Source organism: Silene latifolia, chromosome 2 (assembly GCF_048544455.1).
Source record: "Silene latifolia isolate original U9 population chromosome 2, ASM4854445v1, whole genome shotgun sequence".
NCBI classification, from domain to species: Eukaryota; Viridiplantae; Streptophyta; class Magnoliopsida; order Caryophyllales; family Caryophyllaceae; genus Silene; species Silene latifolia.
The window spans coordinates 33,109,078-33,181,166 of NC_133527.1; the positions used below are offsets into that span (position 1 = coordinate 33,109,078).

At 37.8% G+C, this 72,089-nt stretch overlaps 1 protein-coding gene and 1 non-coding gene across 2 annotated transcripts; both read left to right on the forward strand.

Annotated features, from left to right (window-relative positions):
* The first annotated feature begins 32,301 nt into the window (after window positions 1–32,301).
* On the forward strand, window positions 32,302–33,077 carry LOC141638695 (uncharacterized). Its single transcript, XM_074448040.1, has 2 exons — window positions 32,302–32,650; window positions 32,713–33,077. Exons 1-2 carry the CDS (start codon window positions 32,302–32,304, stop codon window positions 33,075–33,077), a joined length of 714 nt encoding a protein of 237 aa, XP_074304141.1.
* Window positions 33,078–39,560: 6,483 nt separating this feature from the next.
* On the forward strand, window positions 39,561–39,667 carry LOC141645080 (small nucleolar RNA R71). The gene has a single exon (XR_012544673.1). It is a non-coding gene; the product is annotated as a small nucleolar RNA R71 (small nucleolar RNA).
* The last annotated feature ends 32,422 nt before the right edge of the window (window positions 39,668–72,089 follow it).

The window sequence follows — 72,089 nt, forward strand, 5'->3', positions numbered from 1 at the left end:
ATGTTGGCCATCAACACCTTCATAATTGCACAATTAGCATACAAAGAGCATCTTAAGATAAGCATCCAAGGCATTCTCCCATCTTCTTCTACTTGGGCTTTAACACTTGATTTTTACTTGGGCTCATTTCTTGACTTGTGTTATGAATTTCTCAAATTAATCCACCACATTTGCTCATGCAAGTCAACACACTTCCAACACTTAGTCCAATCTTGCTCCTTTGTTAGCCAAGCTTCTAGTTTACTTGCAAATGTGTAGGATTAAGCTCCTAAAAGCTCTTATACCTACAAAACATGACAAAACATACAAATAGAACTAGAAAGCAAATATTAGCTCAATAACACTAAGATTAGTGCATAATGACATGTAAATTAAAGCTAAAATATGGGGATAGAATATATATAAATTTGACTTATCAAACTCCCCCAAGCTAAACCCTTGCTTGTCCTCAAGCAAGAAATCATCCCAACATTGCAAATCCCAAAATAGCTAACAAGCAAAATGATTCAAATCCCTAAACAACATGGGCATAAGGATAAGCAACATCATGGTTGAGATTTACACGACGGCGTAGTGTGGTCGACTTCAAGTAAACTTTTCGGCTTTTGCATGATCTTTTGACTTTCGAACTCTCACGATCCACTCATAACTCAATTTTGTGTAAAAGGACATTTTGCGATTAATCACTCAACAATCCTCGACTCATGAGAGTGTGCCCGCAATCTAATATGGTAATCAATTCAAATCTCTAAGACAAAACAATCAAATGCAAGCATGTAAAGAAGCCAAGGGTAAGAAGAAGATAAATAAACATGGGCAAGAAAGAGGAACAAATGAGTTATGGTAATGTGGAGCTAAGTCAAGCTAGCAACTACCAAAATGTAAAGGTGCTCAATCCTAATTACAACCCAATTTGCAATTTAATCATAAGTAAACTCTCCAAAATATATGAATAATGTTGAGAATTTCTCACATCAACTTCTTCTTCTCTCTTTTCTTTTTTCAATTCATACTTCTTTTTTCATTTTCTTTCATGCTTTTTTTTTCATTTCTTTTTCTCAACTTTTTTTTTCTTTCTTGATTTTTCCATTTCAATTCATCATCACTTTTTCTTCTTTTCTTTCTTGAGCATTAAGACCAAGCTCACATGATTGTCCAAACTTTGAAACAAATCCCAATTGAGCACCCAAACAAGGACAAACAAAGCTACTAGCTCAATAAGGGTAGGCAATTTCAACGATGTAGCTAGGGATAAATTTTGTGAAGGGGTCAAAAAGGCTAAATTTATCATGTGAATGGCTCCAAAATGCTTTAACAAATGAATGCATGCTTAACAAGAGATGAAATAAAGACCATACTTGTGCGTTTTGATGTAACACACAACATAAGGAGACCTACACTCACCTAAGAGAGACCGAATATGGATTCATTGGTCTAAAGAAGGCTCTACCTTACCATTTTGTGGCTTGCTAAAAGTCAAGATCAAGCTTACTTGGTCCAAAATCCATCTTCCACCTACTATGTCAAGACATCCCCATGCATGCTATATCCCGTCAAAAGTAGCGAATCAAGAGCTATCAAGCTAAACATGGGACAAACAAGAGGGCATAAGTAGGACAAGCGAAGAATAAGAGCAAAAACAACACAATTTTTTCAAAAATTCTCACTAAATCTACACTACATGCAAACTACACTATATGCAAATGCAATCTCCTCCCCAAGCTAAACATAACATTGTCCTCAATGTGCCACAATTAAACTACCCAGCGAAACCATAAAAATGGCTCAAAGCATAAAACAAGAAGGACTAGAGGTCATGTCTAATGGGTTGCGAGAAATTAAACTAAAATGCAAAGGAAAGAAAAACTTACTAGGCTAACGAGCCTCCCCCAAACTAACATAAACATTGGGGGATTCCTCCATTTAGCATCTCATCAAAAAAATGGGTCAAAATTCCGGTGGGTACTTTGTCCTTGATGCTAATAGAGGTTTTCGGATGTGATTTGACTGAGAAATGAAGAAAAATAGAGAGAAGGAGTACCGTCCTTTGCTTTTGAAGCATATGGAAAAGATTAGCATATCCCGTCTTTTATTAAAAAGCGTAAAAAGGAAGAAAGTCACGACCCCGATCGGAGTGGTCAACCCCGATCGGGGTTGACCGTTGACTTTTTTTTTATTTATTTTTTTAGTTATTTTTTTATTTTATTTTTTGAAAAAAAAAACGTAATGTTACGACCCCGAACGGGGTTACAACATGGGGTAGTATGCTATCCTTCAAAACGCCTCTTCTCCTCTTCAAACACCTACAAATCACAACTCAAAATAGCTAATTAGTCTAATATTTATTCCTAATTTTAATAAAACGTGAAATTGCGTAAAAAATGAAATAAAAACAAACTATTTTTTTTCTAATGGATCCCCCATCGTCCTCTAAAAAGCACGTCAATGCCCTTAGAAGTAAATCATATACATGTGCATGAGCAATACACAAGCATATGTAAGCAATTGATAAGATATAAGTATGAAATATCAAAGGCAAGAAAAGATTAATCTTATCAAATTGCCCATGAGATATTTCAAATAGAACCACCGTACTCCACTCTTCAGCAAGAAAAGGAGCATCATGCTTAATTAAGACCATAAAAATAATCGTTAGTGCACAAATTATAATTATAATCGGTCTCAAATTGGTGGTATGAAAACTCTAAGTGGTAGGACTCGTCAAAAATGGGGGGTTTATCCCACTTAACCTTTATATTAGCATCACTAAGTCCTTCATCAACCTTAAAAAGGTCAACCACGTCCTCCACGAAAGGATTTTCAAAGGGGTCTAAGGTCTCGTATAAAACCTCATCCTTTTCATTATATTCGGGCCCCACATCGTCCATGGTGGGTGTGTTATCTACTACAAGGACAATGTCATCATGAGTCTCTAAATTATCAATTGGAATGACATTAGGGGGACTTTTAGAAGAAAAAGTCAGACTATCATCATCGTCATCTAATAATTCAAAATCATTAGATTTAAAAGACTCACATTGGGGAGGTGGAAGAGTAGAAGCTTTGATAAATCGCTCATTTCATTCTCGCATTTCTGTGAGCATGTCTTCGAGCATTTTTATGATACGAGCCTCCGACGCTTGTTGCTCCAAATGATCTTGAAGAAGCATTGCACGCCTCAATTCTTCTTGGCGAGCTACCTCCCGCAATTGACTTTGGCTAGCCATGAAATCAAAGAAATTCCAATGTTCTAACCCCATCATGTAGTAGACACTCCCATTACTCAAGTTTAGAGCTATTTCTCGGTTCTCAAAATTCATGCCATTAAGCGCGAATTGAACCATGTAATCCCCATCAAGGACATGTCCAAAAGAGAGGAGACTATCGCAAAAATGGTAGAATCGGGCAAGATAGTCATGAGAAGGCTCATCTTGGAGTTGTGGGACGAATTCGTAATTCATTATGTAAGACCAAGCTTTATTACCTACAAAAATAGGCACTAAAACTACAAAGAAACCGTGAGATGATCCCAAGGAACAAGTGTTCCTCGAGACAAAATAAAATAAGATAAAATTCAACAACTAATTAGCAAACAAAATCGTCTCCCCGGCAACGGCGCCAAAATTTGATAGGCTATCGCGTACATATGCAAAGATAATATTTATACCCTAGGCAACAAATTAATGTAGTAATTAGGGGTCGAACCCAAAGGAGACGGAAGTTATTAATTAATTGTTATAGATTGAATTTTACCTTGGTCGATTACGTTTTAATTGGTTTGGGTTGAAGTGATAAAACAATAATAAATAAAATGTCTAGGGAGATCGGGTCACACATGCTAATTATGTAATTGCTCATGACAAGTTAAGAAGTTGATTTTACGATAAATGTTTAGGCTTAAAGACACCCATCTTACGATATTAGTGTCAACCATAGACCGGGTCCTAGAGAAACTCTCGTCCATGACTAGGTCGTCCTACTACACATGCTTAGTCTAATTCAATTCCATGCCTCTCGACTTTTAGAATGAACGAACAAACTTAATCAATGAATAAGGCCTTTAAACATAGATTAAACGTGACGATGCAAACATGTGATAGAAACAATTTATCAATTTAACTTAGCCTCATTTTAACATTTACAATTTACTTAGTCATGCATGGTTTCCCTTACTCCTTAGACAAATACAACTACTCTAACATGGTGGAAATATAAATTAAACTAATGATAAATAAAATGGAAAACATAATGAAAATATGAATAAGAAATTACCTTATTGGAAATGGAAATGGAAATAAAGAACAATACTTGTAATATAAATAACTTGTAAATGTAAATTGTTTTATAACTTGTAATGTAAATAGGAAATGTAAATAACATAAATTAAATCTAAACTAAGAGCTAACCTAAACTAACTACTAAATTTAGAGAGAATTTCTATGTAAAAGTGTGTAGAAAAGATGGTGTGTAGTGTTGAAGTCTACACCCTTTATATAGGAAATAAAGGGTGAACTTTGTAGAGCAAATACAAGGGGTCAACCCCAAATATTCTCTCTTAATTACTAGAGTAATTTCCTAGAGAATCCCATGTTGGCCATCAACAACTTCATAATTGCACAATTAGCATACAAAGAGCATCTTAAGATGAGCATCCAAGGCATTCTCCCATCTTCTTCTACTTGGGCTTTAACACTTGATTTTATACTTGGGCTCATTTCTTGACTTGTGTTGTGCATTTCTCAAATTAATCCACCATATTTGCTCATGCAAGTCCACACACTTCCAACACTTAGTCCAATCTTGCTCCTTTGTTAGCCAAGCTTCTAGTTTACTTGCAAATGTGTAGGATTAAGCTCCTAAAAGCTCTTATACCTACAAAACATGACAAAACATACAAATAGAACTAGAAAGCAAATATTAGCTCAATATCACTAAGATTAGTGCATAATGACATGTAAATTAAGGCTAAAATATGTGGATAGAATATATATAAATTGGACTTATCAGTATGTGAGTCCTAGAGTTAGAGCGGGGGTTGATGCGGGTCTTGGGTCGTCGGGAGCGGCCACCTCGAGAGGAGATGGTGGTGGAGATGAGTTGATGGTTGAGCAGCAGCAGGAGTGATACTCCTTTTCTTATCTTTGTTTTTGAGTTGATGATGTTGGATGATGGTAGTCGTTCTTAGTTGGTACTTTTATTTTGGTTTGTACGGATGGCCATAAGGCCGGATTTGCTAGTTTGACCTTGTTGCAGGATTGATTTTGGGGGTCGGGAAGTCATCCCGACTCGCGATATGTGACATTTATATATATATGTGGTGTTATGACAGGTTTTTCCAGGATTTTGACCTGTAGGTACTTGACAGAGTACCCCATACTCGGTCGAGTAGCTGCAGGTGTGACAGGAATGAGGCATTATGATCTCATGGCTACTCGATCGAGTAGCCAAGACACTCGATCGAGTAGCGGGCACTTGATCTGGTACCACTCTATACTCGATCGAGTATCACTGTTACAGGAACTTTCGTAAAATTAAAATTGTTTAATGGTTATATAATTGCATGCTTGGTACTTAACATGGTTATTGATGATTAGTAACACCTTTGAACAGTTAATTTCATATGTTGGAAGTCGTATTGGATTTTGATGCGTATTTGTAACAAATAGTGAAGTAGTAATTGTTTCTTGTTGCTATAATCTTACATCCGTCATATTTACTAATTATTCACCAGAGTTGCGTCTTTTCATATACTTGTACATATGGTGCATACATGCACTCTTGACGGTGGCTAGTTATTCGGATATAGTTGCATATATCATTATGGTTTACTGGTTGTATGAGTAACACGAGTAATGTCAATAATGAATAATATGGTTTGGATATTTGCCAAGATGTAAGTAGTAAGTACAAGTGTCGTAGTTTAGTGGTGAACTTTGGGGACGAAGTTCCTTTTTAGAGGGGAAGAGTAATGTCGCAAAATAAAAAGGCCGATTTTGAAATTACGTTGTTGCTTGGTTGTAATGTTTTCTATGACTTTAGTCACATTTCTTGTATGGAATTATAATTGTTTGCACTTGTTAGTGGAAGTAACTTGTATGTTGAAGTAAAGTTGACTAGTATACTTAAAAAGGCGGTCGTAGAAAGATAGTTATGAGGTCGTGTGTTGAAATAGAAGCATATCATTGAGTAGCATAGTGGTGCTAAAGTGACATGTTTCGTGTTGTTGGTTGTTGTTAGTGAAAGTGTAACCTTGTAGTGTGTTTGGTAATCGTTAATTGTACCGGTTTGTGTAGTGAGGGTGGTATTTCAAGTAATAACTTGTAAGAGTCGATCTATATAGAGTGTTAGATAGTTGATGATGATGATATGGGGGATGGTATTTCCGGGGAGTAGTGACCTGTGTCGAAAGAGTAGTGATGTCGTTGTGTTCCTGTGTCTTGTGCTTTGAGATAGGTGAGTTGAACTTCGGGGACGAAGTTCTTTTTAAGGGGGGGAGACTGTAATACCCGCCCTTTTAGAGACCCGTTGACCAGCGTTGACCGACCTTGGGAGCGGTAATAATCCTTAGAAGTCGTACCAAAGTGGTCTTATGTTGTGAGTTAAGGGTGGTACTCGATAGAGTAGAGGCTACTCGATCGAGTAGCTTTGATACTCGATCAAGTAGGGGACACTCGATCGAGTAGGTGGGCCACTCGATCGAGTATCACGTTTTCAGCGAGGGTTTATAATCGTGTTTTGTTATATCCGCAATCACTTCCGCCTCATTTCTTCAGATCCTTAGGCCGCCTCCATCCCTTCCCTTCACCATATAACCTCCATGGAAGCCCTTGAAGGTCCTTGTGCCTTAGGAGAGCATAGCTTGAGTCGGGTAGCGGTCCTTTGCCAGGTTTCTTCTTGTAGGTATGTCGTCATCATCATCTGTGCCTTGTGTTTTCAGTTAGGGTCTGCTTGGTGGTTATAGATGGTGGTATTGTGTGTATAGTTGTTGCTTGATGGCTGGGCTTTGCATGTGTGAGCGTAGAATGGTTGCAGTTGCTTAAAGGTAGGTCCGCCTACTTAGTTTCTGTGGTTGGTCTGGTATGTTGGTTGTTGTGTCATGGTCGTTGTGTCATAGCTATGTTGTGTGGCAACGTATATGCGGTAATCGGTTGGTGTATTCAGGTTGTGAGTTGTGGTTGTATTGCAGCTGTCTGTATTTGTTGTCTCTGGTTCTCGAGGCGCGCCCTCGGCTGAGTGGAGTCACTTGCGGGAGTGGCTTCACGCCCATTATTCGCCTTCTATGGAACCCGCCACAGAAGGGATGTGTACATTAAGGGATTTGGGTTTATCGCTCGGTTGATGAGCGGGGATTTGGTGGGTACGGCTGCGGTCCCCCACTGGCAGGGCTGGTCCAGTGGACAGTCGGTGACGGATATTGATTGGAGTAGGTGTGATTGTGTGTGACTGGCTGTGCTGTGTTGTGTTGATAGTTGTTGTTTGGTTTATGTTGAGTCTTGCCCCAGATACTGACCTTGTGTGGTTGTCTTGTTTTTTTATTTGTCTGCCGTGATCCCTTATGGTGAGCAGTCAGTTTTAGCAGGTGTTGATGTGGTTGACAGCTGGAGTCCGGGCAGGGATGAGTCTTCACGACTTATGATAGTAATAGATGTAGCCGACGAGTTGTATCTTTACCTTGTTAAGTTGGTTGTAATGCTTGTAATAGAACTATAATTGTTCTTTTATCGACTTTTGATGATTACTTACCTCGGGCAACCGAGATGGTAATGCCCTTATATGCTAAGTGAAGGAAATGTAGATTCATATACATATTAACATACTCATATATGTCTAAATAATTTGTCATAAAATTAAAACGGATCTTATGCATGCAAACAATAATATAAATAGAGGAGAAATCATGTCCTTACATAGTGGATTTCGGCTATTAGGGCACAAGAGAGATCACCTTTCTCTTCTTGTTCTTGAGCTTTTCCAATGGAAGAATGAAGATCTAAGAGTAAGATCTCTCCCTAAGCTTAATACCCAAGGCTTTCACTTAATCTAATTAATATTATAAGTACTAGTATAATATTAATCTAAGTAGAAAATTGAACCAAAATTATTTTGGTTTTAAGCTCCTAAAACCGTGTAGAGGAGAAGGAATTTTGGGAGTATTTTATCTCTCTAATTTAGCATTGAAAGTAGAGAGTAAATATTTTCTTTCTTACACTAGAAAAATAATAAGTGAATGAATGAATAATTTTAGAGGAGAAAACTCTCTAAAAGGCCTAGGAAAAACCGGTGGGTGGGGTGCTTTTAGGGGAGCCAATGCATGCCCATTTTGGTCTTCACAAGGAGAATAGGTTTGCATGGCTATCTAGCTATTTCATCATTATGTTTTCTATACAAAATATAAACACAATTTTTTTAGCTAGTGCACCTCCAATATTTCGGCACTTATACATAATATGGAGTCCATATTATTTTTGTCAATTGTCTATATGTTACATGTCACATGTCACATATATTTGTTATGTAATTTTTAACATATTAAAAATTCAACGTATTATCAAAATACGTCATATACAAAATTGACTTAATAATATCATAATTATTTGTATGGACACCTTAGGAGTTGAGATTGTGGGTGCCAAGTTTTCACAAGTAGCCTCACGGACTATAATGTTGAGATAAACTAAGTCAACACAAACTACATACCCAACGTAGAAGGGGTCATCTACCTCGAGAGGAGAATCAATTTGCAGATGCTCTTGCAAAACTCGCATCTTTGATTAATATGCCGGATAGCATGGTAGAAATGCCTTTATGCATCGAACGACGGCCGAAAAATTTTACCAATTATAAATTACAACTGATTGTATTTATAACAATTCATTCAATTTAATTGTTACATTAAACAATTTATTTCATCCGAGTAATTATACAATTTAATTACTCAGACCGTATCTCATTTAATCACATTTCAATTTGATACGTAAATTTTTACTTCCAAAATCGTCCGTCAATTTTCAAGTAATTTAATTAACTCGCAACGTTATACGATTAATTAAATAATCAATTAAGAGTATTGCCCTTTAGGTATGACCTAGGGGGTCAACTGATCACCACCGTCACACGACAGTAATGTCAAACTCTAGTCAGCCAATCATTACCGATATATGTTGACCGGTTTGACAAAGAATGATTACTTCCCAATTGTATTCATTTTAATGAGACTTAAACATGTGATCATCATGATCAATAGTCGTGATCGCATTATTGTCGGAGGACACATATTCCAACAATCTCCCACTTGTCCTCGACAAGTGTGCGTCACCAATTCTCTTGTCCTATTACTATCTCCCACTCAATGCAAGGTGTCTTTCAGGTCGTACTTGCAAGTGATCATATCGAGAGTGGTTTCCTCGATCCGGAGAATAACTGATTGACCGGATTTATCCACACGGATACTTTCCGAGCGTGGCCACGCATTTCGATTCATTACTCCTCGAGTGGCCCTGAGATATTGTTATAACCCTGACTAGGGGTGGACAATTCCTATCGCACTCATTCCCTTTGACTAGCCACAGCCATCATAACCCAAAATATGCCCATTTGACCCCATTTACGAAGGTCGTAGTAACACAAATCAAAGTTAATCTGAAACTGAGCCATCTTAGGTGAATAGTCTTTAGTCAAAAGAATCGACTCATTTCAATACTATAGCAGCTCTCGCCACGACCAGGCTATATAAATTTGCCAGAACTCTATAAGCGGTCATAAGGCCCGACAAAAAGTTCCTAACAGTCTGCCTATGTGATCGACTAGTCATCTCACATGACTCTATGGCATTTGAACTTGCCATCAATCGCCTCACACTCTAGTCACTTCGAGACGTCACCTCATATAAGTGACTATGGGCAAATACTATGTTAATCCGTGTTCACTTTAACGGGGTTCAATTGTCACTACAACCCGTTTGGATATAACAATGTATAAATTAAAGATAAAAGACAAATGTGATTATGAACATGAACAAAAATAACACTTTTATTTCATTTCAAAATCTAACAAAAATTTGGTACACGTTTTAGTCCCATGGACGTAACATGTCCATCATGCTTGGCTTGCGATAAAGGCTTGGTGAGCGGATCGGCTATGTTGTCATCCGTCCCAACCTTACATAACGCAATTTCCTTTCTATCAATAAAATCTCTTATTACATGATACTTTCTAAGTACGTGTCTAGATCTATTACTAGACTTTGGCTCTTTAGCTTGGAAGATCGTCCCACTATTATCACAATAGAGAGTGATGGGATCATCGGCGGTAGGTACTACTTTTAGACCTTCCGTGAATTGCTTGATCCACATAGCTTCCTTGGCAGCTTCTGATGCTGCTATGTACTCAGCCTCCGTTGTAGAATCCATGATTCTGACTTCCTTGAAGCTTCTCCACTTACAACACCACCATTGAGCATGAAAACAAAACCAGCTTGTGATTTCATGTCATCTCTATCTGTTTGAAAACTTGAGTCCGTGTATCCAGTAACACGCAACTCATTGTCTCCTCCAAATACAAGGATAGAGTCCTTAGTTCTTCTCAAGTACTTAAGGATGTTCTTGAGCAAGAATCCAGTGACTCTCACCTGGATTTCCTTGATATCTACTCGTCATGCTCAAGGCATACGAGACATCAGGGCGTGTGCATATCATGGCATACATGATTGATCCGACAGCGGAAGCGTAAGGGATTTCACTCATGCGTTCAACATCATGGGGTTTGGAGGGAGATTGAGTCTTGCTCAATATCGTCCCGGTTACCATAGGTACCAAACCTCTTTTGGATTTCTCCATGCTGAACCGTCGAAGAATCTTATCAACATAAGACTCTTGACTTAGTGCCAATATCCTCTTGGATCTATCTCTATAGATCCGGATACCTAATATGCGTTGTGCCTCTCCTAAATCCTTCATTTGGAAGTGGTTACCTAACCACTTCTTAACAGAAGACAACATTGGAATATCATTTCCAATGAGTAGTATGTCATCGACATACAAGATTAGGAACACAACATTGCTCCCACTGGATTTCATGTATAAACATGGTTCCTCAACACTTCGAGTGAAACCATTTTCCTTTATTACATGATTGAATCGATGATTCCAACTTCTAGATGCTTGCTTAAGACCATAAATGGATCTCTTAAGTTTGCACACTTTGTTAGGATTTTTAGAATCAACAAAACCTTCGGGTTGTATCATGTACACCTCCTCTTCCAAATGCCCATTTAGAAAAGCGGTTTTGACATCCATTTGCCATATTTCATAGTCATGAAATGCGGCAATCGCTAACAAAATCCGTATGGATCTTAGCATGGCTACGGGGGCGAAAGTCTCATCATAATGGAGACCTTGGACTTGGGTAAATCCTTTTGCCACTAGCCTAGCTTTGTAGACATCATCATGTCCTTCTATGCCATTCTTGACTTTGAATATCCATTTGCATTGAAGGGGTCTTGCCCCTTTAGGCAAATCTACCAAGTCCCAAACTTGGTTCTCAAGCATAGAATCCATTTCGGACTTCATGGCTTCAAGCCATAAGGTGGAATTAGGACTAGAGATTGCGGCCTTGTAGGTGGCGGGCTCGTCACTTTCCATAAGTAACACATCGAGTGTTCCATCTTCCTCGATAAGTCCCACATATCGATCGGGATGGCGAATTACTCGGCCCGTCCTTCTTAGTGGAGGAGGTACAACTGCGTTAGACGACGAAGGAACATCTTCTTGCGTCTCTACCTCGGTTTGTGGCTCTTGAACTTCGTCAAGTTCAAAATTTCTCCCACTCTGTCTCTTAGAAATAAACTGGCTTTCTAAGAAGACAGCCTCGGAAGACACAAACACTTTGTTATCTTGAGGTTTGTAAAAGTAGTAACCTCGAGAGGTCAAAGGATAGCCTACAAAGATGCATTTTTCGGATCTTGGGGCAAGCTTATTGTCGGCTTTAGTCTTGACGTAAGCATCGCATCCCCAAATCTTCATGTAGGATAGATTAGGAACTCTTCCTTTCCATGTCTCAAATGGAGTCTTTTCGGTGGCTTTAGTGGGACTATTATTTAAAGATAGAATTGCAGTTTGGATTGCAAATCCCCAAAACGAGTTCGGTAACTCGGTTTGACTCATCATATATCGAACCATGTCAAGTAGGGTTCGATTTCTCCTTTCGGCAACACCATTGAGTTGTGGTGTTCCGGGTGGAGAAAGTTGTGATATAATACCACGACTTTTCAAGTGTGAATCAAATTCTAGACTAAGGTATTCTCCACCACGATCGGATCGTAGTGCCTTAATCCTTTTGTTCAATTGGTTCTTTACTTCGTTTTGAAATTCCTTGAATTTCTCAAACGCTTCACTCTTAAGTTTCATTAAATAGATATACCCATATCTACTTAAATCATCGGTGAAGGTTATGAAGTAGTCATAATTACCACGAGCGGTGATAGTCATTGGTCCACATACATCGGTGTGTATGAGTCCCAATAGCTCACTAGCTCGTGTCCCTTTACCACTAAAAGGATTACGAGTCATCTTGCCAAGTAGGCAATATTCGCATGTACCAAATGATTGATAGTCAAATGGTGTAATCACATTAGTAGAAATTAATCTTTTGATGCGATTCTCGTTTATGTGACCTAATCGACAATGCCAAATGAACGCTTCACTTGGGTCACTTGTTTTGAGTTTCTTTGATTGAATGTTATAAATATCATTTGTCGGATTTGAGGTCTCTAAAATGTATATGCCATTGATAGAAGTAGCTTGGCCAATAACCAAATCATTCCTAGAAATAGAGCAACGATTGTTCTTAATGACAAAACAAAAACCGTCCATGTCTAGCATGGCGATTGAAATAATATTTTTAGAGAGCGTAGGAACATAAAAACAATTATGCAAATACAACTCAAAACCGTTTGGCAAAGCTAGAACATAAGTTCCTTTGGATTCGGCCGCTACCCGAGCTCCATTTCCAAGTCGAAGATCCACATCTCCCTTGCTAAGCTTCTCCACATCTCTTAAACCCTGTAAATGATTACAAAGGTGAGAACCACAACCGGTATCTAGTACCCATGTCGTAGTGGAAGTATAGTTTATATCAATAACATAAATTTCTTTAGGAATTGTACCTTTTGGAGTAATGAGTCCTTCCCTTATATTTCGCAAATACACGGGACAATTCCTAAGCCAATGTCCCATGCCATAGCAATAATGGCACTCATCATTAACTTGCTTGAAGTTCTTGATTTTCTTTCCCTTCTTCTTGAATCTCTTGCCCTTTGTAGCAAGAACTTGATTGCTAGAGCTCCCACTAGCTTTGGCATCTTTATCTTCCAGAGACAAAGACCCTAAAGATTTCATGAGGTAGTCTTCCTGAGACGGACTCACACGAGGTCTAGTAGTAGTGGGTGGTTTAGAAGAGGTGATGAAATTAAGGTTTCCATCCGAACCTATCCCGAAATGAAGTTCTCTAGTTGTATCGAAATCGTTGTTGGAGAAAATGTCATCAAGAACATTGTGATAAGAATCAATAGTGATAGGTGCGGTAGCATTTGAGGGATTCATAGTAAAGAACTACAAATTTGGAGGAAAAGGAAATATTAACATTTGTCTTTTAAAATCATACTTGTAAAATATTAACAAGATATGAACATTTATATAGTGACCTCTACCCAACTATAATAAATGATCCCAAGACCCAAATTCATATCAACTTAGGCACGGGGTAGCCGATGAAACCTTCATCAATATAACTCGGTGGATTAACCTTTTAATCGATTCTACTTTTAGAACTCTTGGTCGATAAAATTACTCTAATGTTTATCTATAGCCCAAAACACATCAACAAGGGCACGGGGTAGCCGATGAAACCCTTATCAATTACTTTTGTTGAGTTCAATCCAAATTTCGAATAAATGTGTCCATTATCCAAACCCACATCAATTTAGGCACGGGGTAGCCGATGAAACCCTCATCAACATGAATTCGGTGGATTAGACATTTATCACCCACTTCCCCTACGTAACAAGGTTTGTACCCCGGGGTAGCCGAGTGCACTCCCTCGCGAAATAGGTTTTCATGGTTTCTACTATTTGGTAAGGCTATGTCTCAATTGATTGTTTTAGCGAGAGGTCATGTCAATTTATTATCTATCACGTTTTAAGTGAACTAAAGCGGTGAACTACGATAATTCTAATTGACACGGTCGATAAACTCGATAAGACACTGCATGTTTAGTTATGGCGATTTTGCGATGCATGTGACATAAAATAAAATGCAAGCATAAAATAAATAAATCCTAGTATGGCCTTTCCTAAAATAGAAAAACTCTTTAACTATTACATATTCGGAAACCAACTCCATTGGTCCCTTGAACTTCGGTTGAGGCACGCATCTCGAGGTAACACCGTCTTTATGTATCGCCATTCTTGAAGAAATCCGTCTTTAGGAACTCCGGAATGAATAAAATTACATAATAAATTACATAATTTCCTATTATACATTTGTAACTAAAATAAAATAAATCTATTAAATTACAAAACGGTGATACGAGATCACAATAAAAATTACAACCGAATCGATATTCCCATACATTTCGGGAAATATCAATTAAAATCTAAGGCCATACTAAGTAAAATTACATAATTCCAAAATTACATAAATTTAAAATTATGACAATCATAAAGAAAATGCAGCATTATAATATGTATGAACATGCTCAATTTTATGCTAAATCGCCTTTAAATTGCCAATATCGTATATTACTCGGTTTTTACGGATTTGCGTGATCTCAACATTTTATAATCACAAAAATACATAAATTCATATTTATGCACTAGTTAATTACCCTAACCACTTAGGACTCAAAATTTAGTCTTCACTAATAAATTGACCATAATTAACTTAAATTACTAAAATTGTTCATAAATTAGTCCAAAAATTACAAAAATAAGCTATTAAACTTCAAATAAATCACAAAACTTCAAATAAATTCAAAATTTGAAATTTAAATTCATGAACATTCTGGAAAAATACCATGACACTCATAATGTTCAAAATCTTAGGTTAAAAATAATTTCGAAATTTCCGGAAAAACAATGTTGCGGTTTATCGATTTTTACTAAAATAATCATAAAACATGAGGAAAAATTATATTCATTAACTTTTCAATTTTAGATCTGAAAAAGATAATAAAAAGCAACATTAGACGTTTTTCTTAAGTCATAGATTATGTTTTATTAATTTTTTACTAATAATGTCACTATTTATGCTATTTTTCTTCAAAAATCCATAAATCATGCATAAGGACTTCTTTATGGCCAATTATTTTACACACATCTTGTAAAATTTCATGTGACAACATATAAAATTTCTATGACCAGATTCGAAATTTAACTCATATTAACCTATTTTTCACTTTAAATCCGAATTAAAAATGAAAAATCCATTTTTCGAGCATAAAAACTCATAAAATTATGAAAATTTCCATATCATCTAAAAATAATATGTATCACAACATATCCAAAAACCAATGAAAAATTCGAAGTATAGCAAATTTTAGACCAAAAATGACATTTTTACTCATAAAATCACATTTAAATGCCATTATTGTAAATTATGAACAATAAAAATCCGAAAAATTAACCAAAAAATCCCAAAACACTTTAGGACCAGAAATATTAACATGCATGTAATGATTTCGTGATATATCATAATAACACAAATTTTACAAGTTTTATTTTGTTATTCTTATAACTCGGAAAAACTTTTAACCAATTTGCCTGCAAACAACCGTGGCTCATGATACCGATTGAAGGAAATGTAGATTCATATACATATTAACATACTCATATATGTCTAAATAATTTGTCATAAAATTAAAACGGATCTTATGCATGCAAACAATAATATAAATAGAGGAGAAATCATGTCCTTACATAGTGGATTTCGGCTATTAGGGCACAAGAGAGATCACCTTTCTCTTCTTGTTCTTGAGCTTTTCCAATGGAAGAATGAAGATCTAAGAGTAAGATCTCTCCCTAAGCTTAATACCCAAGGCTTTCACTTAATCTAATTAATATTATAAGTACTAGTATAATATTAATCTAAGTAGAAAATTGAACCAAAATTATTTTGGTTTTAAGCTCCTAAAACCGTGTAGAGGAGAAGGAATTTTGGGAGTATTTTATCTCTCTAATTTAGCATTGAAAGTAGAGAGTAAATATTTTCTTTCTTACACTAGAAAAATAATAAGTGAATGAATGAATAATTTTAGAGGAGAAAACTCTCTAAAAGGCCTAGGAAAAACCGGTGGGTGGGGTGCTTTTAGGGGAGCCAATGCATGCCCATTTTGGTCTTCACAAGGAGAATAGGTTTGCATGGCTATCTAGCTATTTCATCATTATGTTTTCTATACAAAATATAAACACAATTTTTTTAGCTAGTGCACCTCCAATATTTCGGCACTTATACATAATATGGAGTCCATATTATTTTTGTCAATTGTCTATATGTTACATGTCACATGTCACATATATTTGTTATGTAATTTTTAACATATTAAAAATTCAACGTATTATCAAAATACGTCATATACAAAATTGACTTAATAATATCATAATTATTTGTACCGAAAATTTTTACCAATTATAAATTACAACTGATTGTATTTATAACAATTCATTCAATTTAATTGTTACATTAAACAATTTATTTCATCCGAGTAATTATACAATTTAATTACTCAGACCGTATCTCATTTAATCACATTTCAATTTGATACGTAAATTTTTACTTCCAAAATCGTCCGTCAATTTTCAAGTAATTTAATTAACTCGCAACGTTATACGATTAATTAAATAATCAATTAAGAGTATTGCCCTTTAGGTATGACCTAGGGGGTCAACTGATCACCACCGTCACACGACAGTAATGTCAAACTCTAGTCAGCCAATCATTACCGATATATGTTGACCGGTTAGCGATAATGATTACTTCCCAATTGTATTCATTTTAATGAGACTTAAACATGTGATCATCATGATCAATAGTCGTGATCGCATTATTGTCGGAGGACACATATTCCAACACTAAGGAAGGCCTAGTTAACGCTCCTCAAAATATGGGGGTGTTACACATTGGTAGACTGTTAGGAACACTTTGTCGGGCCTAATGATCGCTTATAGAGTTCTGGCAAATTTATATAGCCTGGTCGTGGCGAGAGCTACTATAGTATTCTAATGAGTCAATTCTTTGACTAAAGACTGTTCGCCTAAGGTGGCACAGTTTCAGATTAACTTTGATTTATGTTACTACGACCTTCGTAAATGGGGTCAAATGGGCATGTTTTGGGTTATGGTGGTTGTGGCTAATAGAAGGGAATAGTGCGATAGGAATTATCCACCCCTTGTCAGGGTTAAAACAATATCTCAGGGCCACTCGAGCATTAATGAACTGGAAATGCGTGGCCACGCTCGGAAGGTATCTATGGTAGATAATTCCGGTCAATTAGTTGTTCTCCAGATCAAGGAAACCACTCTCGATATGATCACTTGCAAGTACGATCTGAAAGACACCTTGCATTGAGTTGGAGATAGTAATAGGACAAGAGAAATGGTGACGCACACTTGTCGAGGACAAGTGGGAGATTGTTGGAATGTCCCCGACAATGATGCGATCACATTGTTGATCATATTAAGATCACATGTTTAAATCTCATATTAAGAATACATGAGGGAAAGTTATACTTCATAGTCAACTGGTCCACACATATCGGTAATGATTGGCTGACTAGAGTTTAACATTACTATCGTGCGACGGTGGTGTCCAGTTGATCCCGTAAGGTCATACCTATAGGGTAATTCTCTTAATTGATTATTTAATTAATCGTATGCTGATACGGGTTAATTAAATTCCTTAAAATTGACGAGTGATTTTGTGAGTAAAATTACGTCTCTTATTGTAATTTGATTAAATAAGATTCGGTCTAAGTAATCGAATTGTTTTATTACTTAGATTAATTTATTGTTTATGAAACAATTTAAAATAGAATGAATAATTTATTTTTACCACATGTAGATGTGATTTATAATCATATGACCCATTTTGGTACAAGTAATTGTGTATTACTAGTTATTTTTGTATGTGACATATTTTATTAATATGATGATTTTTAATATGTTAAAAATGCATTATAATGTAACATGTCATGTAACATGTCACATATGTCACAATTGACAAATGACAAAAATAAAATGGACCACCATTTTACATGGTAACCGAAATTAGGAGGGGTATTAAGGGTTTGTGTTGTTTAATTTATTTTATTCAACAAACACGATGATAACCCTAGGGCATAGCCTTACAAGTCTAAACATCTTGAGAAGATCAACCTAAAACTAGGGTTGCATGCCTAGTCTCTTGTGAAGAGCAAAAATGAAAAGCATTGGGCATGCTACCCAAGGCCAAAATTTCGGCCAACCATAAGAAGAAAGAAAGAGTTTTCTCTTCCCAGGATTATTATTCATTCTAGTCTAAAATTTTTATTCTCTCTAGTTTTTTATAAGAAGCTTAAGAGCAAAAATAAACTTACATATTACTCCCTCTTGAACCGAAATTTCAAGAGCAAAATAACAATTTATTTGTGTCATTTTAAGGAAGGATTTTATTAATACTAGTCTTATGTTAATAAAATCTATTAAGGGCGTTGCCTTGGTACAATCCTTGGGGAGAGATTCTATACTTGAATCTTGTTCATCCATAAGGAAAGCTCAAGAACTAAGTAAGGTAGGTGACCTTACTAGTGCCCAAATATCCGAAATATCACGTGTAAGGAACCAATTTTCTCCTTACTCTTGTATTTGTTTTGCATGCATAAGATCTTGAATTAATTTTATGACTAGATTAATTATTCACATATTCAATATGTTAACAAATGAGATTAATGTATTCCAATAGTGAGCTAGTCTTCCTCCACCTACTTAGGAAGTCGGTGAAGCCTTCTTTCTCATTTTCGGTAAGAACCTCTAGAGTGCGCATATTGACTTTGATTTCAGCATTATCCGCGTACTGCTTAGGAAACTCGATTGCGGCATCATCCCAGGTGGCAATCTTCTTATGCTCTAGAGAATAGAACCATTTCTTAGGAATAGTGTCGAGAGATGAAGGAAAGGTCCTTAAGAACATCTCAGGTTTGATGCCTTTGATAGACATGTAGTCTTTGAAAGTGCGGATGTGGCTTAAAGGGTTTTCATGCCCCTTGAACTTTGGGATTTCAGTCATGTTGAAGTTGGTTGGCAATTTGGCGCTCAAGGCCTCATACTTGTGATTGTTTTCCCTATAGATATCATCTCCTTTGAGGTACATTAGTTGCTCCTCCAAGTATTGGAGTCTCTTTTCAGCATCAGTAAGACCTACTAGAGGGTTGATTTTTGGTTGTCCAACATAGGGTGGAAGGTTATCGTGCACAAATTCACTAGGAACTTCATCTTTGATATGACTCATAATTGCACACATTTGGTCCCCTAATTGAGCCTATTTTGTATACTATTATAACATTCCATAGCCACTTTGTCCGTCAAATGCTTCCTATTTTGCTTTCCTAGTACATTTCATATGTTTTGTAGGAAAGAAGACAATTGGGCGGAAATCCCCGTCTCCCATGCATACTTGAAGGCTTATTGATGACAATGGGTGAACTAGTGTGAAAGAAGAGGCAAAAACGAAGACCGACAACACAAAGAATAAAGAGCATGTAAGAGAAAGAGAACAAGGACTATTCTGAGGAACAATCTGAGCGTCCTAGGAAAACGACGATCGTCTCCCTGTCTCTTCATCCGACCGTCCCGTGGTCAAGATGCCCGTCTTGAGGCCTGATGATCCGAGTGTCCCAACCCACAATCCGCTCGGATTCTTCTCCAGAACCAACCGTCCCTCTTCCAAGACGCTCGGGACGAGCGTACTCCATGAAGACTACCAGAACGGATATGCGCATCTCCTTGGAGAGGAGAACTTCCTCAACTTTTTTTAAGGGTCTTAATAGTCATTTCAGCCCTAAGTAACCCTAATTCTTATACCTCACTACTATAAATACCCCATTTTGTAATGAGGATAGGGAGAGGTTGGATAGTAGAAAGTTCTCTTAGATTAGATTAAGAGTAGATTAGAATAGATTAATCTTAATCATTCCACAAAATTACACATTAATCTTTCCTTAATTATTATTCAAGTTTATTATTCAAGTTTATTATTGGGTAATTGAAGATTATTGGGTTATTATTGGAGAATTGACAACTCTTCATCAATCAATCAAGTTCTCTTCTTTTATTCTTTGCTTTATATTTGGATCATTCCTAAGTTGGTATAATTCCTTTACTCTTTACTCTTTATTGTTCATTTTTTCATTCTATTATCATGTTTATACTTCTTGTGATGATTGACACCGTTAATGACATGTTTCCCATGATAATGAGTGAGTAGTTCTTTGACTAGGATTAATGGGTAATTAAGGGAAACAAACATGGGGATTAATCATGCTTAATTTAATATGTTCACATGATTAATTTGCTTGCTTGTTGTGATGTTAACTTATGCACATGTTATGTTCGATGAAATACTAAGCCTATGAATCCTTGCATTTTACCCATCTCTTACCTTTTCAATAAGACTTGTAAGACATAAACCAACTCGAGTCTTGTTAGACAATACATAGAAGTTGAATAGGAAGAAAGTAAGTCGACTTGTAGGTGTTGTACAATCTAGATGATTTGGCTCCGGGACCCAACTCTTCCTATGAACCGTAAGACATAAACCAACTCGGATCCTCCACAACATTAATTGCTTTCAACTTTGTAAACATGTTTGTATGATCAACACCATGAATCCCCTATGACCCCATGATATCCTAGTACTCTTTAATACTTGTTTACACCTCTTTTTACTTTATTGTTTTCATTAGTCTAGAACACAACTAAAAACCCAAGCAAATTGTGACACTAGCATAACTTGAGATAGATAGACTTAGAACCCAAAGCACACTGTCCCATGGATCGACCTCGACTTAACCACTAACTAGTTGTTTGTTGAGAAGTATAAATGTGTTTGATTGAGAGCCCCAACGACACTCTCATCAAAATGGCGCAGTTGCCGGGGACAGTGTTTTGTGATTAAGTTCTTGTTTGTTTGTCTATTTTTATTTGTGCTTTAACCTTGAGGAACTTGTTCCTCAAGGTTCTTCCTTACCATTTTATTATAGTTTCCATGTTGGTAGTTGTCTCCTTGTCTTAGCTATGATGGCTCAATACTTGACATATGGAGTATGTGGTGGATCTTTTGAGTATGATTATGGGTATGGGGAGTTTGAGGAGCAAGTCAACACAAACCTACCTTACTACTCGTACAATGAAAATCCTAACTACTACCCCAAATTTTCCAACCAAAATCCTCACATCCAATATCCACAACAACCACCCACCCAATACCCACTTCACAATGAATTCCAAATGCCACAGTACAACCACTTTCACACCCACCCACAACAAGAATATGAGCCCATTCAAAATGTGAGTCTCCAAATGATGGGAGACCAACAAAACTTCTTCAAACAAATGCTAGAAGAGAGCCAAAAAAGGGACAATGTTCTTCAAGGCATTGTTACCCAAGGTGAAGAGTTGGAGATTCAAATTGCCCAAATTAAGGAAGCCCAAATAACTACCCCTCACCATTCCTTAGATTATGAATGCGAGTTTGAAGGAGTTACCTTTGATGACAAGTAGGAAGAGCCAATCTCCTTAAGCTCTTGTGAGTATGAAAGTGTTGTGTATGATGAAGAATATATGAGGTTGAGTAAGCCAAATACTCTTAAGCTTTGTGAGTATGAGGGTGTGTCTTTTTATGTGAACATTGAGATTTTGGATAAAGAGTTAAATGAAGCCCCCACCTATGATTCCTATGAAGATAGCCATTACGATAAGATCGTGTTTTGCAAGAACTCATGGGATAAGGAAGAGGAGGTTTGTGAGATCACTCTACTTGAGGAACCAATCCTTGAGAAATTTGAGATATCTTACCATGAAGAAGAAGAATGCCCCTTCCCTATTGCCTATGAAGACTACTTTACACCCACTATGGAACCTATGATTGTTGAAGACGATATGGTGGATCTCCTCCAAAAGTTCAAAACGTCATATAAAGGGCATTTAGTGGAAAAGCTCAAGAAGAAACTTGCAAATGAAGTTACTTGTAGAAATTTGGCATCCACGATTTCAACTTCTAGAGAACCCGATCATCAATATCATGAGAATTCTCCTTATACTTTGGAAGGATTGAATAATCACAATGCTATCATCATCACCAAAATTAAAGAGGAAGGTGGTAAGTGGAAGTCTCCGGACAAATATGAACCATACTTCATACCTTATGTTAACAAGAATCATGGGCTTGTTGGTTTGAAGCATCGTAAATACTCAAGTGCCAAGGAAAAGGTGAAAAAGAAAATGAATGACAAATTCCTTTGGCCAAGCTTTGTTTTAAAGTTAAGCAAACCATATTTATGCTTATTTGGGGCTTGTTCACAAGCTTTTGACCTCCTTCTAAGAGCTTTGAGCTCTATGGACAAAACAATTTCGACAATTCGAACTAGTTTGGTGGAGTCTTATCTCAAACCACCATTTGTAAGATAATTCTCAAACCTTTGCATTGTATAATATTCTACTTTTTCGCACCTTTCTTACATTTCTTGCATAAGAGTAGTGAGAGAGGTTTTCTTACCCATTTGTTGAGCATAATTTCAAAAAAAGATAGGAAGGAATCACAAAAGGGTGCAAGGAAATGATTTTTGGAAGAAAAGAATAAAGAAGTTAGGAGGACGGCACAGGACGCTCGTCCCGAGGGCAAGCCGCTCATCCAGAACCCCTTCGTGGGAACTGTTTGGTCCTGACCTGAAATCCGAGTGGATTACAGGAAAGACGCTCGTCCTAGAAGAAGTTGCTCGTACTGGAGGAAAGACGCTCGTCCCGTGTGACAGCTTGAGAATGATTCTGGTCTGGAAAAGAATCCAAGCGGATTCTCAGTAAAACGCTCGTCCTGCACAAGACCCTCGTCTCATGAACACGACGCTCGTCCTCAGCCTATACCAAAAGAGCCAGAATCACTCGAAAAGAATCCGAGCGGATTCTTACCAAGACGCTTGGATCCCATCAGCAAGACGCTCGTCCTGACTACCAAAACGCTCGGATTCCTTTGAAACCTCGTGAAATCCGCCTGAACCCGACCCTCTGCTGCTCGTCCCTCACCTCTTTTCTATATAAACACCCCCACCATCCCTCATTTCCTTACCTTATCTAAACCTAAAACTCACATTATCATCTCCAAAACACTCCTATCACAAAAATCAAAACGCTAACTCTTCCAATTTAAAAATGATGAACCTAAAGAAAAAAGCCAAGAAGATCGTTGAGTCCGCCACCAAGAAACGCAAGGGCTCTTCCTCATCTGCCCAAGGAGCCCTTGGAGGAATGCCGACAAGAGGCCAATGTGATGATTGGAGGGGTGGAGCAACTTGAATACTTTCCGAAGGTGATCTTCACATCCGATGAGCACCGCAACAAGTTCGTCACATTGCTAGGTAAGTATTATGAGCCGACTCAATTCATTGATACCAAAGTGTTAGAAGTCCTAGGTAAAAGGTACCATACCGAAATGTTCTTTGATGGTTTGGGGCTTGGAAAACTTTTCTATGCCCACGAAGAGACCTACCTTAGCCTCACCCTGGAATTCTTGAGTAGCCTCCGCATCGTCGCAAACACGCAAAGAACCGTTTGTATGGGATCCGGTTGTGCAACCACGACCATAGACTAACCCTTGATCAATTTGCGAATATTTTTGGTCTTGTTGTGCCAACGAAAAACACCGACAAACCCGCCGACTTTGATGTGGACCAAATTTGGAGGGCTATCTCCGGGAGGGACTTCATACATTTGAAACAATGCTATACCTTTGCAATTCAACACCCGGTGATTCGAATCACCGAACGCTTCATTGTTGGCACTATTAATGGGAGATTTAAGCAAGATAGGTGCACTCTCCTTGATTTGACCTTTCTAGAGTCCTATCTAAATGTTTGGGGGACAAGGCCCTATAATTTCAATACCCCCCTTGAGATGCTTACAAGGTTCTTCGATTTTGCTCAAGGGAGTTCCCAAATTAAGACCTTCGTGATGGGAGGTCTAATCACAATATTAGCTAACGATCTTTGTCCCGGGTTTAACCTTCATGGGACTTATGTGAGACTTGAGGGTAGCACTTTAATTATTGAGGATGTTGTCTTCAACCACTACCGGTGGTGTACCTACACTCAAACTGGGAGTGTGGAATGGTTTACAAAAGGGTGTTCCTCTATTGTTCTTACGGGGTGGAATGTACCCGCTACCGACCCAAGATTGAGCCGGTACTCACCTACCCCGAGCTACCTCCTCGACATTGAGATCTACCCCAACCCCCCTTAAAGAGAAGAAGCACCTCGCCAACCTCAACAACCTCATGAGATACCGGTAAGGGGTAATGCCCCAACATCTTATGTGCCCATCCCACCATACCCCACTCCTCATGTGCCTTTCACACCACAAATCCCCGATGCTCCGGATTTGAACAATTTTATGAAGCTTATGCAATGGGTAGATCTTGGAGTACACGATGGGAGGGTCGACAACTATTTGGCCCTTTATCCCCAATACTACCAAATGGCACAACAAGGGTATATCGACCCTAATGGCCCTCGTCCATCCTGGGCTCAATCGCACCTTTTGTTCGTTAATCAAGGGAACCAAGACGGGAACTTTGGCGGCCAAAGTGGGGGATACTATGGCTAAGGAAGAGGGTATGACCAAGGAGGTTCTAGCGGGTATGGATACCGCAATGATGGTGATGATGGCGAGTGAGAAATGCCTACCACACCATCTCTAATTGTATGATACTCTTATCTCCTTAGCTCTTATGTATAGTTGCATTGCATTTTGTTTACACTTCACTTACATTTATATTATATTTCATATTGCATCCATATTTAATTCATATAGTATAGCTTGCATTGTAATATATACCTCACATGATTCATGTAGATATTTGCATATAGACTAGAATTCATGCATAGTCACTAATGACCAATCCTATTCTTTTCTAAAATAGTGTTTAAATCGGTTTGGGGAGGTTTGATCATAGGTGACCATAGCTTACTAGAAATCATGCATCATATAGTGTGGTTTATATTGCATTCATTTGTTATATATGTCATATAGAATTGCATTTAGTTAGAGCATGCATTCATTCATATCATATTGCATTTGTACTTCATTTAAAAAAAAAAAAAAATCCAAAAACATGTATTTCTTTTTCATTCCTACTCCTACATGTACATTCAGGACAATGTCCAAAATAAAGTGGGGGGTGAGAATTTATATTCCAAAAATACATAAAAATTGAAAAATTTCGAAAAATCCCAAAAATATGTTCTTTTATTTCATAAAAACAAAAGCCATAAAAATTTGTAAATTTCAAAAACCAAAAACATGTTCTTTAATTTAATAGTGTAGAATTGTATATACTTATGTTTTTGTTCTCTTCTCACATAGATACGACACTATATTTGAGGCATTAACAAGGGAAAATGAAGACCGCTTGGTATGATCGCTCTAATCCCAATTTCTTTTCCATTTCTTTTTCATTATTCATATGAGGAGGATGGGCTTACATGTCAAGGAGGATGTGGTGTATTTTGTTGTTGCGGTTTGTGTATCTATGTGTTGTTAGGAGTTGCATTTAGTTTATATGACATAGTAGTTGGTAGAAGCATATGCATTAGGATGTATATATGTTAGTTGCATCATGGCATGTTGTTTTCATAGTTAGAAAATTTTTGTGAAAACATCTATTTGGAAAGCTTGACAAGTGTATATAAGGCCTTTGTAGACACTTTTTCTTCTTAAAACTTTGCTTGTTAGAATGCTTGTAAAACACCCTAGGATGTGTCATGCCAGTATCCTTTGACCCATGGATTAAGGCCTAGTTAAGAGGACATTGTGGTGTGATAACTCCTTGGCTACCGTTGATTCCAAGGTGACCCTTGAAACCATGCAACCAATCATCCATGTTCTACCACCATTTTTGTCACCAAAGGGAATGGGCACAAAAATTGTTCAAAAATTTGAGTTCAAGAAATGAAAAGTAAAGAAATTTTGCAATTGCATCAAAAGAAAAGAGGAGTAACAAAAATGAAAACTCCTATGCTTCAAATACAAGGCACCCTCGTTACTAATTGGGGTGACTTGGAAAATGTTCAAAAAGAAATGCAAAAAGTTGAAAAATTGTCAAGTGTTTAAAATGCCAAACATCAAAGAAATGGCAAGAAATGTTCTCAAAGTGTTAATGCCATAAGAAATTGGGGGGAAAAACAACAACAAAGCAAACTCCCAAATGAAACTCAAATACTATCGATCCATTTTCCATCGTATCCACTTTTGTGCAAGGTAGAGAGGGGACGACCTTCTTCTTGTCTAGGCAAGAAGGGGAATTCCGCGATCCTCCAGTGTTTCTAACACCATAGGAAGTCTACTCTTGACGAAAGCATTTAACGATTGAGGATAAAGGTATTCTAGCTTGACACAACTTGGAGGTGATTTATTGGTATCCTTCTAAGCTTAGTAGTTTGAAGAAACCGTATTTATAATGGAATGTGTACCCTTAGATTGCCTCCCCTTTAGATAATTTCCGCCACTTAGATGAGGAAAGTGGCTATTCATTTTTGTAGATGCATTCATTACTTGTTTTGTGCTTTAATGCTTGGATGTGTCGCCATTTAGGCAAGCCCCACCTTGCCTTGCAAGAAGGCATCCTACCTCATGGTTGTCTTGTTGTAAGTTGAAGGGGCGGAGTGAGACCCGCTAATTGTCTCACATCGGTTATATTAGTAGGATAGTTTAAATAAAGGTCTAGTTTTAGTCACCTCTTTACTCGGGACGAGTAAAGGTTCGGTTTGTGGATATTTGATGTGACTCATAATTGCGCACATTTGGTCCCCTAATTGAGCCTATTTTACATACTATTATAACATTCCATAGCCACTTTGTCCGTCAAAGGCTTCCTATTTTGCTTTCCTAGTACATTTCATATGTTTTGTAGGAAAGAAGACAATTGGGCGTAAATCCCCGTCTCCCATGCATACTTGGAGGCTTATTGATGACAATGGGTGAACTAGTGTGAAAGAAGAGGCAAAAACGAAGACCGACAACACAAAGAATAAAGAGAATACAAGAGAAAGAGAACAAGGACTATTCTGAGGAACAATCCGAGCGTCCTAGGAAGACGATGCTCGTCTCCCTGTCTCTTCATCCAAGCATCCCGTGGTCAAGACGCCCGTCTTGAGGCCTGATGATCCGAGAGTCCCGACCCACAATCCGCTCGGATTCTTCTCCACAACCAACTGTCCCTCTGCCAAGACGCTCGGGACGAGCGTACTCCATGAAGTCTACCAGAACGGATAAGCGCATCTCCTTGGAGAGGAGCACTTCCTCAACTTTTCTTAAGGGTCTTAATAGTCATTTAAGCCCTAAGTAACCCTAATTATTGTACATAATCACTACTAAAATACCCCATTTTCTAATGAGGATAGGGAGAGGTTGGATAGTAGAAAGTTCTCTTAGATTAGATTAGGAGTAGATCAAAATAGATTAATCTCAATCATTCCACAAAATTACACATTAATATTTCCTTAATTGTTGTTCAAGTTTATTATTCTGGTTTATTATTGGGTAATTGAAGATTATTGGGTTATTATTGGAGAATTGACAACTTTTCATCAATCAATCAAGTTCTCTTCTTTTATTCTTTTCTTTATATTTGGACCATTCCTAACTTGGTATAATTCCTTTACTCTTTACTCTTTATTGTTCATTTCTCCATTCTATTATCATGTTTATACTTGTTGTGATGATTGACACCATTAATGACATGTTTCCCATGATAATAAGTGAGTAGTTCTTTGACTAGGATTAATGGGTAATTAAGCGAAACAAACATGGTGATTAATCATGCTTAATTTAATATGTTCACATGATTAATTTGCTTGATTGTTGTGATGTCACTCGTTGGCGCTTGTGGTACTAGTTGCAGGCATCTTGGAAAACTGGATAAGAGATCGATGACGAATCAAAACAAGATCGACCGCTCTAGAACACTTACTCAAAGAAAAGACTCGACTTATGAATTGGGAGTGTGACACTTATGTCAAGTGCGGTTTGAAAATGACAAAGTTTTGAAATGTTCGTCCTAATCAACTATAGTGTAGTTGAAGGAGTGTTGACTCGATGTGAGGTTTTGAAATGGGTTTTGAGACCCGAATTTTGACTCGATATTTGGACAGGGTTTCGACTCATTTTGCGCTAATTTGGGCATTTTTCGAAAATATTTACATCTTGAAAAAAGGTTTTTGATTTTACAAAATTCGTCGTGGTTTCGTTTAGAAAATGGTGATCACATATGATACAAGCATTAAAACAGGCATTATAACGGTATGCTGAGTGCATTTAGAGGGTTTTGGCTTAAAAGGGTGGGTTGCCATACCGAGCATTCAAACCTGGGTCTGTGGAGCGGTCCGTGAAAAACAAGAGTAAGGTCGGTTCCTAGTCCATTCCCTCGAGTAGTGAAGGCCATTGATAAAAACATGAGTAAGCATCATGGTATGGTTGACATCAATTGATTTCCATCCTTAGGCCCAGATAAGAATTTGGACTGTCCAGACGGGACGACTGGTCGAATGGGTTGGGTTGAGCCTAGGAAGACCGATTAAAACATTCTAAGAAGATCGAGTAATGAAAACCGACAACTGTCTCATATAAACTATTCCCTAACCTTGTTCAAGTTTCACACTTGGTAACACGTAAGTGTATTTCTCCCCAAACAAGTGTTTGCATTTGTGGAGTCGCCACCAATTTATTGTGGAAAATTGGAAACCGTTCGAATACTTCGCGTCATGTCAAGACACAAGAACTCGTTACCCTTAGCATTCTATGTCTAGAATGACTCTCATGGATGCCAATGAACACGAATGTTCACAGAGATCTGGAGTAAGGGGTGAGGGTACCTATTAGGAAGCTCTTTTGATCGAACACCTAATCCCGCCCGACTCGATAGCGGTCTCTACTAATGATTAGAGAAGTCATCTATACTTGATATGTTGTCGGTTATATACATGCAATGGAACATCCAATAAGTTAATCCTAGCATGTGAGAATTGCCTAAGTCGGTGAACATGTAATTTAGCATACATTTGGTCGAAGTAGGGTTTTAAGGTTGATTACATGTGAGAGCAAACAAACTATAATAAAGATACAATATATAAAATAATTAAAATTACAATAATTACAATGATTCAATGATCTACGTCGAAAGTATGTTTAAAATGGATAATTTTAGAAAAGAAAATGAAAATAATTAGAGTTAGAAAACGGACAGATTAGTGGTGATATTATGATTAATAGTCGATTAATACGTAAAACTAATAAACTAGGTCAAAGCAGAAACGGAAGTTCAGAGACAGAAATCACCCCGGAACAGGCGCAGCAGTGCTACGTCCCTTAGAAGAGGCGCAGTGGTTACGCGTCTGTTCCTAAGGTGAGTTCTGACTGTGAAGCCGGAACTGCATATTATTAATGTTCGTTGGTGTTTTAATGATCGATTATTGATATACGACTCAAGTAGAAGTGATTTAACAGATTATTTACATGTGAATTAATCATAAAAGCGACAAAGAAACAAGTTTAAACAAATGAGAATTAATTATAGTGAACTAAGTGAATTATAAACTAATTACAAATTAACTAGGTTTATTTATGCTAAACTATAAAGAAAGATGGTGATAAACAGATGAACATATACAAAAGGCGAATTCCAGAGACTTGATATGAACAAATCGAATCTCTAAAATCCAGCCTTGATTTTAATGACGAAAACCTGCAAATATTAATTACTTGGGATTTATGTCGGAAATTAAAGGGTGATAAATTATTATAAACTATGTATTATAATTATGCAATTGGAAATATGAGGAAAATAAGACAAGACGAAACGAAAGAGACGAATCAACAAAGAACAAAGGAAGAAGAAGAAAGGCAGAAACTGCGGCAGCCTCAAGAAGAGGCGCAGCAGATGCTGCGACTCTTTGAAGAGGCGCAGCAGTTGCTGCGTTTCTTCTCGATGTATGTCTTCTGTTAATTCGTGAAAATAGGTTTGATAAAAGGTTTTATAAATAGGTTTTAAACATGCTTTCAACGTAAACCTTACATTAATTTATACGATAATAAAATATGGGATTTACACCCTCAGGCTTACATGTTTGACGAAACGAGATTAACTAAGTTAACGATTAGTGATTGCTCGACTCGAATGTATGATGAAAGTGCCCTCTTAAGAGGATTTAAGTTAAATTGATTTGATTAATGAGTGGAGTTGGTCAAATTGGTTGGTCATGCAACGAGACTGGTACTCAGAAGGATCTGAGCTTACGTGGTCGATTGATCAAGCAGGTAGACGTCAATTAGCTTAGAGCGCGGTCTTAGAATGCAAAGGGAGAAGAGAAGGGCGGACACTCGCGTGAGAAATATGAGGAACGAAGGTTCCTATTTATACTAATCACACGGAGGAATTATGGTATGGCTGAAACTTTGGAACCAAATCTCAAAAAGATCTGAAAATACGCAGAAAAGAGCTGGGGAAGAGGCGCAGCAACCACTGCGACCTTTGGAAGAGGCGCAGCAGGTGCTGCGTCCTTTCCCCAGACGTTTCCTCCTGCAGAAGAAAGATTTTTCGCGTTTCTGTTATGGAATTGCGGTAGATCTCAACTTCCCTATTGTTCAAAATAAGATTTCGGGATATATTTTGACAAAAGATGAAAAGATTGAAATACAGAATAGAAATATCCGGAAAATTCCAGAACATTCTGACTCAGCATTTTAAACGGTTTATTAGAAAATGAAGACGGTTTTTTACCCGGGCTCCAAATGAACTCTAATTACTGTCAAAACGACCGTAACGATGCGTAGATGGCGACCAAGGGGTAGACACAAGTATTTGAGCTATCACTTGACGATAAACTTATGAACTGTCATAAATCGTTCCGTGTACCAAACATGCGGCCCTATCATCACCGGGTGGCTTGCGGAAGGTGCAGAAATGAGGTATCTACACCAACAATATGAGCAATATTAATTAGATATACACTCATACTACCCTTGATAAAATAACTACTAACTCTTAGTAATCACAAGAAAAATTAGATCAAGAAATACTAACTATTAGTATTAGTTTTTCCTAATTTTAGAAGTTTTATTTTAGAGAGATTGATTATATTTTTCACACATGCAAAATGTATGAACAAAGTAGAAGAGAGAAAAACTCTCCTCTTTTTGTCAAAATGGCCGGGTAGGTTAGAGCAAAAGGAGGAGTGTTGATGTTGTTATTTGAACACCCAATAAAACAATAGCATGGGTAAGACAAATGTTTTATGGGAAAGACAAAATAAAAGCATGCATATCATTATGTCTAAGGCCTATTTTATTGTGCATTTACACGGTCTAAGGTGCCCTATTATGGGTCCATTTTGGTTCTTATATTTGTCGCACAAATACGCGTAATTTTATTTAAACATCGTTTTATGTTTAAATGCTTCCCGATAAATTTCGTCTAAAACACTCCGTAAATATACGTGAACAGCTACACATATATTTTACGTACCAATAATAATCACATTAGTCAATTAGCACTAATTTAATAATTAAACATTTAATCATTAATTTTCGTCTCAAATAATTTATTATTCAATTATCGCATAATTAAAGAATGATTTCCGCGCCTCGAGTTCACAACTCGATATCTCTCTAAAATAAATTAATCGACTAACGTTTTAGTCAATTTATCAAAGGACTAATTAAACTGTATCTCATACAATTAGTTAGTTTTCATGTTGGGGCTCGTTCCTTTAGGTGTGACCGAAAGGGATCAGCTGAACACCGCCGTCTCATGACAGTAACGTCAAACCCTAGTTGGCCAACCGTTACCGTTATACGTTGATCAGTTGACTAGTATTGCCAATAAATATCCCATGCATATTCCTTAATGAGATTTAATGTGATCACACACTATTGTGGAAGACAACTACTCCAACACTAATGCCTCTGTCAACCATTTCACTATGCCACACAAAATTGTCCCTGGCCTTAGTAAGATGGAACTTTTAGATGGGAAAAATTATAGGAGAAGGTCTGAAAAAATTCTGTTTTATTTCTCGCAATATGAAATTGACTATATGTTATTTCAAGAATCACAATCCACACAATCCACTGAAGACTCTAGTTCGTCTGAAACTGTCAAACCCGATCCCAAATTTGCAAAAGACAATAAGACCATTAGAGGAGTCATGTTACACTATATGGTTGATAATCTTTTTGACATCTACTGCAAAGCTATGACTGCTAAATCAATTTGGGATGCTTTGGAAACTAAGTATGATACTGATGATTTCGGTACTATGAAATATGCAGTAGCAAGATGGTTAAAATTTCAGATTACTGATGGTAAATCTATAATGGATCAAATACATGAGTATGAAAATATGGTTTCTGAAATTATTGTGAAGGGATGGTGTTGTGCGAGTATATGCAAGCTAATGTTCTTATTGAGAAATTGTCTTCTCCTAGTTGGGATGAGTATAAGAAACATCTGAGGTATAAGGAGAAAGATATGAAGTTGCAGGAGCTAATTGGTCATATCAAGATTGAGGATGCCACAAGGAGCCCGGACCGAGCCAGGACTAATGCTACTAACACGGTTAAGGCCAATGTTGTTGAATACAGGAATACAGCTACAAACAAGAGGAGTTATGATCAATACAACAAACCACAAAATTATGATATATCAATAAAGACAATGACAGGAAATTGCTGTTGGTGTGACAAGCCTGGTCATCCCGCCTTTAAGTGCAAGGCCAAAAAAAACTTATGAGGAAAGACAACAAAATCAAGGGAATTGCAATAATGTACATGGCGGGAAGTTCCAAAATAAAGACAACAATCAATGGGGTGGCTAAAAAAATTACAAATCTAACAAGCCACAAGCCAATGTTGTTGAGTGTTCAAGTGAGGGCGATGATATAATTGTTGCAATGGTATCCGAAATTAATCTGGTTGGAAGCTTGGTGGAATGGATTGTTTACACAGGAGATACACACCATATTTGCACCAACAAGGATATTTACAAGGAGCTCAAAGATGTTGACGAGAAAGAGGTAGTGTATGTTGGCAACTCCAGCAAGGTTCCAGTCTCGTCATTGGCAAGGTGCATCTGAAACTCATTTCTGGCAAAGTTTTAGCTCTTGAAAATGTGCTCTATGTGCCTGATATGCGTAGAAATTTGATTTCTGGTGCTTTACTTAATAAGGCTGGTCTTAAACTTACTTTTGAGTCTGATAAGTTAGTCATGTCTAATAATGGTCAGTTTGTTGTCAAAGGTTTTTTTGTAATGGTGGTATGTTTGTTCTTGATGTTGATATGAATGCATCCACTTCTTCTGCTTACATCGTTGAGTCCATTGATATTTGGCATTCCAGACTTGGACATGTTAACACTAAATCCATTAAATGCATGAAAACAATGAACTTGTTGCCTAATCTGATTTCTTATGGCATGGATAAATGTCAAGTATGCGTGGAAGCAAAACACTTTAAGAAACCTTTTAAGGAAGTGACCAAAAGGTAAACTGAATTGTTAGAACTTATCTACACCGATTTGGCTGATTATAAGAATTGTGAGAGTAAAGGAGGTAAGAGATATTATATAACTTTTGTGGATGATTGTTCAAGATATACTTAGGTTTATTTGTTAAGGAATAAAAGTGAGGCTGAGAATATGTTTACTATTTATAAGGCTGAGGTTGAAAATTAACTTGATAAGAAGATTAAGCGTGTGAGGTCTGATCATGGTGGAAAATACAAATCTGAGTTTTTTGGTGGAATTTTGTCAGAAAAATGGTACCATACATGAGTTTTCAGCCCCTTATACCCCCCGAACAAAATGGTGTAGCTGAAAGGAAAAATAGAACTTTAATGGATATGATGAATGCTATGCTACTATCTTCTAGGTTATCTGATTTTATGTGGGGGGAAGCTATCCTATCTGTCTGTCATGTTTTAAACCGTGTACCTCATAAGAAACTCGATGTGACACCTTATGAGATTTAGAAGGGTTATCCTAATTTGAGGTTTCTAAAGGTTTGGGGTTGTCTAGCCAAAGTTGTCTTAGCTGCTTTTAAAAGAGACAAAATAGGACCTAAAATCATTGACACAATTTTTATGGGTTGCTTCTAATAGTGCAACCTATAGGTTCATGACCAAAGATGCGAATTCGGGTTTTTATGGTAATATTATTGAATCTACAGATGCTGTTTTTTTAGGACCATTTTCCTTTGAAACCTTCTTTGGGGCAGGGCTTGACCTTTGATGCTTCTTCCCATGAGGATAATGATGGTAACTCCCCAACCTATGTTAACACATTTAGTGAACCACCAATAGAACCGAGAAGGAGTAAAAGACCTAGAGTTGAGAAATCTTTTGAGCCTAATTTTCTTATGGAGGAGGATGGTAGATATCTAGATGATGAGTTGGTTGACATGTATATTGTGGAGGAGAATCCTAAGACGTATGATGAGGCTACGAGATCAGTTGATGCTTCTTTGTGGAAAGAGGCTATTGATAGTGAGATTGAGTCCATTATGTCTAATCATACTTGGGAGATTGTTGATTTGCGTCGTGGTTGTAAGCCTATAGGATGTAAATGGGTGTTTAGACAGAAACTCAAAGTTGATGGGACGATCGATAAATTTAAAGCCAGGTTGGTGGCTAAGGGTTTCACCCAAAAGTCTGGTTTAGACTATTTTGACACCTATTCTCCGGTCACTAAAGGTTGCTTCCATTAGAGTGATGTTTGTTATTGCTTCCATGTATTACTTGGCTGTTCATCAGATGGATGTGAAAACTGCATTTTTAAATGGTGATCTCGATGAAGAGATTTATATGGATCAACCTGATGGTTTTATAGTGCCTGGTCAATAACATAAAGTTTATAAACTTCTTAAATCTTTGTATGGACTTAAGCAGGCACCGAAACAATGGTATGAAAAGTTTCATAATGTGATTATTTCTCTTGGTTTTAAAGCTAGTGATGTTGATATGTGTATCTATATGAAATTCAATGCTAGTGTTAGTGTTATTATAACACTTTACGTTGATGATTTACTTATCTTTGGCACTTCATTAGATGTTATTTATTCTACTAAAAGCATGCTCAAAATTTGATGCATGTCGTTGTGCACCAAAAATAATATTTTTAATTTCCAACTACGACTATAGCTAGTGGCAGTCGGGTCGAACCACAGAGAGGCAGATGCAATTAATAGTTGTTCTATTTAAGTCTAAACGTAGCAGTGTGTGGGGGTTTGAGTCGATTTGATCTATAGCTAATAGCAATGAAATATAAATTAAACTAAACAATTGTATTAAATCAAATATAAAGAAAGGTACTACGATGGTCGGTTCACTATAGTTTCGGCAGCAGCTTACTAAGTAGGTCTGAGATAAACACATGAGGTGGGAAAACAGGAGGTCCTCTCGGTCCACTCTCACAGGTAGCGTCTTTCGATCTCGCTACAGGTCCCTAATATCACTTATACTGACTCTCGTCCTGAAAAGTGACTAAGAATCTAAACGATACCTATCTTTCGATCTCAGCATAGTTTAGTCATTTTAATTGGTGGTCTAACAATTGTCCCTACCTTTCGATCTAATGGGTCAGTCAATTACTAAGCATTTAACTAGTCGCATGCATTCGATTCGTCGAATATAACAATTAAATCAATTAAAACGAAGGTAACACCTCACGTGGTCAGTCGATCGACCAGGTAAGACGGTCGATCGACCGACACGCGATTTCAGGCCAAATTAATTCTAATGCCGCCTAACTACAGTTCCCCTACATCCTAGCACAATGAATTTAGCTACTCATAATATTTATGATAACAACAATAAAATTGACTATTAAATCTACTGAATTCATGCTTGAACGATTAAACAAATAAATAACATAAAACGATAATATTGGCTTTGGAAACTAACTAGCAATTTCTATACTATAAACGATAATAAGACAATGAAACTGAATAAGAACAGAGGGAATACCGAAATTGCATAGAAAGGTTTAAACCCCGATCGAAGATAAATTGTATAAAATACCGAACAAACTTCGAACCTTAATTATTTCCCTAAAGTTTCTGATAAAAGACTTGAATAAAAACTAGATATAAAACTTGATGATTAATGCTAAAAGTCAGTTACGTTATATAGAAATATATGTAACACTTATTTCTAAAACCTAAATACAATGGGCTTTGGAGTTCTCGATCTTCTTATTCACGTCAGAGTAGCGGCTTGGTCGATCGACCATACAAGGCAGTCGATCGACTGGACTGCAGTGTACAGTAGCCTCTGCTTATCGTGTGTTGGTCGATCGACTAATGAGGCCAGTCGATCGACTAATGAGGCCAGTCGATCGACTGCTTTAGCTGGTACTTGACTTCTAATTTCTCGTGGATTTGTCTTTTGGGCCTCGAAATGCGCACCAAGCTCATTCCTTGAGTAAATACTTCACGTCAAATGCAATGCAAGATATTCGGGGATGGATTTAGCTTGATTTCCGCCGGATTCTTCACATTTCTGCAATAATGTACAAAAACACGAAAGTAGACGGAAATAGGGAGAATAGTAGCATAAACTACATAAATGAGCTCTGAAATGCGTGTAAAATGAGGTATAAAACATCATATAAAAGACACGCATCAAACTTCCCCAAACCAAACCCTTGCTTGTCCCCAAGCAAGAACTAGACTCGATCTAATGACCTAATGGAACGAGTTCAATCTCAGAGCGAATTGCAAACTGAATAGCCTAAACCAATTTTAATGCAACAACTAACAATCAATTAGCAATGCGAATCATGCAAACGAGTTATGAGGCCGTTAAGAACTGCTGAACTGTCAACTATAGAGACTTATCAATTCGAACTCTCACGGGTCGCTCAAATCACTCAAGTAAGAACAAGGTAAATATATGTAAAGATAGAAAGAATTCATTTTGTAGTGACACTCACCTAACTACGACCTATAAGAACATGCATGCAATCTAATATGAAAGAAATTTCTACAACCGTACATATGCATTCAAACCAACAAATGACCATGACACATGCCGAGGTAATATGGATATGTGAGGTATGGGTAAGAAGGGGCAAAACATTTATGGAAATGTGGAGGTACAGGTGATCAAGCTAGTACCAAAACGGAACCATATGGCAACATCCAACTTCTTACTCATAAGTCAATAGAAACGGTGCTATTAGCAAGCACAAATCTCACAATCTCCAGTATAGTAGTAATCAACCAACTCCCCATAAGATACAAATGCAACATGGGAGCAAAAATCGCCATAAAATAAAGACTTTGGATTATGCGAATTGATTTTTTCTTTTTCTCTCTTGGGCAGCAGTCGATCGACCAATGAAGCCAGTCGATCGACCGTTTTGAACAGTACAGCACTTTTTTTTTTCTCTTTTTTCGAAACATTTTCTCTTTCTCTTTTTCTTTTTTTTTGTTTCTTTCTTTCCTTCCTTTTTTATCTTCCCATCATCATCTCAAAACGAGCATATGCCACCAAAAACGAAGTAACAATCCCAAGAACATAAACTACTAGCTTGACAAAGGCAGGCTAAGTGTAGGATGTAGTAATCGGGACAAAAAGGCTATTTTGGCAGTGTGGAGCTTATGGGTAAAACGAACAAAGGGGAAACCTCTACCACATGTGTCAACAAACCACAAACCGAATGCATACAAGTATTAAGCAGATTAAGTTCATATTTATGCACATTTAATGTAACATGTCTCATAAGGAGTAACTACTCACAGTCCCTAGATAAACTGGTCACAAATGTCACCAGTTATAGGCTCTAAAACTCAGAATATATAAGTAGTTTGCCAAAATTCTAAGTCAAGTCTCAAGTTCAGCAAGAAATTTAACGAAAACTCGTAGATATGCATATGTGACTCTACTAATAACATGTCAATTAGCAAGGCTTAGGCATAAAACAGGTGCAAATGCAATGTCATCATTGAAATACTAACATTCTGACTCGACCTATATGCTAAAATAAATGTGCATTTTATGAAATTTTTGAAATTTTTCAATTTTTTTGGAAATTTTTTTTTATGTGTATATGTGAAATGAAATAAACAAATGCAAACTAAAATGTAAACGTGAATACAAGCAAATGATATGCGACGCAAAACCCTTCCCCAAACCAAATCGCACAATGTCCCTATTGTGCAAAATCATGTAATGAAAGAAAAGGAAAACGGGAATTTGCGAGAAAATAAATAAATACGACATGAAAAGACTCGGGAACTCACAAGACTTTAAGCGCAGCAAAAGTAAACCTCCCCAAACCAGCGTGAGCTAGGAGGTTTCAGTAGACAGCAGTGCTACCAATAAGTACCTGAAAAGACAAAAGAACCAAGCATAAAACCGAGAAAGCGATAATGAAGCGATATTATGTGCAAAATTAAGAAAATGGAAGAAATCGGAAGTGAGTCGGAAAATAAAGTGGAGTAGAAAACTCCCTCAATTCCGCGAATCGACCAAACACAGCAGGGGAGAGGTCGTGAACAGGTACAGCATTAAGGGTCTCCTTTTGATCAGTTTGCGTCGGTAAATGTCCCGGAGCTCGAGTTGTATTCTTGGTAGCCAATTGAGCAATTTGGCTCTCTAGCAGTTTCATCATGGCCTCTCTAGCTTGGGACTCCTTTTGCAACATATTCTTCAATTCAGCAAAGTCGGAATTTTGGGATTGTTGCTGCTGCGGCACATAGGGGGGCTTTTGGTACTGCTGCTGCTTTTGCTGTTGTGGAGGTGGAGGTGGAGTTGGATTTAGGACATTCTGGATAGTCCACCTCAAATTCGGATGGACATTCGGCTCATAGTAGGTGTTTGTCTGCCTGTAATGTTGAAAGGCAACACAAGACTCAAAGGGACTAGGACAATTTTCTGAAACATGTCCCTTAGCTCCACATCTTTTGCAGACGAAAGGACCGTCTGACACAGCATTTACATGATAGATCCCTCCTTTTAAAGCTCCTCTCAATTCGTACTTATCAAATCTCGCCGTGAGAGCTTCTAATGCAGCCACAGAAGGAGATTCAGCACTCCTCCTTTGATTCCCCCTGGAATTCCCATACTCAGCTTTATGGATGGCTAAGTCATCAATGATCTTCCACCCCTTAGTCTCTCCCATATTCTCCGCAAATCGGCTACTAGCTGCAACATCCAAGATAGCCCTATGATCGTCATACAGCCCATTATAGAACTGATTGCATAGACTCCACTTCTCGAACCCATGGTGCGGAATGGTTCGCACCAGCTCCTTGAAACGGACCCATGCCTCATGAAAGTTCTCATCAGGGCCCTGTTTAAAGCTCGTGATCTGAGCTCTAATGGCATTGGTCTTCGAGGCAGACAAGTATTTCTTGTAAAATGCCAGGGCCAAAGAATTCCAGTCAGTTATCCCATTAGCAGCTCGATCCAAATCTTTATACCACTCCCTTGCAGCATCACGAAGGGAGAATATGAACATAGTCTCCTTCACCTGGTCTGGGGTCACACTGGTCGGTGGGGATATGGAACAGCAATAATCAATGAATATTTCCATGTGCTTGGCTGCATCTTCATTTGCAGCTCCCCCAAACTGGTTCCTCTTAACCAAGTTGATATAGGACGGTTTCGGCTCGAATTTTCTTTCCGCCCCTGGTAATGCGAATCCCTTGTAGAGATTCTCAGCTGTCGGCTCAGAGTGACTGGCAATAGTTGCTTCTTCAGCCATCTCTAGGAAATCTGGAGAAGTGACGGTCTCAGCTGATGAATTAGAAATAGGAGATGAAGGTGGATCCTCCTCCAATAGAGCGTTCTCGTAGTAACTAGACAGAGTACTCAGCTCTTCGTTTATCGGCAATATCCTAGATGATCGCCTCAACTCATGCAAGGTCTTCTCAATCTCAGGATTGATCGGTAGTAATTCACCACCCTGTGACCTGCGCATAAGATGAAACTACAAAAAGAATATGAGAATAGTTTAAGGAACAAATGTCCCTTAAACTAAGAAACAGACTAAAATAAAACAACTAAAATTTAGAACAATTGCTTCCCCGGCAACGGCGCCAAAATTTGATGCCGGTCGTTGTGCACCAAAAATAATATTTATAATTTCCAACTACAACTATAGCTAGTGGCAGTCGGGTCGAACCACAGATAGGCATGATACGTGCATTTTATATAGTCTTTTTAGGCCTTTTCATGCACGTATTTCCATGCTTTTATCGTAGTTTATGCTACGAAATGCCCCGAATATGCTACTTTGGTTTGTTTTGTCTTATTTGCAGGAATGAACCAGAAAGTAGTGAAATCAAGCCTTTTACCATCCGTTTAGCATGCATTTGGAGGAAGAGTGAATTTGGAGCGGGAATGTAGCTATTTTGAGATGCGCAAAGAAGAAAGATAGCTAGGCCAGCAAAGGAAGAACTTCAAATTGCTAGTGCCTACTTTGGAGAGCCATATCTCGAGTTATACAACTGATATTCAGGTGATTCCAATTGGAGATTAAAGTTTGTCCTCTTAGCTTTCCAATGCCACCGGAATCACCCTTTTTTCCCAAGTAACTAAGAAATGGCAGCCGTTTGAAGTTCGGTGCGCAAAGTAGGAAATTGATGCTGGAAAGTACTCTATCGAGTACAATTTTGCTCGATCGAGTCCTTTTTCTACTCGATCGAGTAGTTGCATTTTAGGATTTACTCGATCGAGTATATTTTCACTCGATCGAGTGGTTTAAGCTTTAGTTTACTCGATCAAGTGGTTTTAAATCACTCGATCGAGTGGATTCTCCTACGGGCTTGGGCTTTTTAGTTTATTTCCGTCATTAGGTTGAATAATTCCTATTTCCTTATAAATAGGAAGGTATTGCGTCATTTGTAACTCTCTCTTCTCTTCCCCTCTCGGGATCTCTTATAATTCCAATACACTGTTACTTTGCTACTGCTACTTTCTTTCCGGATTTATTTCAGTAATTACTTCTTTCCCTTTCTTTTCCTCCTTAATTTATGTTTATTGTTCTTTCTCTCTTTCTTGTTCTTTATTTAATTATGTCTAGCTAAATTCTCCTGCTAGGATTAGGTGATTCAATAGACCGATGTTAATTTCTAATTAGGTTATTAGATCTGTCGTTGTAGTTATGTCTATGTTGTTAATCGCTGCTTTAACTGTATTCTGCTAGTTGATTCGAAGCAATTAGCCTTTTAATATTAGTAAACCTTGACCTGGACCGAAAGGTTGGAAGGGGTGAGACCTGCAGTGAACAATAGGATGCTTTAGTGAGGGCGAAAGTTAAGCTAATAGCATTTTAGGAAGAATTAAGACCGAAAGGAGATATTCATTGCCCCTTAGACCGACACATCGACTGATCTGTGACCTTAGCTGTGACTGACTGACGTTTATTGATGACCCGAAATCCTAGTTCCCTTCTCTTACTGTTAATTTCTCTCTTTTAATCTCTTAATAGTTTTAGTAATATAATTTAAACCCCCATTTCTGTGACATCCTACAGACTGAGTTAAACGGATAATTAGCAAAATAGCCTCCCTGTGGAGATCGACCCTACTTACCGCTGACTTCTGTTAGTAGTACTTAGGTATTTTATTTTTGGTACATAACGACCGTATCAAATTTTGGCGCCATTGCCGGGGAGGCGACGCTTTTTATCTGTTTCATTTTGTTTGTCTTTCTCCTCAAGGGAAGACTAAGTACCTTGAGGCTATTCTTATCTTTTTCTTTAGTGCTGTTTTGATAGGCCTACAGGTTTATTAGACAGGCTACCGAGGGAGATTATCGAAGGGAAGGCTTGAGTACCTTCGATCCCTTTTGCCGAGATGACATCCGTTTCCCGACTTATTGCTCAGTTTGAAGCTCAATCTGAAAAACCTGCTAGTTGGGAAAGGAAGAAATCTTGGGGTTGTGGTAATTACTGCACTTCTACGCCACATCCACCCTATCAATGTCCACCGCAACAAGATCCTCCTGATATACAAGAAGAAGAGATTGCGGAGCTGGAGTCTTTAATTAAGGCACTTGCATTCCAAGCGCAAGAATATGATAGACGCACCTTTTCGCGATTTGATAAGCTCGAGTCTATAATTGCTCAGTTAGCAGCTGAGTCTGATAGTTGGCAACCAGAAGAGGTATACTTTACTGAGAGCGGTTTTTCCCATGAAGAACCCGTGTTGCCCAATGCTGAGGATGATTTTTATGACTCGGATGACGAATCTCTATCATATTTCAATAGCTTACACGAAGATTTCAGCGCTGTACAGGAAGAATCAATCGATCGAGTGACTTATTTTGGTCGATCGAGTGAAATTCTAGAAGAAAGTTCTCGATCGAGTGATATTTCTACTCGATCGAGTGAAATGCAGGAGGAAAGTGGTCGATCGAGTGACAATTTTACTCGATCGACAGAACTGGCCAGCGAGAGCAATAATTCATCATGTGGATTTGTTTTGGGTGACGAGTTTGATGATGATAATGGATACGGTGAATCTCCCCTATTCAAAGCCGAGTTGGGTGCACTTGAGGCTGCGATTTACGAGATGGATTCCACTGAGGAGGGTGACGAGGAAGCAACCGAGTTGGTAATTGCTCCTAGCACGGAAGAGGTAATAAATTCCTTTATCTATGATTCCATTGTTGAGAGCAACCAACCTGAGGTAGTAAACGATAATTTTATTATTGTTTGTTTTAATAGTATATTGCCTCGTTTGATTTGTGTTTCTTCTTTTAATGCTATACCCTCTCCCATGTGGACGCGTAATTTAACGATTTTTCACCGTCCTTATCATTTCAAGTTCGTTAATCTGAAACGGGAACTACTTTATTGTCAATTGCTCCTGCACTTCTATATTTTGTGGATAAATTTAGGAGTTCTCATAGGAAATTTGTTAGGCTTAAACGGCTTTACATATTTATTTCCTATTTCTTTATTCCACTGTGGTGCTACATACATTTTTGTGTAGCACATGCGCATGCTGCGCGCTTTAAGCTGTTTTGATTATGACTAATTATAGAGGCTCGAAGAAAAGAAGGTCGAGCTGAGACCTGACTGAAGCTAGCGCTACCCGGGAGGCAACCCGGAGATTTTATTTTGCATTTTCTATTTCATTTCAGTTGTAGTAAATGGTTTTCATACCATAGACTTTATCAGTATGCTTGTTTAGTTAGTTTACGGGCTGTTTTTATTTGCGTTTTGCAGGAATACACCGAGAATCACTCGATCGAGTAGTTTTTCTACTCGATCGAGCACTTTTGCTGATAAATCCTCTCGATCGAGCAGTTTTTCTACTCGATCGAGCACCTGCAAAAAGAGAACTACTCGATCGACTGCTTTTCTTCTCGATCGAGCAGTTTTGAAAGCCCAGTTCACTCGATCGACCACTGTTCGAGTGCCATCGAGTAGTTTTTGACTTGGATTAGCTTCATGTGACGGTTTTCCGGGCCTTTAGCAACCTCCCATGTTCATGGTCGGTTTGGGGAGGTCCCTTATTCGCGCAATCTTGTATGTTTTTTCCGCATTTACTCTCTTTCTCTTTTAGTTTGCGTTTCCTTTCCATGTTTTGGTACAATGAGGGCATTGTACGGTTTGGTTTGGGGCGGTTATGCATCCATATCTGTGTCTGCATTTTGTTGTTTATTGCATTTCTGTTTCACGTTTAATTTTCAGTTTGCATTGTTGTTTATTCTTATTAAAAATCTCAAAAAAAAAATTAGAAAATTTCAAAAATTCAAAAAAATTCACGTTTATTTTTAGCATATAGGTTGAGTCGGAACGGTAGATTTCAGTGATGAAATTGCACTGCATTTGTCCTTTTGCTTAAGCCTTGCATGAACTATTATCTTTTAGCTTTGTCTTTTGCATATCTACGAGTTAATGTTAAATTTAGCTGAACAAATAGACTTGACATGTAATTTTGGCAACCTACTTATAATTTCTAAGATTTAGAGCCTTATAAACTGGTGTCATTTATGACCGGTTTCATGTAGGATTGTGAGTAGTTACTCCTTGCATAGCATGTTCATTAATTTGCACGTATATGAAATTCAATTGCTTTTTGCCTGCATACATTCGGGTTAGTGGTTGGTGTCACATGCAGGGAGGTGCTTACATTTCCCCTTTCTTTCATTTTTACCCATTTAACTCCACATTAGCCAAATTTTCCTGTTGACCCTTAGCTACATCCAAATTTAGCCTGCCTTGTCAAGCTAGTTTAGTGTGTTTTTGCGGTATATTTTTCATTGTGCCAAGTTTGGCTTGTATCTGTTAATTCGGAGTTGGTAATTTATGAAGAAAGGGAGGATGATGAAAAAAGACGTGAAAAAAAAACGAAGAAAATGAAAAAAAAAAAGAAATTCGGAAAAAGAAAGATAGAAAAAAAAAAGAAGAAACCGAAAAAAATATAAAGAAAAAAGAAAAAAAAGATGATGTTTGAGGAGACGGATTCACTCCTATGCTTTATTTACATTTATTGAGGAGTATTTTCAGTTCGGTTTGGTGAGTTTTGTGCCAATTGAAGGGCATATGCGCTTAATTCATAATTGAGTTGGAAATGGATGTTGTCATATGGTTCTGTTTAGGTACTAGCTTGATCACCTATGCCTCCACATTCCCATAAATGTTTTGCCTTTTCTTACCCATTGCCTCACTTTACCATATTTTTGTAAGCCCTCGGCTGTGACAGGACCTTGTTTGGTTGGAATGTGTGTACGGTAGCTAGAATTGTCTATCATATTAGTGGCATGCATGTTTATGTGGGTCGTAGTCTAGGTGAGCGACTATTTTTCTTTCTCTCTAACATATATATGTCCACCCTTTGCTTCATGAGAGAAGAGTGACCCGTGAGAGTCCATTGTTTAAGGTCTTGCAAGGTCGACGGTTCAGCTTTATTATAAACATCTTACAACTCGTTTGCATTTGACTGTTTGCTATAAGTGTTAGTTGCTTGCATTAAATTGGTTTAAGTGGGCATTTGTAGCTAGCTCTGAGTTATCTTTTCCGTTCCATTAGTTTGAATTTAGTTTACTCGAGGACGAGTAAAGGTTTGGTTTGGGGAGATTTGATACGTGCATTTTATATAGTCTTTTTAGGCCTTTTCATGCACGTATTTCCATGCTTTTTTCGTAGTTTATGCTACGAAATGCCCCGAATATGCTACTTTGGTTTGTTTTGTCTTATTTGCAGGAATGAACCATAAAGTAGTGAAATGAAGCCTTTTACCATCCGTTTAGCATTCATTTGGAGGAAGAGTGAATTTGGAGCGGGAATGTAGCTATTTTGAGATGCGCAAAGAAGAAAGATAGCTAGGCCAACAAAGGAAGAACTTCAAATTGCTAGTGCCTACATTGGAGAGCCATATCTCGAGTTCTACAACAGATATTCAGGTGATTCCAATTGGAAATGAAAGTTTGTCCTCTTAACTTTCCAATGCCACCGGAATCACCCTGTTTGCCCAAGTAACGAAGAAATAGCAGCCGTTTGAAGTTCATTGCGCAAAGTAGGAAATTGATGTTGGAAAGTACTCGATCGAGTACAATTTTGCTCGATCGAGTCCTTTTTCTACTCGATCGAGTAGTTGCATTTTAAGATTTACTCGATCGAGTAGATTTTCACTCGATCGAGTGGTTTAAGCTTTAGTTTACTCGATCGAGTGGTTTTAAATCACTCGATCGAGTGGATTCTCCTACGGGCTTGGGCTTTTTAGTTTATTTCCGTCATTAGGTTGAATAATTCCTATTTTCTTATAAATAGGAAGGTATTACGTCATTTGTAACTCTCTCTTCTCTTCCCCTCTCGGGATCTCTTATAATTCCAATACACTGTTACTTTGCTACTGCTACTTTCTTTCCGGATTTATTTCAGTAATTACTTCTTTCCCTTTCTTTTCCTCCTTAATTTATGTTTATGTTTATTGTTCTTTCTCTCTTTCTTGTTCTTTGTTTAATTATGTCTAGCTAAATTCTCCTGCTATGATTAGGTGATTCAATAGACTGATGTTAATTGCTAATTAGGTTATTAGATCTGTCGTTGTAGTTATGTCTATGTTGTTAATCGCTGCTTTAACTATATCCTGCTAGTTGATTCGAAGCAATTAGCCTTTTAATATTGGTAAACCTTGACCTGGACCGAAAGGTTGGAAAGGGTGAGACCTGCAGTGAACAATAGGATGCTTTAGTGAGGGCGAAAGTTAAGCTAATAGCATTTTAGAGAGAATTGAGACCGAAAGGAGATATTCATTGCCCCTTAGACCGACACATCGACTGATCTGTGACCTTAGCTGTGACTGACTGGCGTTTATTGATGACCCGAAATCCTAGTTCCCTTCTCTTACTGTTAATTTCTCTCTTTTAATCTCTTAATAGTTTTAGTAAAATAATTTAAACCCCCATTTCTCTGACATCCTACAAACTGAGTTAAACGGATAATTAGCAAAATAGCCTCCCTGTTGAGATCGACCCTACTTATCGCTGACGACGGTTAGTAGTACTTAGGTATTTTATTTTTGGTACATAACGACCGTATCAAGGCAGATGCAATTAATAGTTGTTCTATTTAAGTCTAAACGTAGCAGTGTGTGGGGGTTTGAGTCGATTTGATCTATAGCTAATAGCAATGAAATATAAATTAAACTAAAGAATTGTATTAAATCAAATATAAAGAAAGGTACTAGGATGGTCGGTTCACTATAGTTTCGGCAGCAGCTTACTAAGTAGGTCTGAGATAAACACATGAGGCGGGAAAACAGGAGGTCCTCTGGTCCACTCTCACAGGTAGCGTCTTTCGATCTCGCTACAGGTCCCTAATATCACTTATACTGACTCTCGTCCTGAAAAGTGACTAAGAATCTAAACGATACCTATCTTTCGATCTCAGCATAGTTTAGTCATTTTAATTGGTGGTCTAACAACTGTCCCTATCTTTCGATCTAATAGGTCAGTCAATTACTAAGCATTCAACTAGTCGCATGCATTCGATTCGTCGAATATAACAATTAAATCAATTAAAACGAAGGTAACACCTCACGTGGTCAGTCGATCGACCAGGTAAGACGGTCGATCGACCGACACGCGATTTCAGGCCAAATTAATTCTAATGCCGCCTAACTACAGTTCCCCTACATCCTAGCACGATGAATTTAGCTACTCATAATATTGATGATAACAACAATAAAATTGACTATTAAATCTACTGAATTCATGCTTGAACGATTAAACAAATAAATAACATAAAACGATAATATTGGCTTTGGAAACTAACTAGCAATTTCTATACTACAAACGATAATAAGTCAATGAAACTGAATAAGAACAGAGGGAATACCGAAATTGCAGAGAAAGGATTAAAACCCGATCGAAGATAAATTGTATAAAATACCGAACAAACTTCGAACCCTAATTATTTCCCTAAAGTTTCTGATAAAAGACTTGAATAAAAACTAGATATAAAACTTGATGATTAATGCTAAAAGTCTGTTACGTTATATAGAAATATACGTAACACTTATTTCTAAAACCTAAATACAATGGGCTTTGGAGTTCTCGATCTTCTTATTCACGTCAGAGTAGCGGCTTGGTCGATCGACCATACAAGGCAGTCGATCGACTGGACTGCAGTGTACAGTAGCCTCTGCTTATCGTGTGTTGGTCGATCGACTAATGAGGCCAGTCGATCGACTGCTTTAGCTGGTACTTGACTTCTAATTTCACGTGGATTTGTCTTTTGGGCGTCGAAATGCGCACCAAGCTCGTTCCTTGAGTAAATACTTCACGTCAAACGCAATGCAAGATACTCGGGGATGGATTTAGCTTGATTTCCGCCGGATTCTTCACATTTCTGCAATAATGTACAAAAACACGAAAGTAGACGGAAATAGGGTGAATAGTAGCATAAACTACATAAATGAGCTCTGAAATGCGTGTAAAATGAGGTATAAAACATCATATAAAAGACACGCATCACATGCTTAAAACTTCTTTTGAAATGAAAGACATGGGTGAGGTTGACGTCATTCTTGGTTTAAGAGTTTTAAAGACTAGTAAATGTTATTGTCTTAGTCAAGCTCACTATGTTGAGAAAAATTTAAAGAAGTTTGGTTATTTTGATGTTGAGCCTGCTAGAATACCTTTTGATGCTAGTGTGCACTTAAAAAAGAATCTATCCGAAAGTGTGGATCAAGCTGGTTTTGCTACGATTCTTGGCAGTGTTATGTATCTTATGTGTTCATCTCGTCCTGATATTGCATATTCTGTTGGAGATATACTCATAATCCCGGTCATGATCATTGGAGTGCATTAGTTCGCTTGCTTAGATATCTTAAAAGTACAACTGATTTTGGGTTATCTTATTGTGGTTATCCTCCAGATTTGGAGGGATATTGTGATGCAAACTGGATCTCAGAGAGTAATGATATACACTCTACCAGTGGTTATATTTTTACTTTAGCAGGAGCAGCTGTATCTTGGAGATCATCCAAGCAAACGTGTATTGCGAGATCTACAATGGAATCTATAGCTCTCGAATTGGCTGGTCGAGAAGCAGAATGGTTGAGAAGTTTGGTAGTGGACATTCCGCTTTGGCTAAAGCCCGTGCCATCCGTGCCGCTAAATTGTGACTCGAAATCTGTCATTCATGTAAACAAGAATAAGGCTTATAATGGCAAGAGTAGGCATATACGCCTAAGGCATAATATTGTTTGTAACTTGATCAAGTTTGGTGTTATTTCTTTAGATTATGTGAGGTCGGAAAGTAATATTGTCGATCCATTGACAAAGGCCTTAAACAGGAAACAAGTTTTAGAAACTGCTAAAAAGATGGGATTGTGCCCACCTACGTAGTGCTTTTACGATGGATATCCAATTTAGATTACTAGATTCAATGAGGTCAAACGAAATCGTCAGGCATTGCCTATATTTTATTTATTTTGATAAATAAATGAGGTTATTCAGTTTATCCCTTTTAGCATGTTTATTTACTGCAGGGTTAGGTTGGACAGATGGTAGTCCTTAATGAGTTCCATACCTTAAAGGTTTGAGTGGTGTGAGCAGTTCACACTTGATGGACTCACCTACGTGATTGTGGAGTGTTGGCCGCCTCCTATGAGAATAGATGTGGGCTATTCTCTAATACAATCATGAGACAGGGTTTTTCATGGGGCCATATGTGACTCGAGGGAGCTGTTCTCATTTCTTGCTATTTTTCAGGTTCAAGACGTATTACGTTCACCTGATTATAGCCATTTTCTCATATATTTTTTTTCTTTATTTTATTAATTCTTAAGTTTGGACCAAGTGGGGGATTGTTAGAGTTGGAAGTTGCTCCAAAACTTAAGTATGATAACATTTGTCCCACATTAGAAGAATAGTAGGGGAATGTTATGTTTATATATGAAGGTGAGTTAACAAGTGTTAACTAGACTATAGATGATAGACTATAGTCTCCCACGCGCGCGCTGCCGCCGCCGTCTGGCTCGGCTTGTGACAAGTGCGTGGTGGGGTGGGGTGGGGTGCCTACTGGTCTGAACTTTTTACATCGAATTCTTTTCTAGCTGTTGTAAGTTTTATTACACAGTCAATCCGCATTCATTGTCCGCTATTATGGCCATTATTACAGAATCAATACCATTTATTTTTATGACTGTTGGAGGAGCCTTTCTTATACTATATAAACCTCACTCGTCCACAGCTTCATACACAACATAAAAACACAAAAACTTCTTCCTCTTATTTTCTTCACCATTATATTCTGTCATATTGAGAACAGTTCCCACTTCCGTCTTTGGTGTGCAACAATGTGCGGAAGGAGGCGTTAACCCTGGAATCGGTGATCACGGAACTCAAGGAGCACCTGTGTGGGGGTCTAACTGATTTAGGGCAGTGTCTTACACGACGTCTGGATAAAGGGTTGATCTGATCAGCTAAGTTCATATTTCTTTCAACTCAAACATTAAAAATTGCTCATTAAGTGTTGTTTGACTTGAAGGATTTGAAAGGAAAATAAAGGGAGATAGAGTAGAGAATTCTAAATTCCTTGTTTGGATATCAAATGAGTGTCGAGGGGAATGAAGGAGAGAGATTTGGAGGGATCCAATTTCCTTCCTCCAAACTTAATCAAAATCTCTCTCCAATAGCAAGATTTGGAGGGAAATTGTATTCACACTCATACCCCATTTCCCCTCCCCTTCCCTTCTCTCCCTTTCCCTTCCCTCCTTCCCCCTACCTTCCATTTCGTTCCACTTTTACTATCCAAATACATTCTAAGTCTTTTCTAAAACATGATTTTTTGCTTTTCTTAGTACGGGGTAACATTTTACTTTTGGAAGATAACCTCTCGACTATCATCGTTCGTGACTAATTTGATCATCCACAAGAGTGAGAACATGAGAAACCAAACAACCATGCCATTGTATAATAAGGCCCATAAATATATAATGTACCATTAGCCCAATCCAATTAGCATACACCTTTCTTAAAAGAGGGACCACTGAATTGCAAAAAATCAGAGCCGAATGAATTGCATATTCCTCCGCCTGATTCGGTGATTCCTACTTTCCTAGCGTACTGTCAGATACGGCCTACTTTGTTTGTCTAAATGTTGATTGTGCTGTTACAGTTTCAGACCACACACATTCATGACTTTATTAGTTTTGAATCTTGTCATTGATTAATCAATAATATGAGTATAACTTGTCATCCAAAAAAAAATATGAATACAACTACAAATCTTGTTACCATTACCACCAGGCCCGTATTTTAGCATGTTCACCTTGTTCTTAGAACAGGGGCCCAATGTGTGAGGGAGCCTCAACTGACAAACGAAACACTTTTTTTTTTTACTGTTGTAAAGATAACAAGTCTTAACTATCTAGACATAGCCTTACAAGCAAGGCTATGTGCAACATTATTAGCCGACCTCGGAACATAACTAAAAGAGATACAATGAAAAGAACCACTAAGAGCAAGGATGTCTTCTAGGATCTCTCTAGTCATGTGGTGAGCCTTCTCAATTCTTGCAAAAAAAAGCAACAAGAGGGAGACAGACAGATGAGATTTCCACATGCCACCGTCTCTCCTCCCTAGCCCAGAGAACCACTTCACGTAGTCCTAAAGCTTCCGCTTGAAGAGCTGATTCATCCTTGATTGCCATATACTTCTCAACAATCTTTTGACCAGTTTCCGTGTATGCTACCTGTTGGGCCCTAAATTATCCTGCCTGATCAGGTGGAGGCCAGGCAACAGCTAAGGACAACTTCCAGGCGAAAGATATCTAAATTCAGGCATTACTTCAACACGGATAGGCACCAAGCAGGAGTTGACAAAAGACAGGCGAAAGATGACCAGCAGCCTGAAAAGGAAAAGCGCCAGGTTACTGCAGGCAACAAACAGGCAGTCTTATATATGTTCCCTACAAAAAAGGAAGACCAATTCAAGAAAGCAAAGTTATAGGGAGCAGTCAAAGCAACGGCTAAGAAAGAAGCAACCATCTCCGGGTAAATAGGGCACATTCCCTATTTACCAGGAAAACCTAAACGGCACAAAGATAATTGGAAGCAACCACCTATAAATAGAAAGAAGGAGAAGACAAGAAGGATCTATCTGGGATACCATCACTTTTACTCATATTCTTTGTATTCTTAAACAATATATACGCCTGTCACGCCTGATATAACAATACTCTGTCAGGCTATCCAAAATCATAGTAACAATCACTCCTGGCTTGGTGCCCGTGGTTTTTTCCCTTATTCCCAGGGTTTTTCCACGTATAAATCCTTGTGTCTTTATTTATTAGTTTGTTTTACATTTAATTACATCAGTCAGGCAAGTTATTCGAGTTAGATCACCCTACATACAAACTCCTGGCAGGACGCTCTAGATCAACGAAAATCCTGCCAAAACAATTGGCGCCCACCGTGGGGCATCTAACTCAAAAATAATCAAAAGCCCACCATCAAATACCACAAAAAACTAAGAAAAAATGGCAGGAGATAGCATTGAGCAACAATTAGTCTTTGCCAAACAACAGATTGTTGGAGATGGAACAATTGAAACAAAAAATGATCCAGCAAGACGAAGTGGCAAAATTGAAAGAATCGAGAATCCACCTAAAGATACGGTGGGAGAAAAAGCTTCAGGATCAAAGTTGAAAGTCCAGCCTGGCACACCATTCTCCTCCATCATAAGGAATATTGACTTCTCCAATATTGGTACTCCAACTCCATCAAAATCCAAAGCAGGAGAAGAGATGGAATCAGGAGAACTCCAAAGTCAAGAACTCCAAGATCAGACTAACACGGCCATTATGATGGCTATGCTCCAGGAAATCCAAAAACTTCACGAGAGATTTGAAAAAATCCCAGGAGTCCCTACCCCAATTGAAGAAGCAAATCCAGAAAGCTATGCTGACTCACCCTTCGTGGATGAAATAGCAAAAATAGACCTGCCAAAGAAATTTGTGATTCCCTCAATGAGAATCTATGATGGAACCACTGATCCACAAAACCATGTTGCCTATTACAAGCAAAGGATCTTTGGCAAAGCATCAATTCCCGATTAGCTACGCCAAGTCTGCATGTGTAAGGGATTTGGAACAACTCGAACGGACTGCCTTGCAATGGTACATAAACCGCCAAATGGAAGCATCAAGTCCTTTGACGACTGGTCAATTCTTTCAATCATCGGTTTTTGCCAAAGCAGGAACTAGAAAAAGATCCAGTGACTGTATAGGGTTAAACAAAAACCTGGAGAATCCATCAGATCTTACATGACAAGATTCAACAAAGAAAAAGTGTCAATCCCGGATGTGATGTTGGAACAGCCGTTGAAGCTTTCGAGCAAGGGCTACCCCCGGACGGTGACTTCTACGATGAAATGACCATGAAGCCCTGTCATACCTTTGAAGATGTCCAGGCATTAGCCATAGGCTATATCAGGCTGAAAGAAGACAAAGGCTACAAGGCAGACAATGCTGACAACAACTCAGGATATGACAAAACCAACAGAAAAAGCTTTAACCACAAAGGAAGCAGTTCCAGGCCATCTCCCTACACAAGACCTGACAGATCAGAAGTCAACTATACACATGAACAACGAGGTAACTCCTATACTTATCCCCCTGTCCAGGAATATAACTTCTCCGTTGACATTGCAGGATTAATCAAAAGGCTTGACCATATGGGAGACATTGTCAAGTGGCCAAAGAAGTCGACAACCCCAAACTAAGGAAGGACACCACCAGGTGGTGCGAATTTCACATGGACATAGGTCACACAACAGAGGAATGCCTGGGACTACGGAGACAAGTGGCTTACCTGCTAAAGAAAGGATACCTGAAAGACTTGATGCAAACAAAGAACAGGGAAGACGATGGAACAAGGAGAAACACAGAAAGGCAACAACGTGACTCGCCCCGCACCACCCATTTATGAAGTCAAATTCATCAATGGAGGATCGAAATTTGTGGCTTTGACCATTTCACAATTTGCTAAGAAAATTGCCAGGGAGTCAAAAATGAAATCTCCTTTTAAACCTATCAATTTACCTCAAATTACTTTTGACGACACGATATGCGGGGCATTCCGGACCTCCACCATAACACCTGGTAATCACCATGCAAATAGGGACCGCACGTGTCATGAGAATCCGATAGATGGAGGCGATTGAAAACCCGATCATGCTTGATGTCCTTAAAGCAATGAAGATTGATGAAAGCCAAATCATAAAGAAGTCTAATGTCCTAGTAGGATTCAGTGGAGAAACAAGAAACACACTGGGAGAAATACACCTGCCCACATATGTGGAAGGAGTATCTTCATATGAAAGATTTGGAGTCCTGGACTGCCTGTCATCCTATAATGCCATATTGGGAAGACCATGGATCCACAACGTAAGAGCCATACCCTCCACCTATCACCAATGCATCAAAATACCAACAGAATGGGGAGTAGCAACCGTTAAAGGTGAACAAAAATCGCCCAGAATGTTATCTTGAGTGATGAAGCCTTCAAGGCAGGTAAGTCCCTCGCCTAGCAATTACTGATACCACTGTTAGGACAACTCATGTGGCGAAAACCAAAATGGAAACGATCAAGTAATTTTAGACCCTCGCACTCGACAGCACGCATCTTGGTAGGATCGATGTCCCCGATCATATCAGGCGAATTAGTAAATTTTCTTAGAGGTAAATCTTCATGTTTTGCCTGGTCACATTTTGATATGACCGGAATAGATGCCAATGTTATTACACATAAACTAAATGTTGATAAGTCTTATAAGCCTGTCCAGCAGAAAAGAAGAAAATTTGCCGCTGAAAGACATGCTATCATTAATGAAGAAGTAGACAAACTATTGGACATGGGGATGATAATGTTGGGAAATGTGTCCTCAACAATAGTGCGATCACATGATTTAAATATCATTATTAAATCTCATTTTAAGAATACATGTGGGATGTAATATTTTACAGTCAACTGGTCCACACATATCGGTAATGATTGGCTGACTAGAGTTTGACATTACTGTCGTGCGACGGTGGTGATCAGTTGATCCCCTTAGGTCATACCTATAGGGAAATACTCTTAATTGATGATTTAATTAATCGTATACCGATACGAGTTAATTAAATTGCTTAAAATTGACGGATGATTTTGTGAGTATAATTTACGTATCTTATTGTAAATATGATTAAATAAGACACGGTCTAAGTAATCGAATTATTTTATTACTTGGATGAAATTATTGTTTACAGAAACAATTGAAACGGAATGAATAAATTATTATAAATACAGAATGTTGTAGTTTATAATTTGGAAACATTTTTGGTCCGAGTAATTACGAATTACTAGTCGATTTTGTAAATGACATATTTTATGAATATGTTGATTTTTAATATGATAAAAATACATTGCATTGTAACATGTCATGTAACATGTTACATGTGACAAATTTGACAAATGACAAAATAAAATGGATTCTCCATTTTATGTCCAAAACCGAAAATAAAGGGGTGTGCACATAGTTTATATTGTGTTGTTTATTTTTAAATGAAAACACAATGATAACACAAGATAATAGGCTTGCATGCCTAGTCTCTTGTGAAGAGCACAAATGAAATGTGTTGGGCAACCTACCCAAGCAATATTTCGGCCACCCCACAAGAGAGAGAAGAGCCCTTCTTTTTCATTTACCAATTAATTCATTTTTCCACTACATAATTTTCTAGAGTAAGAAAGTTGATATTCTCTACATGTTATGAGATTTCTAGAGAAATAAACCACAAAAATACTCCCTCTTGACCGAAATTTCAAGAGTGTAAATACAATTTATATTGTGTCAATTTTATAGTAAAACTAATATTATTACTAGATCTAAATAATATTGGTTATTAAGAGATTCCTTGGGTATATGCTTTTGGGAGGGATTCTACACTTGAATCCTTGTTCATCCATTAATGGAAAGCTCAAGAACAAAAGAAAAGGAGATTTCTTTTGTGCCCATTAGAACCGAAATCACAATGTAAGGATGATTTCTTCTCTTTTTATTATATTGTTTGCATGCATAAAATCCATGTTTAATTTTATGACAATTAATTTAACATATATGAGTATGTTAAGTTTGTATATGAATCTACTTTTCCTTCAATTGGTATCAGAGCCACGGTTGTTTGCATGCAAATTGGTTAAAAGTTTTTCCGAGTTATAAGAATAACAAATAAAACTTGTAAAATTTGTGTTATTATGATATATCACGAAATTATTACATGCATGTTAATATTTCTGGTCCTAAAATGTTTTAGGATATTTTGGTTAATTTTACGGATTTTTATTGTTCATATTTTACAATAATGACATTTAAATATGATTTTATGAGTAAAAATGTCATTTTTGGTCGAAAATTAGCTATACTTCGAATTTTCAGTTGGTTTTTGGATATGTTGTTACATATATTATTTTGAGATAACCTGTAAATTTTCATAATTTTTGGACTTGTTATGCTCGAAAAATGAATTTTTCATTATTAAATTCGGATTTAGGTGAAAAATAGGTTAATATGAGTTACATTTCGAATCTGGTCATAGAAAATTAATATGTTGTCACATGCAATTTTACAAGATGTGTGTAAAATAATTGGCTATAAAGAAGTCTTTTAGCATGATTTATGAATTTTTGAAGAAAAATGGCATAAATAGTGACATTATTAGTTGGAAATTAATAAAACATAATCTATGACTTAGGAAAAACGTCTAATGTTGCATTTTATTGTATTTTTCAGATCTAAAATTGAAAAGTTAATGAAAATAATTTTTCCATGTTTTTATGATTATTTTATTAAATACCGATAAACCGCAACATTGTTTTTCCGGAAAATTTTCGAAATTTTTAACCTAAGATTTTGAACATTATGAGTGTCATGGATTTTTCCAGAATGTTCATGAATTTAAATTTCAAATTTTGAATTTATTTGAAATTTTGTGATTTATTTGAAGTTTAATAGCTTATTTTTGTAATTTTGGTCCATTTATGAACAAATTTGTAAATAAAAGTTAATTATGGTCAAATTATAAGTGAAGACTATATTTTGAGTCCTAAGAAGGTTAGGGTAATTAACTTATGCATAAATATGAGTTTATGCATTTTTGTGATTATAAAATGTTGAAATCACGCAAATCCGTAAAAACCGAATAATATACGATATTGGCTAATTAAAAGGCGATTTAGCATAAAAATTGAGCATGTTCATACATATTATAATGCTGCATTTTCTTTATGATTGTCATAATTTTTATTTATGTAATTTTGAATTATGTAATTTTACTTAGTATGGCCTTAGATTTTAATTGGTATTTCCCGAAATGTATGGGAATATCGATTCGGTTGTAATTTTTATTGTGATCTCGTATCACCGTTTTGTAATTTAATAGACTTATTTTATTTTAGTTACAAATGTATAATAGGAAATTATGTAATTTATTATGTAATTTTATTCATTCCGGAGTTCCAAAAGACGGATTTCTTCAAGAATGGTGATACATAAAGACGGTGTTACCTCGAGATGCGTGCCACAACCGAAGTTCAAGGGACCAATGGAGTTGGTTTCCGAATATGTAATAGATTAATAGTTTTTCTATTTTAGGAAAGGCCATACTAGGATTTATTTACTTTTATGCTTGCATTTTATTTTATGTCACATGCATCGCTAAATCGCCATAACTAAACATGCATTGTCTCTTTCATCGAGTTTATCGACCGTGTCAATTAGAATTATCGTAGTTCACCGCTTTAGTTCACTTAAAACGTGATAGATAATAAATTGACATGACCTCTCGCTAAAACAATTAATTGAGACATAGCCTTACCAAATAGTAGAAACCATGAAAACCTATTTCGTGAGGGAGTGCACTCGGCCCTACCGGGGTACAAACCTTGTTACGTAGGGGAAGTGGGTGATAAATGTCAATCCACCGAATTCATGTTGATGAGGGTTTCATCGGCCATACCGTGCCCAAGTTGATGTGGATTTGGATCATGGACACATTTATTCGAAATTTGGATTGAGCTCAACGGAAGTATTCGCGACCGTAGTTGCATGTGTTCCGGGCTATAGATAAATATTAGAGTAATTTTATCGACCAAGAGTTCTAAAAGTAGAATCGATTAAAGCGTTAATCCACCGAGTTATATTGATAAGGGTTTCATCGGCCATACCGTGCCTAAGTCGATATGAATTTGGGTCTTGGAATCATTTATCATAGTTGGGTAGAGGTCACTATGTAAATGCTTTACTTGTTATTTACAAGTATTATTATTATAACGATAAATGTTAATTTTTTTCCACTATTCCGTTATTATTGTTCTATTTCTTTACCACAATTCATATACGATATCATTTCGATTTTTGATTCAAATCTCCATTAAAATATCGTAACTAAAGACAAATATGAGTTTGCTTCTAAAACCTCAAATGTACCATTGCCAAGGATCTCTTGAAAAGAGTATAGATTAAGGTTATTCATTATCAAACAGGTTTTTGATTCTTGACTAACACATCTACTTGCAATGGATTGTTTTTATATACTTAATTGAATTAAGTATCTTGAAGCGATAAATTGTTTTGGTAATTAGATTTGTTGGAATTCGTAATTGACCAAAATAACGCAACCACTTCAATGAAAGTTTTAAGACTAAAACGAACAAATGAAGAGTAATCTTCATAAGATTCAACTTTGCTTCTCTAAGTAAAGACTCATTGAATTGAGTGGGAGCATTCTCTTAAACCGTTAAGATGAGGACGAGGTTCAAGAAGTAAAGATTATAATGGAATTGATACAAGGTAATGTTAAAGGTAAAGTTGTTGAGAATGACGATACTAAACCTATCAATCCCGACCGAAAAAAAAGTTTCTATTGTCTTAAATGTTGGACACAAGAAAGGAAACTACCCCAAATTATTGAAGAATCAACAAGTTAGTTGTGGGACATCTAATGGGACCTTCTTCTTTAAATGTTTATTTGATTAAACATAAATTTTGCTAGTAATACTTCGTCAATATTAGAAACCAATGGAGGTTTTCATCATTGTACTTGATACATAAGATGATTAGAATATGACGACTAGCAACAATAAAGTCGAGAGAAAGAGTCATTGTGTACTAAATCTAGTTTTCGGGTTTGGAGTTGTACTTAATTGTGACTATTAAGTACATAAACTCTAAATAAGAATACAATTTGTTAAAGATACAAAAGAGGTTTCACTTTTGTGACCCTATACACCATGATTTGATGTATGGCTAGCCCATCATCAAGGTGATTATATTCTAAACCAAACTAGAATAATATATCATGAAGATGATGCAAGACTCAAATTGGTAACCCAAGATTAAACCTTAAAATTTTGGAATGATGAACGCAAAGAGTTATCGAGTACTCTTGAAACCATTAGATTGTTAATGGTATATGCGTATCTTGTATTCAAAGCAAGATATCTCGTACCTTTTGGTTGAAAAAGGAGATCGAGATTGTAAATCATTTATACAAAATAGGTTGATCATTTTCTTTTACCAACGATTTAAGTTGACACTAGTGTGTTCACTTAATAAGGTAAATAGAGAAATCTTTGAAGAAGTTCAAGAGTTCAAGGAATCACGATTTAGTCGTGATGGGATTATAAAAGTGAAGACTTTGATATAAGCCAAAGGAAATGTGATATTGTATCACAAATTAATCTCTCTTAACACACATTATGGAATAATGTGTGATTGGATATGAATTCAAACGCTATTCGATATGGTTTGGACTTCAATCAAGTTACTTTGAGTTACTTGATCGTTTTGGGGATTCTATCATTTTGTCTAAATTATTTTCCACTAAATCATATGAGATATGAAATGGTAATGTACCATATTTGTAAGTTTTCACAAGAAACAAATGCTCATTTTTCCTTTTCAATTATCACGAGTACGACGGGTTTGCGGCTCGTGAAGCAGTCTTTCTAAAATACAAGTTTATTTCTAGAAGACAGAGTGGGAGAAATTATTCAAGAGCCACAAAGAATGCCACAAAGATTTTATGTCTCAAGAAACTGGTCTTTCTTGGCTACATGAGATGTTTTGTAGGATGTTGTTTCTTTTAAACCTAGGAGGTTAAATTCGTCACTTGTTAAAAATGATGAATTCATGCTACTTTGAAGAAAGTAAAGAGCTTATAACTTACAAAGAAATTGTTTGATTCAAGTTGATTACTTCTGGAAAGTAATGAACATATGACTTACATAAGAGTGTTGAAGTCATAACTCAATACAAGGCTTAGCGCCATGAAAATCCGAAATAAAAGGCTTGATTAGTGACAAAGGGTTTTGCACTAATAAAGAGAGATTTCAAAGCAAGATTGGTCGCAAAGGGTCTTGCACTAATTGAAATGCTTAAGTCTATTTGGATCTTCTTAGGGATTGTGTTTCATTATGAGGTTATGAAATACATAGCGAGTGAATCTAAAACCCACTTCTTCAATAGAAGGAATGTATTCAATACATGTCTTGAGTTTAGTAGATTCTTGCAATCCTAAGATAATGTAAAACTTAAGAGAGGGTCTTAAGTAGGACATCAATGAGTTAGAATCAACATTTTTGATCATGTGATAAAACATTTCTCGATAAGTCGAGAAGTTGTGTTTATACATGAAGTTTAGTGGGAGTTACGGAAATTTTAATTAGTCCGATATGTGGATGACATATTGATCATTGAGAATGATTTAAGACTTTTGGAGTATTATAATACATCTTGAATATCCGGATTTATGAAGATAAATCCACATGATATTAGCGTCAGTAAGAAGTCTTATGTTGATAAGATTCATGACTAGTTCAATTAAATTGAACATATTTGATTGATTCCATTTGCTTCCGCTGCCGGATCAATTAAATGAGTAATGATGTATAACACTTCATATACTTTGAGTATGATGAATTGTTTTCAAAATCGAATTTAAGTAATCTTTACCTAGTATATAAAGATTACCCTTAAGTGCTTGCAGAAGCATTAAGGAAGTAAAGCAAAGTGTTTATGATGCAATTTTGTGTAAGGGTGTTACACAAGTGACAATTGACAATTGAGGTTGCGCATGGTTTCCGACAAAACCATAATCAAAACACATTATTAGGATGGTTAAGATACCATTGTTGCTATGATAATTAAGAAGTAGATTTTCTAGAATCGTTCTAGGCAATGAAGAACAATGAGAGATATTTATAACGGAAATTGAGTACACTTGCAATCATGAGATGTGCAAGAGGATGAGCCCCGCACACTGTGAAAACAGTGGGAGCTATTCTTAGGCTAGAGGACCTATGTCTTGATTGGATCTCGACACGTACTCAGAAAGTTTTGTGATGCAAATGTATACATTACAAAGGAAAACGGGTATGTAGTAGGGTTGAGTAAGGTACAAGAAGTTGATAAAACCTACTAATCAAAGCCTTCTCATAGGCTAAACATGATAAGTCATGTCATTTCAATTGAATTGAAATGAATAACTACATACAAGATCAAATTAGATTATAGAACATGAAATAGTAATCAAGCATTGACTATTCATATGTGATAATCGCATTTGTCGTTCGAGTTTTACTTTAAAACTCTTTTATTATACCTTGTTACATCCAAACGGGTTGTAGTGACAATTGAACCCCGTTAAAGTGAACACGGATTAACATTGTATTCGCCCATAGTCACTTGTATGAGGTGACGTCTCGAAGTGACTAGAGTGTGATGCGATTGATGGCAAGTTCAAGTGCCATAGAGTCATGTGAGATGACTAATCGATCACATAGGCAGACTGTTATGAACTTTTTGTCGGGCCTAATGACCGCTTATAGAGTTCTGGCAATTTATATAGCCTGGTCGTGGCGAGAGATGCTATAGTATTCAAATGAGTCGATTCTTTTGACTAAAGACTGTTCGCCTAAGGTGGCACGATTTGGATTAACTTTGATTTGTGTTACTACGACCTTCGTAAATGGGGTCAAATGGGCATATTTTGGGTTATGATGGCTGTGGCTAGTCGAAGGGAATAAGTGCGATAGGAATTGTCCACCCCTTGTCGGGGTTAAAACAATATCTCAGGGCCACTCGAGGAGTAATGAATCGGAAATACGTGGCCACGCTCGGAAAGTATCCGAGTGGATAAATCCGGTCAAACAGTTATTCTCCGGATCGAGGAAACCACTCTCGATATGATCACTTGCAAGTACGACCTGAAAGACACCTTGCATTGAGTGGGAGATAGTAATAGGACAAGAGAATTGGTGACGCACACTTGTCGAGGACAAGTGGGAGATTGTTGGGAAATGTGTCCTCAACAATAGTGCGATCACATGATTTAAATATCATTATTAAATCTCATTTTAAGAATACATGTGGGATGTAATATTTTACAGTCAACTGGTCCACACATATCGGTAATGATTGGTGACTAGAGTTTGACATTCGTCGTGCGACGGTGGTGATCGAGTTGATCCCCTTAGGTCATACCTATAGGGAAATACTCTTAATTGATGATTTAATTAATCGTATACCGATACGAGTTAATTAAATTGCTTAAAATTGACGGATGATTTTGTGAGTATAATTTACGTATCTTATTGTAAATATGATTAAATAAGACACGGTCTAAGTAATCGAATTATTTTATTACTTGGATGAAATTATTGTTTACAGAAACAATTGAAACGGAATGAATAAATTATTATAAATACAGAATGTTGTAGTTTATAATTTGGAAACATTTTTGGTCCGAGTAATTACGAATTACTAGTCGATTTTGTAAATGACATATTTTATGAATATGTTGATTTTTAATATGATAAAAATACATTGCATTGTAACATGTCATGTAACATGTTACATGTGACAAATTTGACAAATGACAAAATAAAATGGATTCTCCATTTTATGTCCAAAACCGAAAATAAAGGGGTGTGCACATAGTTTATATTGTGTTGTTTATTTTTAAATGAAAACACAATGATAACACAAGATAATAGGCTTGCATGCCTAGTCTCTTGTGAAGAGCACAAATGAAATGTGTTGGGCAACCTACCCAAGCAATATTTCGGCCACCCCACAAGAGAGAGAAGAGCCCTTCTTTTTCATTTACCAATTAATTCATTTTTCCACTACATAATTTTCTAGAGTAAGAAAGTTGATATTCTCTACATGTTATGAGATTTCTAGAGAAATAAACCACAAAAATACTCCCTCTTGACCGAAATTTCAAGAGTGTAAATACAATTTATATTGTGTCAATTTTATAGTAAAACTAATATTATTACTAGATCTAAATAATATTGGTTATTAAGAGATTCCTTGGGTATATGCTTTTGGGAGGGATTCTACACTTGAATCCTTGTTCATCCATTAATGGAAAGCTCAAGAACAAAAGAAAAGGAGATTTCTTTTGTGCCCATTAGAACCGAAATCACAATGTAAGGATGATTTCTTCTCTTTTTATTATATTGTTTGCATGCATAAAATCCATGTTTAATTTTATGACAATTAATTTAACATATATGAGTATGTTAAGTTTGTATATGAATCTACTTTTCCTTCAGATAAGAGAAGTCATGTACCCTAGCTGGCTAGCCAACGTAGTGGTGGTTCAAAAGAAGAATGGCAAGTGGAGAGTTTGTGTAGATTACACAGACCTCAATAAAGCCTGTCCAAAAGACCCATTTCCACTCCCACACATAGACGCAATGGTGGATGCTACAGCAGGACATGAACTCCTGACATTCATGGATGCCTCAAGTGGATTCAATCAAATCAAGATGCACCCATCGATCGGGAACATCTGCATTTATCACGGAAAGGGGCATATCTTGCTACACAAAGAATGCCCTTTGGCCACGAAAAATGCGGGGCAACATACCAACGCCTGGTCAATACAATGTTTAAAGACCAAATAGGGAACACCATGGAAGTCTATATTGATGACATGGTAGTCAAATCAAAGAAAGCTGAAGATCATGTCAGGGACTTGGAAACAGCCTTTAAGATCCTAGAAGATTTCAATATGAAACTCAACCCATCCAAATGCCATTTTGGGGTATCCTCAGGAAAATTCCTGGGGTACATGGTGACCAAAAGAGGAATAGAAGCTAGCCCAGAACAAATCAGAGCCATACTAGAACTGGAATCCCCCAAGTCGGTCAAAGATATTCAAAAGCGACGGGCGAGTTGCGACCCTGAAGCAGATTCATTTCCAGATCATCAGTAAGGTGCAAGGCATTCTATGACCTACTCAGGAAAAACAAAGCATTCAAATGGTTGCCTGAACACGAGTCAGCCTTCCAGGAGCTCAAAACATACCTGACCACACCTCCACTACTTGCCAAACCAGATAAAGGAGAACCCCTGACAGTCTACCTATCTGTCACAGAAACAGCAGTAAGTGGAGTCCTAACCAAAGAAATTGATGGCCAACAGCATCCAGTCTACTATGTAAGTAAAAGTCTCCTAGATGCAGAAACCAGGGAGACCTGATTGCACAGGCTATTAATTGTGAGTTCAAAGCCACGAACAATGAGGCTGAATATGAAGCCCTGATTGCTGGATTAAAGGCTGGACCTTACTTACGTTGCCTGGAACCAAATGAATCCAGCCAGGTCATAGAAGACATACATAATGGATATTGCGGAAATCATAAAGGTGGAAGGAGCCTGGCAAGCAAAATTCTCAGGACAGGCTACTTACAGCCAACCCGAGAGCCGATCGCATAGCATACGACTCAAAATGTGAAGCCTGTCAAATCCACTCCCCTTATATCCATCAACCATCAGAGCTACTACATTCCATCTCAGCCCCCTGGCCATTCATGAAATGGGGCATGGACATAGTAGGGAAGCTACCTCAGGCACCTGGACAAAAAGTCTTCATGCTAGCAATGACTGACTACTTTTCCAAATGGATAGAGGCAGACTCTTACAGGCAAGTCAAAGAAAAAGATGTCATATCATTTATCAAAAGAAATATCATATGCAGATATGGAATACCTTCAGAGATAGTCTGTGATAATGGAACACAATTTGTGGGAAGGAGAACAGCTAATTTCTGTGCACAGTGGAATATCAATCTAGTCACATCTACACCAGGCTACCCCAAAGCCAACGGCCAAGCAGAATCAAGCAACAAAGTAGTAATCAGTTGCCTGAAGAAAAAGCTGAAAAGAAGAAAAGGAAGATGGGCAGAAGAGCTCCCCCTAGTCCTATGGGCTGACAGGACCACACCCAAAACAGCCACAGGCCAAACACCATATTCCCTGGTCTATGGCTGCGAAGCAGTAATACCAGCAGAAATTCATGTGCCAACTACCAGAAGCAGCCTGAACACAATAGAAGAGAACATGCCCCTGTTACAAGATAACCTACTCTTAACAGAAGAACTGAGAGATGCAGCCAAAGTCAGAATAGCCGCCTACCAACAGGCAGTAGCCAGAAGCTACAACAAAAATGTCAATATCAGAGTATTCAAAGAAGGAGACCTGGTACTAAGGAAAGTTTTCCCCAACACCAAAGAAAAGAATGCAGGCAAACTAGCCCCTACATGGGAAGGCCCGTACTTGATCGATTCAATAGTGGGACAAGGAGCTTACAGGCTACAAACTTTGGAAGGAGAAATGATTCCCAGATCTTGGAACATTTCCCACTTAAAACTATTTCACATCTGAGAAGCAGGTAAAACTACCCACCCTATATACATGTACTAAATTTCATAACCTGCTATGTGCTAAGTTCCCACTTAAAATTATTTCATAACCTGCTATGTGCTAAATTACTTGCCTATTATTCTTAATCTCACCTTACTTTATTTCAAATCCTGAAAACTTGTTTTACGCCTTCTCTTCACTTATTATATACTTTAGGCTTAAACAAATGTTCAGGATTGAGGGCCACTCCACCCAACCTGAAAAGCATTTCTAAAAATGCTCTAATTTGGCACCTGCCTGCCTGACCCAAAAATAAAACTGAGCTCAGTACATAAAAAGACAAGTACAAAGGTGGAATAGACCATTGTACTTGTCAAAAAAGCCCTCCTGACAGGCTGAGGGCCATAAGCCCTCCTGACCGGCAACCACCCTCATTCTTAAAAGCCCTCCTGACAGGCAGATAAAGCCACCATTTCCCATAAACACAGGAATGAGGGCCATAAGCCCTCCTGACAGGCATTACTCTAACAAAAAATATCACATGAATGAGCAGGTACAAATTCCAGTCAAAAACAGCAAGAAAATCAAGAAAGGAAAGGACATATATATTCAAACCAACCCAGGAACACACCGTTTATCCAGACAAAGCCAACAAAAACAAACAAATCCTAAATTATTTGTTCAGGGAACATCCCCCCCTGAATAGGCCAAAACAACACAAAATCCCACAAACAGAAAAAATCAAACTAGCCCACCTTGGACACAGTAGCAGAGCCAATCCCCTCTTCAGCAGCTTCCTCTTCTTCATCTCCATCCCCTTCAACATCACTATTTTTCCCTTTGGATGGAGGAGAGTCCACCTCCTCATCAGCATGCAACTTACAAAGCTCAGGATAAGTAGTATTGAGATCAGCCAATTCTTGATCAGGATTCCAAAAAGGCCTGACTTCAGCAGGCTCTTTCATAGCATCCACACGACCCTTGCCAAAGAAATACAGTGCAGCATCTTTATACCTGGCCTGAACCTCATCCCTCTCTACAGCCAATTCTTCATTTACCTTTAACTGCTCCTGCATAGCTTGTTTTTCAGCCTTTAATTCTTCTTGGGCAATATCAAACTTAGCCTGGAGAGATTTCAAGGCATCCTGAGCAGACTTCAGCTTAGCAGACTCCACCAACAACCGAGCCTTCCCTGCCTCATTATCCTCCTTCAACGAATGATTCTCAGCCTTGGACACCTCCAAATCAGCTTTAAACTTGTCAGCATCTTTCTTCAAGATTTGTACCTCCCAATCCAAGGAATTCTATAAACCATGGACTGATTCCAATTGACAGGCACTCCTCAACACATCATTAACATTCTGGAACAGAAAGAAAAACACCCATCTAAGCCACCAAAAAGAAAACACACACAAAAACCCACAACAAACAAAGACAGAAAATATATACCTCCTGAAGCATGGTAACCAGGTTGGCAGCATAATCCCTGGAACGATACATAGCAGCCAAAGCACGAGCAGAAGCCTCCTCTGCCTGGTACTTGAAATAAGGATCATCAACCACAAAAGCCTGAGCCTGAATTTGATCCTTAGCAAATTGAACCTCATCCATACGAGCCCTGACTCCCCTGACCTCATAAACTCCTCCCAAAGACTCATCCACCCTCTTCCTCTTCTCAGGACGATCACCTTCATCCACAATCTTTTCAGGCGACACCAACTGAGCCCCCTGCACAGGTTCATGAATCTGAACAGCACTATCACTCCCCGTTGCCTCACTGCTCTTTGACTTCTCCCCTGTAATTTGAGAAACCCCTGCCTTCACCAAAGACAGACCAAAACTAGCAATTCTGGCAGAAGCCCTGGTAGCTGCACGACGAGTTTCTAAATCAGCAATATAAGCATGAATCCAATACAGGAAACAGGGGGACAAAACAAGCAAAAGAACTTACTCCCTGAGGAAGATGCCCCTGGAACCTTAGTGCTCTTAACAGGCTTATAAGTGCTCAACTTAGCCTTCTTAAAACGAGGCATAGCAGCTTGCCCCAGACAGGCAGGCCAAGCCCTCTCCTCTTCAGGCAACGCCATAAACGCTGCTATCCGGTCAGCCGACCCCTCAGCATCAGGATCATTCACCCAATCATTTACTAAAAGAAAGCACGGGCAAAGTAAGTAAACTCTCCAAAAAATACTATTACCAAACCAAAAAATTATGCAGGAAAGAAAGATTACCTCCTTCAACAGCTGGGTAATTGAGATAGTCCAGGTCAGGGGCAATTGAATCAGCCTTGATAAACATATAAGTTTGAGCCCAGCCTTTATCATCCCCTGAATCAAAATTGGTGATCAGGTGAGCCATCTTTGACCTGACTCGAAAATTAAACCTCCCAGTAGAATGACTCTTCAGGTGGTAGACATTCTTAAAATCATCCAGAGTAATAACCAACTTATGCTTAGAACATAAATGCTCAATAGAATGGACAATCTTCCAAACCATTGGCATGAGTTGAAATGGAGGAACCCTAATAGCCCTAACCACCTCAGTCATAAAAGGAGAAAGGGGAAGTTGACCACCACCCCTGAAAGCCCACTCAAAAATACAGAACCAACCCGGGCTACTCCAATTAGCCCTGACAGGACCATTCTCAGGAATCCAAACCTCGGCCCGTGAGGAATGAAAATTTTGCCCTTTATATAATGCTCAAAAAGGTTTCAGTTGATTGGCCTCATGGAAAGAAACTGCCAAAGCCTTATTAGGAGAATATTCAACCCCCTTATAAGACATGGACAGGATCTCTGGAGGAGCAACAATCTCCACCACATCATCTTCAGGGATGACATCAGGGACCCCCTCAACCACAGCAGAAGCCATTTCAACTTCAACAGAAACTTTTTCAACCTCAGCAGGAGCTTTTGAAGCTGCTGTCCTTCTCCTGCCGCCAGCCATATATTATTTTTTCTGGAAGATGAATTTTTGCAAAGGGAGAATTTTTTAGAAAGAGAAAGAAGAAAGTTAGAGATTGGAATGTGAAGAAAACAACGGCAAAGGAAGGCTATTTATAACCGCAAATTATAAACGGCTAGAAAAGCAAGTGGTAGAGACTAATCATGACTCTCCTAGGGTTTTGTGAACCTACCCTATTTATGGCAAATAACCGTTACAAGAAGTTGAATCAAACACAAATTCTGAACCCGATAGAAAATCCCTGCACAAATCACTTGCCTGGCCCAAATTTTTATCTCCTCATTCCTGGCCAGATCCAATAAAGGAATAAGCAGATAAGGGGCAATTGTTGGGCCCTAAATTATCCTGCCTGATCAGGTGGAGGCCAGGCAACAGCTAAGGACAACTTCCAGGCGAAAGATATCTAAATTCAGGCATTACTTCAACACGGATAGGCACCAAGCAGGAGTTGACAAAAGACAGGCGAAAGATGACCAGCAGCCTGAAAAGGAAAAGCGCCAGGTTACTGCAGGCAACAAACAGGCAGTCTTATATATGTTCCCTACAAAAAAGGAAGACCAATTCAAGAAAGCAAAGTTATAGGGAGCAGTCAAAGCAACGGCTAAGAAAGAAGCAACCATCTCCGGGTAAATAGGGCACATTCCCTATTTACCAGGAAAACCTAAACGGCACAAAGATAATTGGAAGCAACCACCTATAAATAGAAAGAAGGAGAAGACAAGAAGGATCTATCTGGGATACCATCACTTTTACTCATATTCTTTGTATTCTTAAACAATATATACGCCTGTCACGCCTGATATAACAATACTCTGTCAGGCTATCCAAAATCATAGTAACAATCACTCCTGGCTTGGTGCCCGTGGTTTTTTCCCTTATTCCCAGGGTTTTTCCACGTATAAATCCTTGTGTCTTTATTTATTAGTTTGTTTTACATTTAATTACATCAGTCAGGCAAGTTATTCGAGTTAGATCACCCTACATACAAACTCCTGGCAGGACGCTCTAGATCAACGAAAATCCTGCCAAAACACTACCCATTCTATGCTTGCCTTCTCCCGCGTCTTCCATCCTGCATCAACCATTACTCTAATACACTCACAGTTGTACTTTGCACCTATCGCATAGAAAGGTTTACTCTCCCTTAGCCACCTCCCCCTTTCATCCTCCATTTCTGTCATATCCCTATTCCTTTTCTTCCTTTCCTTATTGCATTCAAGCATCGCTTCATCCGCCTTACCTACCTCTTGGACCCATAAGTTCAAAAGAAGAGTGGGGTGGAAGTTTTCCTTTTTGAAAAGAATCATATTCCTTACACACCATAGGGACCATAATGTCGCCATAAATCTTATCAAACGAGCATTTGCCTCCTCAAGCTTATCCAGGTAGTTAATCCAATGTATTATCCACTTCCTAATATCCATAATCTGATCATGTGTAACTCGAATACTTAATTTAGTGCAGGCCCAAATTCTTTTTGAAATCTCACAGTCCCTAAAGATGTGTTCCATTGTCTTAGTCACCATCCCTTCATTAGCACATAATTTACTACTTGAATCAACCGGAATACTTCTCCTTTCAAAATTGATTCCCACCGGTAGCGTATTTGTAATGATCCGCCAAATCAATATTTTCCACACCGTCGGTCCCGGTAGCTTCCAAAATTTCCTTCGACAGAAGGCCTTTTCCTCCAACCCTACTCTTGTTCTATCCTTCTCCGATCCTTTCAGTTCCATAAAACTTGAGAATACAATTCCATATCCACTTTTCACCTTATACTCTCTCGTGCTACTTTACGGCCAAAAGATAACATCATCCCTTCGAGACTTACAATTTGGCATTGCAAGAATATTACTCGCAGTCTCCTCCAAGAACAAACCCCTTACCATGTCCTTATTCCAACTCCCGCTATCTTCCACCGCCCCTTCAATAAATAGATCCCTCACCTTAAGGTTTCTAATGTTATCCATGTCAATTGATAGATTATCATTACTGGCCTCCGTATACTCTCCTTCCACCCATTTACTAGTCCACACATTTAGTTTTGAAAAAGTTCCCGGTTTCCATCTCATGTGTTTTTGGATCCGATTTAGGCCATATAACAAGCTTCTGGATCCCCAAGAATAGCAAGATTTGTTTCTAATAATTCCTTCTTCACCTAGATCAGCTTCGCTCAATAACAGTTTCCTTAACACACGGCAAAAATAAGAGTCTTGCCCTGAGGCAATCCTCCATCCATGTTTAGCAAGCATGGCGTGGTTCAAGCATTCAATGTTCCTTATGCCCAGTCCACCTTCGCATTTCGGGAGACTAAGGAATTTATGACTACACAAGTGAATGGTTTTTCCAGATTTACATCCCATTCCTTTATTTCCTTTTATCTTGAGAATCTTCATGCAGGTCCTCGCTTTCCTAATTTTCGTACTATGATTAAAAATAATCCCAAATTTATTCTCATTTATAATTTGTCCTGACGCATCACAATAACATTTTAACAATTTTTGAAATGCCTTCACTGAGTCATCCTTATCTTGTAGAAAGAAAACCGCATCATCCGCGAAAAAAAAGTGGGTCAATTGCCTTTCCCCTTGTGCTAGTAATACATATTTTGACAGAACCTCCATACACAGCACGAACAGGTACGGAGAGAGAGGATCCCCCTGCCTAAGGCCACATTTTGGCTGAAACAATGGAAGTGGTGCACCATTGAAGAGAACTTGATATGACACGTTGTTACACAATTCATAATTAGCGTTACCAGCCTTGTCGGAAAACCTACCTTATGCAGAATTGCCTTTAGGAAGTCCTAGTTAACCCGATCATACGCCTTACTCATATCAGCCTTAAAAGCAAAACGATCAGTTTTACCCTTTTTGTGTGAGTTGACTTTGTGCATGGCTTCATGAGCAAGTAAAATTTTGTCTGAAATTTGTCTTCCTGAGAGGAAGGCATTCTGGAAATCCCCTATAAGGTATCCCATCACCTTTGCCTGGCTGTTTGTGATACATTTTGACACAATTCTCATAAGAACATTACATAGACTAATCGGTCTATAGTCATGAACCCCTTCTGGATTATCACATTTAGGAATAAGGGTGATGAAGGTTGTATTCAATTCTTTGAGAATCGAACCAGAGTTAAGAATTGAGAGAATCGCCTTCGTGACATCCTTCTTAACAAAGGACCAACATTTCTGATAGAAAATAGTTGGTATTCCATCTGGACCCGGTGATTTTAGGGGGGCCCATCTGAAAGACCGCACTTCTTACCTCCTTGGACGTGAAAGGTCGTTGCAGCCAGTCAGCATCATCACTTTTGATCGTAGTAGTACAACCACTCAATAGATCCTCTATTATTTGTGAATGGCTTACGTCTTGATTCCTACAAACTGGGTTGAAAAGATTCACGAAGTTTGCTTGGAAAATTTGTTTTATCCGATCTGAGTCAAAAACCCAATTATCATCCTCCTCCTTAATGCCCAGGAGAAAGTTCTTCCCGGCCCTCCTCTTTACCCAGCTAAAGAAAAATTCCGTGCATGTATCACCCTCTACCATCCATCTCAACTTAGCTCTTTGTCTCCAGAAAATAGCAGCAGCTTTTGAGAAATCCTTCACTTCCTCAT

Coding starts and splice junctions, on each gene's coding strand:
- LOC141638695 (XM_074448040.1), top strand. CDS start 32,302: ATGGAACTTTTAGATGGGAAAAATTATAGGAGAAGGTCTGAAAAAATT. Junction 32,651..32,712: donor AAAATTTCAGATTACTGATG/GTAAATCTATAA, acceptor ATTATTGTGAAG/GGATGGTGTTGTGCGAGTAT.